This window comes from Pteronotus mesoamericanus, unplaced genomic scaffold, assembly GCF_021234165.1.
Source record: "Pteronotus mesoamericanus isolate MK-2021 breed Mesoamerican mustached bat unplaced genomic scaffold, CSHL_Meso_final scaffold_83, whole genome shotgun sequence".
In the NCBI taxonomy this organism is placed as follows: Eukaryota; Metazoa; Chordata; class Mammalia; order Chiroptera; family Mormoopidae; genus Pteronotus; species Pteronotus mesoamericanus.
The window spans coordinates 1349680-1412251 of record NW_026555328.1 but is presented as its reverse complement, the minus strand read 5'-3'; the positions used below and the strand labels follow the sequence as shown (position 1 = coordinate 1412251).

Genomic DNA, 62572 nt, shown 5'->3' with positions numbered 1-62572 from the left:
TCAACGAACAAGTACTGGTGAGAATGTGGAGAAAAGAGAATCCTTATGCACTGTTGGTGGGAAGGCAGTATGGAGTTTCTTCAGAAAATTAAAAATGGAACTGTCTTATGACCCAGCAATTCCACTTCTGGGTATTTATCTGAAGAAACCCAAAACACTAATTCAAAAAGATATGTGCACCCCTAAGTTCACTGCAGTGTTATTTATAATACCTAAGATATGCAAGCAACCCAAGTACTCATCAATAGATAAGCTGATAAAAAAGTTGTGGTAAATATATACAGTGAAATATTACTTGGCTTTACAGAAAGAATAAAATCTCACCATTTACAACAACATGGATGGACCTAGAGAATATTATGCTAAGTGAAGTCAGTCAGAGAAAGACACATACCATATGATGTCACTTGTATGTGGAATCTAAAGAACAGAATAAACAAACAAACAAAACAGAAACAGATTCACAGATGCAGAGAACAAGCAGGGATGCCAGAGGGACAGGGTTTGGGAGGCTGGGTGGAAAAGGTGAAGGGATTAAGTACAAATTGGTAGTTACAGAATAATCATGGGGATGCAAAGTGCAGCCCAGGGAATATAGTCAATAATATTGTATAAGTACGTATGGCGGGTACTAGAAATATTGGGGGAAATCACTTGGTAAATCATATAACTGTCTAACCACTATGCTGTACACTTGAAACTAATGTAATATTAACTATTAACTATAATAGAAAAAAAGAACTGGGATATTTAAAGCACTCTAGCCTCAAATTCTATAATTAAAGAACTAAAACTGTAAACCAATTGTAATATTACTTATTTTGATGGACCCACTGTTTCTGCTTAAATAAATACGTTTAAAAATAAAATGTCATCACTGCATGTTTCTGTGCCATATTATTTGTTACAATAAACAGTAACCACAAATAAATGTAATTTAAATGAAAAAATGTTACATTTTAGAGAAATATCTCTAACAATAGAGTCGACTATTTCATGATGAGAATTAATGTGATTATAATTAAGTGATGAAATTTTACCTGAATTTCACTTACTTAAAAAGATGACATTTCATAATGATAACTTTTAAAAAATTGAACCAATATTAAGAATCTCAAATCACATGTGTATTGTCCAGAAAGTTCATAAAATTTTAATTCCATTACCTGATATGATTTGACACATGTCAGAGTAAAAAACATTAATGGAGCTTTCCAAAAAGGAATAAATAAATAAAGCTAAGTTTATGTGTTTATATACATGTCCAGTAAGGAAGTATCAGAGAGGAAATTCCCTAAGTATCCTCTAGGGAGGAAAGTCAGGACACTTTCTACTGGTTGTGCAAACTGAAGACTGGAAACTAGTACTTTGGGTGGGAAAAATGAATTGTTTAAAACAAGCCTTGTTGTCCAAAGTTTATAATCATTCATCAGCTTTAGTGGGTTGAATTAGTGGTAATAAGAAACAACACTCCACTTTGATTTATTTCCTAGACATAGTTCCTTTTTATGAACAATATTAATTAATTGCTGCCTAAAATTCCAGGGGAAAATTGATGAACATATCTTGTTTTTAAAAATATCATTAAAATTTGATATAATACAGATGCTGTGTGTGTGGGGTTTAAAGATGAAATATAAAATTCTTCCAAATGTACTTTAATGACGTCTGAAAAATGATGGTAAAATAGTTCTGTATCCACTCCCTGTCTGGTTTAAGAAAAAACTTGGGAAGAAATCATCTTAAATGTGTCATTTCATAATTTTTCAATTATCTGCAGCTAAATATACACATGAGCTGATAGACTACTTGAGGTATGCGAAGAACCCAGCTCCCCAAGAAATTATCTTGCAAATTCAACATTAACTGTTAAAAGATAATTTAATTTGCCTCTTTACTCTCTGGCCTCGCTCTCTCTGTTACAGAACGACGGTGACTTTATTTAGCAATAGTGCACAGCTAAGAGACAATATTCTCCAGTCTTCCTTGTGGATATAAATGGCACTGTGACATGGCTCTGGCCCAGTGAGTCCTCACAGAAATTTTGCTGGTAGATTCTTGGGAATATGTCAATTTCTTATTTACGTATCACTTCTTCTCTTCGTATCTTTCTTCTCTTCCCTACAGGGAATGTGAATGGGAAGATGATGGTGAAATGTCCAACTTGCTACTGTACAGCTCCCGTGAGGATGAAAGCGCACCATGGATAGCTGAGCAGAAAGACAAAGGAGCCCAAAACTCTGATGACAACCCTGGCTGGTGTGGCTCAGTGAACTAAGCTCCAGCTTGCAAACCAAAGGGTCGCTAGTTTGATTCCCAGCCAGAGCACAGGCCTGCATTGCAAGCCAGGTTCCCAGTAGGGGGCGTGTGAGAGGCAACCACACACTGATGTTTCTCTTTCTCTTTACCCTCCCTTCCCCTATGTCTAAAAATAAAATAAAGAACATCTTAAAAAAAACTGTGATGATATCATAAATCTTTATCACCTATAGACAGCCTCCCCAGACTTCTTGGATAACTCTAATTTCCTAGGCTTTGGTATTTAGGAATCTGTGGTAAAGAATTAAATGCAATTTCTATTTGATAGACTAACATAAGCATCTCTACAAAGAATAAAAATAGTTTGTACAAATGAGAAAATAATGACCTTCACTAATAATTACCTGGTGTACTTCTTCCAACACTTTGGGACACACCATTATTGAATGTTATAGTTGGGATGGCCTTAGAGAGTCTCTGGTTTTGTTCATCCTTAGCATTAAGCAGGTGAGGAAGCAGGGCTGCCTGGAGTTATGACTCAGACTTAAAACTCCTAACTCCAAGGCCAGTGTTGTTTCTTACATGGTGTGTCGCCTACAAGGCTCCATGTTGTCTGTTCTCTTTCAGTTATTTTTAATGCTCTTAGAGAAGCAAGATTAGTTAATAAGAGAACATGTATCAGTAGCGCAAAAATGGGCTAGTTCTTGAAGGTAAGGGTGATAGCGTTACACCAGTTTGGATTCTCAGGGTTTCATAAATGCTTTTACCTGTAACTACATCAAAATATCTCCAGGTGACTCTGGATATAAGTAGGTCACGGTGTAGGCAATTAATTATCTACAAATGCAATTGTGAGGGAGACCACGGATTTAGCTAGCACATTGCCTGTTCTAGGACTAGGGACACCTCAGTTTGTTCATGTGAAATTTTCATGTATGGAAAATGCAATGGGCTTAGAAGATGAAGAACAAGATTCAATTTCTAGCTTGTACAGTTATTGTGTGAATGATCTTACGGAAATTGTGGCAGCAGTATTATTTGCGTTGTGTTTTTTGGGGTGAAGGTATTATTTGCATGTAAGTCTATGTCTGTTATTTTTTATGTCTTTTTGGTTCTGCTGGTCTTTGTGGCTTCCCATATTTACAGGGGTCATATCAGCCCAGGTAGATTCTGTAGTCATCAGCTAAATGGCTTCCCATTTGTTCATTCAACATAAAAAGTGTAGGATAATCAGCTGTGTGATTTTATCATATGTGCATGTTTTCAAAACTTCCAGTTCAAAATCACAGATCCTCTTTCACATGAAGGGAGAATCCACTTAGTGCCACCAGAATGATCTATTGTCTCCTGTGAAGATATGTGGGTAAGAGAAGCCCTCCAGTGCTGTGGATAGTGAGCTGAGCTGCAAAGAATTAAAGAAATAATACCTACTATCTATTAATGTTTTTCTCCTTAGATGTATAAGAATTATCCCTGGTGGCATAAACAATGCTAAAAAAGAATAAAGGCATTTTTACCTATCTGTAGAGGGAAATTAACTTTATTATAAAGTCTCTCAAATTTAATGAAACACTGTTGATTTCTAGAGACTTCTTAGAGTTTGTAAAAATTTAGAATAACAAGTATCAGGGACTTTCAGAAGAAAAAGGAAAAAATTAAGCACACAAAAAAGGAACAATGTCGTTTTAGTTAAAGGAAGTGGACAATGATCTGGTGACGATAAGATATAAAGAAATGCACATTGGTTTCAGGCCTGTTTGAAGAGATTCTTTTGTATTAAGCTACTTTTTAACAGACAGTAACAACAGAGGTTATAACAGTGTGAGTGGTACTTGGTTTAGGAAAAAATATGTGCAAAATTTACTTAACTCTCCTAATTATGACAAATTCTTGGAAAAGATTGCTTAAATTCAATTTTAAAGACAGTTATCTGTCCTCTCCCTAAGTTTATCAAGAATAGAGAACCATAGGAGCCTGTCAATATTTTTGTGTTTGGGGACTTCAATGATTATATTACTCAGGTTTGAAATCAAATTAATTGAAGCTTCCTGAAATTCCTTACATATCTTCTAAATTGGATAAATGATCACTCCTCACACTAAACATTGAATGCTATATAAATGTAAACATTGTGTCAAATGAAATTGGGTTGTAATAACTAAAGCCTTAATAAAAATGGACTCACATTCAGACAATTACCACAAATTATGTGAATAGTGGACTACTATCAGGGTGTACTAATATTAAACAGAAGAAATTAATTTAAAATCTTTATTAACATGGCCATTTTAAAATAATTTAAATTCATAGATACAAAGATCAATAATGACACAGTTCAGTTTTTGTGCTTATATTCAACAGCTTTGTCTCTCATAGCATTGAAATTAGAGGATAAAATCAAGCTAGAGAAAATCCATTGTTATATGATTTTGATAAAATGTCTTATTTTTAAGAGTAAAAAAAAGCAATGTTCTAAATTACATTGTCATCTAAAAATATTAAATACTGGTGTATTTAAATATACATAATATGTTAAAATTAATATTTTTTTCAAGAGGATTGAGAATATAGAGGATAGAACCGGTAATCTAGGTGGCAACGTTTTTGCCTCATCTGAGTTTTTAGGGAAAAAAATCTTTATTTTTATAACTGCATAATGAGGTACAAATGTGTTAATTGCTAATTTTTCAAAAAGAGGTGTCCTATGAACAAGTAAATCACACCCACTCAATTTGTGCATAGATTCTCTAGAATCTTCTTTATTCTTACCTTCAGAGTACAGACAGTAAAACACTTTTGCATAAAGGACAGCATGGTCAAGAAGTAGTTCATTGAATATGTGTGCCACCATGTTTTTATCCACTCATCTATTGATGGGCACTTGGAATGCTTCTAGATCTTGGCTATTGTAAATAATGCTGCAATGAACATAAGGATGCACTTGTTATTTTGAATTAGTGTTTTGGGTTTCTTTGGATATATACCCAGAAATGAGATTGCTGGGTCAAAAGGCAGTTCCAGTTAGGTTGCTCTCAGGTTTTCCAGAGCTTGGGACATGGGAAAATAAATTCTTCCAAATTCAAAGTTAACATCACTATTATGACTAGTTATTGAGTGCCTACTTTTCATTAGTGCTTTACATCCTTTCTCTTTAGTTTTCGCAACAGCCATATAGTGGAAATATTGTTATCCATTCCCATCTAGTAGGTAAGAAAATTCAGGCTAAAAGGAACTAGTTAAATCACCAATAGGAAGGTGGGAAGTGAATTCTAAATGGAGCCGTGCAACTCACTAGTCTTCACAAGCTCTTTTACTTGCGTGTTTACTTCTCATTTGTATCACTCTCCAGATCTTGAAATTTAGAAAGAGGAAGCAGAGTTATTTTAATAAATCAACTGTAAATAAGTACAGCGAGACTCTTGTGTAATCATAAATATTACCCTGAGACAGGAAGTCTCAGAGGCTGGAGAGCAAAGCAGCAAGATCATTCTGGCAGGAACAGCCAGTGGGAAGCTCTGGCTGAGAGCTTCCCGGAGGTGACCTGGCCCACCAGCCACAGCACACAGGCTTGGGCTGCAAAGAAAGGTAGGCACCTTGATTTGATCATGAATTTTGGGGGTGATTTTTTTTTTTTTTAACAGACAGCCAGGAATTAGATTCTGGCCTCGTCTCTGCTGATGACTAGATGCATGGATTGGTGAGTCAATTTCCCTCTTTGGGCCTCAGTTTACTCACTTTCTAAATATGAGAACTGGGTGAGACCATCCTTAGGTTTCTTTCATGCTTTGAGGTGGTAATTTTCTATAGTCCTTTGCATTTCCGGATGTGTTGCTCAGTCTTATACGAAATATGCTCTCAATAAAAACTGCAATTAGATTATCGTAAATCCTGCATTAAGACCCCATTGTTCCATTCTAATTCTGTCATAGAGAAAATTGCTGTGTGCAGAGAGGTTGTACTCCAAGCTATGATTTTTCTCCCAAGTTGGGATTTTAGAACTGTCTTGAAAAGTTGGAGACCACCTCCAGTTTGTCTCCATGTGATGAATGTGGAAGGACCAAGGATCCTTCTCAGTCTGTGGAGTTTGGAGATGATGACATCAGTAAGGAGATTTCTGGTGAAACCATCCCCATGACTGAACTCCACAGTCGGACACTCTGCGCCCATTAAACAGTAACTCCATGTTCCTCTCTCCTCCCAGCCCCCTGTAACCATCATTCTACATTTTTAAAAAAATTAAATTTATGGGGTGACATTGATTAATAAGATTATACCGATTTCAAGGGTACATTCTATGATGCATCATCTGTATATTGCATTGTGAGCTCACCACCCAAAGTCAAATCTTCCATCACCACATATTCAACACTCTTTACCCTTTACTACCCCCTGACCCCATTTCTCTCTGGTAACAACCATACGGTTGTCTGTGTCTATGCATTTTCATTCATTTTCTTGTTTGTTCATTTGTTGCTTTCAGTTTTATATGTCTCTATGAATTTAAGTACTCTGGCTGCCTCATGGGAGTATAATCATATAATATTTGTCCTCTCAGGACTGGCTTATTTCAATTAGCATATTGTATTCAAGGTTCATCCATGTTATAGCACGTGTCAGAATTCCCTGTTTGGCTTTTAAATTTAGGATTGTTATTATCTATATGTATTAGTGTCAATGATATACACAGAATAATGTTGAGTGCAAAAAGACTTGTAAATAACATGGAAAAATGATTCTGTTTATGTAGAATTATGAATGCACATAAACACATAAAGAAAGAGAAGACAAAAATGAAGAAGGAGAAAAAGAGAATATAAAGGATATGCATGAAATAGATATTGCATGATAGTTAAGATTTAAGGAAATTTTTTATCTTCTTCTTCAACTCTTATTCCCTTTTTGATTGTATTTGCAATGCTATGCACTCTTTTAAACAAAACAGACAGAAATACTTAAAAAATAAGTGTACATCGTACCCAAGAGTACAGTGAGCTAGAGGCTACCAACTCAGGTTCCAGGTCCTAACTTCAGGTTTAGAATCAAACGCATTCTCTAGTTCTTGAGTATGAGAACTGAAAAATACAAAAAGTAATTCAGAAGTACAGAGACTTTTCTTTAATCCTGAAGTTGGGGGCAGTCTTTGGTTTTCTTTCTTTCCAACTTTACTTCTTTACATAGTAAAAATACTTAATAAAATATTTACCCTCTTGGCCGTTTTTTAAATGTACAATACAGAATTGCTATCTATAGGTACAATGTTGTACAACACATCTCTAGAATTTATCTTGAATAATTGAAATTTTATTCATGTTGCACAAAAAAATCCCCATTTCCTCCTCCCCCTGATCCTGGCAACCACCATCCTAGCCTTTGCTTCTATGAGTTTGACTATTTCCTATGCCTTATATAAGTTAAATCATACAGTAGTTGTCCTTCTGTGACTGGTTTATCACACTTAACACAATGTCCTAAGGTTACCCTTAAAAGAAGAAGGAAATCTTGCAATATGTGATAAGATGGATGCACCTTGAAAGACTGGTTACTAAGGCTAGAAATAAGGAGAGGTCTACATGGGATATGTGGGTTATTAAACCACAGGAGCAAGGAAAAAGCCAAGTTACCAGAGTATGGGAACAATTCCGGAGTTAGAGACCATCAACCCACATTCCCTAAGGTCAGAAATGTTGCTGTGGGTGAACATGGAGCAGATGATCTGGCAACCAGTGGACTATAGCTATAGGAGGGGAAGGAAAGGGTACAGGGGCTGAGGGTTATGTGTGGCTCCATGGGCAGGCCTAGAACTACAGGGCATAGAAGAGCTCTGGCATCAGCCTGACGGGATTAAATTCTTGCCTTCACTACATGCTAAATATACAATCTTGTGCAAACTGTCTCTAAGCCTTATTTTTATCTGAGAAATCAAGGAAAAATAGTATGTCAGAGAGTCATTGTGTAGACTAAATGAAACCCCATGCAAAGTTCTTAATACAGTGCCAGACTCATAGTAGGTGCTTAATATTGCCAGGAATTATTCTCATTTTACCAGAAACATATTTGGTTTTGACACCTAGAATCTCTCCAAATATGATTAGTTTTCTACTTCCCTGGCTTTAAAGATGTGCTGGAAAGGGCCTGGTCCATCAGCAAGATCCTCGCCCCAGTTCTAGTGTGAGGATTTGGTGCCAACACTTTTTCTCTCCTTGTCCATGTAACTTCACCTAAACTTCTGCACAGGTTCCAAAATCCCCCCACATGATCATTATTTCCATAGACAAGGAGACTTTTATTTTAATGACTCTTTCATTAAGGTACTCAGTGCCCCGAGAGCATGAGAAACTTGACCAAGGCATAGATGTAGGAGTAGAAATGGGGCAGAGGTCACGGACCTCTCACTGAGTATTATGGAGCACCTGGTCAAGACTATAGAGGCATGACAAAGAGCACTCATGTGATCACCTCGTTCCACTCCTCCCAAGAATTCTTTGTGATGCTATTTTATAGGTAAGAAAACTGAAGATGAATGAAGGGGAAATAACCTGCTTGCGGTCAGCTAGTAAATATCAGAGCTGAAATTCTTTTTTTTTAATTTATTTTTTCAAATACATTTGTCTCTGCCCACTCCCCACCACTTTCTCTTGCCCCTCCCCTCCTTCCCTCCCTCAGCTCTTCCCCTTTGGTTTTGTCCATGAGTCCTTGCTATATGTTCCTTGACTTTCCCCTTCCCTTCCTTTTCCCTGCCCCCCCTCCCTCCTTCCCTCTTGTCTCTGTTGATTTCTTCTCCTTTCAGTGTTGCTGGTCTTATTTTCCTTGCAGCTTTGTTTTGTTGGTTGGGTTCTGCTCATAGGTGAGATCATATGGTATTTGTCTTTTGCCCCCTGGCTTATTTCGCTTAGCATAATACTCTCCAGTTCCATCCATGCTGTTGCAAAGTTTAGTAGTTCTTTTTTTCTTTCTGCTGCATAGTATTCCATTGTTTATATGTACCATAATTTTTTGATCCAATCATCTACTGATGGGCATTTAGTTGCTTCCAACACTTGGCTATTGTCAATTGTGCTGCTATGAACATTGGGGTGCATAGGTTCTTTTGTATTGGCGCTTTGGTATTCTTAGGGTATAGTCCCAGCAGAAATTCTAATGAGTTTTAAATATAACTAATATGTACTGAGAGTTCATCCACCACTCTGTGTTGAATCTTTTACGCGCATCATCTCATTTATGTAACCCTTATCACAAACCTATGAAGTGGCTAAAATAACTTGCCTGTGGTATTTTAGTAATGATTGGTGGCTACAGAACATAAGCATAGGGCTGGACCCCAAAACACATGCTCAGATGTGCAACTAGGTGCTGAAGCTGTGACTCCCAGCCCAGTGACTTTTCCTGGCTCTCCAACTAGTAACAAGATTGTGGATGCCAGTTCCAGTATTTGTATGTTGCATTCTCCAAGAGAGCCTGGAACCATTGAGGTGAAGTGTCAAGGAACAGAACTGTGGCACCATCAGAACCATAAGCCTTTATTCAAACTATGGCCTTCAAGAGGGAGAACATTGTGCTGAGAACAGATCTGGGGAACAGCCCAGTGTCTGAACTCTGCTGCTGACGCCACAAAGGCCCAGCAACGCTGCCATGCTGATGGACAGCAGACAGCTTACTGCTTGAGTCTACACTGGAACTGCCAACATTGGGAAGGAAGAAAGGGGGAGATGAGGAAAATTAATGTGTTAATGAAAAAAATAGCACAAGCTTCAGAGCCAGATCAACTTGGTTCACACACTTTCTGGTTATGCAAATACAGGTTAATTAATAATTACATTTGCTACCATGTATTTAATACTTTCTATGTACCAGGTTAAGTGCTTTGTGTGACTATTTTATCTAGTGAACTTAATTAGTCCTGAGTTTCTAATGTATGAAATAGATTTAATAACATCTCAGTTGTTATAAGAATTAGATCTACTACGGCCTAGTGCCTAGAATTCATCAGGAGTTAAATAAATGTTTATATTAACAAATTTTAAGCTAATATAGGCAGAGGGTCATTCCAGGTGGTACAGAAAAGGGATGTGGAGTAAGATCAGTCAACATCTTAATGGAAAGGAAATTCAAGAGAATGATGGAAGCCTGAGCAGGCAGTATAGGTGTAGCATAAAGGTAGAATTCTGGGAGACGTTGTGTGGGAATGCACCACAGGTGAAGCAGAGGTACAGGAGGAAGAGAAGCTGGAAGAAGAGATTGTTGGAGGGTGAGTGAAAGGATATGCTCAAGGCTGCCAAGCAAGTTCTATGTGAATTGTCCGTCTCTCAGTTGTGTGAGACCTCCAAATGTTCATTTGCAGTTTTCTACCAGGGACATTCTTCCTGTCCATGATGGTTAGACTGTGTCAAGTATGCCAGCTTTCCAACACTTCCCCTGCTCCCCAAATTCAGTTTTGTTCCTGAAGGACAGGTCATCCTCTGGACAATGGAGAACAATCTTAAATTCTTGTAAAGCCTGGTCCCCGGGGGTTTCATGGCACGAAGTCAAAACCTTGTGTCCTAACGGAGATTACTGCCTCTTTCAGCATCATCAGCATCATGTTATCACAGTCCAAGACCAAGGACACCTTTGAGTCCTTCTCTCCAAAGGACCCCGATACCCCCACAAAAGAAGATAAACTGCAGAATGATCTCCAAACAGAAGCCACAGTCCTTGGAGTAAGTCCACCTCATTATATGGAGAACTCTGGGGGAAATACTGTGACTGTATCCCTACTACAGATTTCCAATGGGCCTGGGAGAGTATCTCATGTATTCCTGTCTGACTCCAGGCTCATTGAGACATGGAACGGGGGCTTTATGGGGAGACTGTGTCCTCCCCAGGCCTTTCTGCAAACTAACAAAAACATCTGGGTTTTTCCTACCTGAAATCTCTTGTAAATTCTCCTTAATATAGTTAGAGATATTGATTTAACCATATGACTTTACTCAATATGATTACATTAGATCATCTTGCTTTAAGCTCATTTCTTAAACGTTCTGAAGCAAGGGGATCTGGACTAATTTCACGAAACACTGTCTCCCTGTTCACCTGAGTCACTATAAGACACCCCAGTGTCTAAGGTCATCATCATCCTTCAGATCCAGGACTTTAATCCCCTCATGGTTCTGAATATCTTCCTTTAGGACCCAACTCATACTCAACCCCTGTTCTGTCGTCCCCTCTGGAATTCAGGGTCAGTTAACAACATAATCCTCTTTATTCCACAGTTTTTAATTTTTCTCAAAGGCCTCTTCTTCTATAGTGCAAAGAGAAATCTAGCCTTAAAAGAACTCCTTCCACTGCAGTCCTCACTTCTAGGCACAGAAGTGATGGCAGTGTCGTCTTAGCTTCTCAAGAACACTTCTAGATCGAACTTTCCCTCTCATCTCTACTCCTGTTTTAGAATCTCATGTCATCTTACTAGGTAACTCAATCTCACTTTAAAAATTTTTAATTGTTCTTTTTATTTATCATTTGAAAAATCCTAAGTCAGTCTTCTACCCAAAGTGATATTTTTAAAAATGTTATTTATATTTTAAACACTGAAAATGAATAATTATTTCAAGTAATTATAGTCATTCATAAACTTCAAGAGGGTTTTTCTCAAGGTAATTTTAACAGTAGGAATAATTGAGGATTTATAGGAGAATTACGATTATAGAAGATTGTTCACTTTATAAACCTAAAAATAATCAGAACATTAAATGATGCATTGGCAAATTTCAAAAGTGACCATCCTTAGAAAAATCATTTGATGAATATGTTGCTTGAAACTAAAGCCAATTAATGTTTGTTATTCTACTGTTATTTACCAATGTTAACTCTTTGATTAACTTCTTTCAACTAACTGATGCCATGCTGACTTGTCTTTTTCCCTCAGAAGAAATCCCTTGTCCTTTCAGCTGATGCACCCTACAGTCTAGCCTACACATAGCCTAGAATTACAAACACATTTCATTTGCTTCAGCAATCAATAAGGGATATTGTAAATATATCTATTTATTCCTCTACCATTAATTGAGCACCTTCAGTATGCCAGGTACTATTTTACACACTTAGAATAATCAGGGAACAGTGCAGCTAGAAGGAAAAAAAATGACATCTTCATGGTCTTTAAGAGATAAAGACAAATTCAGTGCATTCCTACTTCTTTCACTCTTCCATGTAATTTACCTTTTTCCCTTCATGAAATTAACTCCTCAATCACTGCCACTCCTTCCAGTGAAGTTTCTGTTTACAAGAGAAGAAGCCAAAAGAGTATCCAGATCCTGTGTTGCCTGCTGATTTTAAGTTTGGGGGCCATTTTGGCTTCTTCTCCCTAACAATAAACATGAATAATTAAGAAAGATCCCTACCTATTAAAAACAGTTGATTGTAAGCAAGGAGTTTCCAGATGATTCCATCTCACATCAAGTGCTTTGCAGATATAGCTTCTAGACAACCTTCATTCTTCTCTTTTGTAATCGACATTCAAACTTTCAGCAAATCCTATAGGTTTAATCTTCATGGTACATCTAGAATCCAATTACTCCTCATTATTTGTGCTATCAAATTTTCTTTCAAGTCAAATCATCTCACATGAGAATTATTGCAATACTCTCCTTATTGATGATCTCCTCGCTCTGTTTTCTTACTAACTATTCTTAACAGAGCATGTAGAATGACCTTTTGAAAATAGAAATTAAATCATGTAATCTTTTTGCTCAAAATTATCCAAAGGGCTTTCCTTTTTACTCAAAATGAAAGACAGAGTTGGTAAAATAGCCCTCAAAGCCCTACCTTGCTTGCATCATGCTCACAGTACTTCTCATGTCTCATTTCTTACTACTTTGCTCTTAACTCATGCTACTTCCTAAGGAAGTCATTGTAAAGCATATAATACATGTCAAAGGGCAGTGATTTTTGTTTGCTTTGTTCCCCTGATGCCTGGCATACAATAGATACTCAATAAATTAATTGTTTGAATGGTTGAATTCTCTTGACTTTAGGTTATTTCTCCTATGTTTGCTTCATCATTCAACTGCATATTCATTAAACAGTGAGTAAGAGTGTGGGCTCTAGATCAAACTAACAAGGCCTATATCCTAGTTCTTCCACTCAGCCATTTGTATGGGTTTGTACAAGTTATTTTAACTCCTGGTGCCTCATTTTTCTTATCTTTGAATAAGATGAGATGAATAGCCAGAAGTATAACATGTTATCATCATGGGTGTCATAAAAATAGTAATTATTATTAAAATCCAATGATGAACAAGATAATATGAATTACAGCACTAAAGAATTCCTGCTCTATTTTATTTCCATTGAAATCGAGCCCTTTATTGACACTCCTTGGTAAGTTTGCTTTCTATATCTATCTGACTGGACTGTTGTCCAGAAAAAAATTTTCTCTGCCTACTTCTCCTAGAATCATAAAAAATTTGTCAATTAGCTTTTTCAAAAAAAAGTTAAAATGCACATATACTCACATCCTGATTTGCTAGTTAAATTATCTTATTAGAAAACAAAAGTTGTTAGTAACACATGAATTTCTCTTAGAGATCGTCTATTGAAGCTCTGTAACACATTTTTTTTCCTTTTTAGTATGACAAATTTTAACATTTTAGGACTTTTTATAATTCACAATGTACATGCAAAAGCCACCTTTATCTACTTAAAGTTGTATTCTAGCATTTTATCTCTTGTTTCTTGTAGAGTATCCAGATCCTGTGTTGCCTGCTGATTTTAAGTTTGGGGGCCATTTTGGCTTCTTCTCCCTACTCTTCCCACCTCAAGCCAGCAGTTTCCACCATGTCGACGGTCTGGTACCCGCTTTTAGGAGCTCTGTGTGTGAGTAGAGTGGGGTCTTCAAGAGGGGATATGCTTTATAAATGCTGACGGGGTGCTAAGTCATGGAGTAACTCAGTCCCAACAGGAGGGGAGAGAGGAGGAAAAGGCTAAGGTCTTCAGCTTGCCCTCTGTTATTGTCCCTCTTCATGTCTCTGCAATTCAGGAAGAGCAGAGAGGGGCTTAATCTGCCATCCTGGGTGAGCATCCCAGGGAGTGAATGGATGGGACAGAAGGCAAGTGGGTAATGCAATGGACATACCAGCATCTTTTACACTGGGCTTACATTATGCCTCAAGAAAAGTGGAAGATTTTTTTACATCCTTCTTTGGGCCTCAGATGAGGCCATGGGATTTGCTCCAGTTTAAGAATAATTCACCTGTCAGGTACAGAGTAAAAAGGTTATTTTTAAAATAAAATGAGCACCATTGGTAGATGACCCAGGTTTTCAGAAGACTAAACCAGCAATGGTAAAATTCATGGGAAGGAGGGATGCTCTTGTTTTGTGTTCAAGAGACAATCATCAGCACTCAGAAAGGTTTTTTGCTGTTTTCCATTTTATGGCTTATAAAGAAGAGCCCAGTGGATTCCCTTATTTGGACACTAGCCAAAAAGTTCTAATCATACCTCCCCTTCCCCCCTTTTTTTGTAGTGTGCTCTACAAAGGAGAAAAAGACACATATTCTGGGCAGATGAATTTTACCAAGGCATCACCTCTGTGTAGATACAGTCCTTGTGTGGACAAAAAAAGGACCTGCTCCTACACCCAAAGCAAAATTTGCCCTTGACTTTTCTATTTAGCCAGTAGTTGTGGCTTACATATTAGAATTAACTCCTGCTGGACCCTCTTTGTGACAACCAAATCCCTAAATCACAGCTTAAACAACACTGTAGCTTCTCAGAATATCTTTCTAACTCCAGCTGAATCCCTAACACCACTGGGATCAAATATTGACTTCCGGGGCTTTATGATGAAAGACTATTCACATCTGACCCTGTATCTCCCACCTTCCTCCCAGACTAACTTAGGCCACCTACACCAATGGCTTGAAGCCCGTGTGTTTCTGTGCCTTGCCCCACCAAGAGCTTCTGCTGGCTGCTCCTATCTTTCTCTCCCTTCAAGTCACCAGTCTTTCTCAACTTCCTGTCTTTCAACCTTGTAAAAAAAAATTGTAACATACCATCATGCTTACTATGGAATTACTTTAGATGGTAAAACATTACGAACAGTGAAAGGTAAGAATAATGATTCAATGAGAAAAGGCTTACCAGATGATGTTTAGTGAAAAGACCAGAAAACAAAACCCTATTTACAATCACATTCAGGGAAGAGCCACACGCATGAACTATATTTACAGTCAGATTCTGTGATGAAAAAACATAGCCCTAACAATAAACATGAATAATTAAGAAAGATCCCTACCTATTAAAAACAGTTGACTGTAAGCAAGGAGTTTCCAGATGATTCCATCTCACATCAAGTGCTTTGCAGATATAGCTTCTAGACAAGTGTGGCCCGTTGCAATAAACAGACATCCCTAGACCTTTGTTGTAGGGAGATTTGTAGATGAGACACTAGGCCTGGGTTAGTAGTCAATCTTGTAATTTATGGCTCTCTCCTCACTTCATGCACACGTCCTCTCCAGGTTTCCTGAGCTCATAATGATTTTCACTAACATGAATCCATTCCCTTGTGCATCTGCCAACTCCTCAAAGTCAATGTAAACATCCTGAGGGCAGAAAGCAGTCTTTCTATCAGTATGGACCCACACTATTCCTACAGTGTTATCCTCCTAAAAGTTTTACATTACTTATTGAGTGAGTGATTGACACATTTCCACAAAAGAAATGAATTGATTATTTCTCTCTTTTCTGAAAAGTTTGCCATTGCCGGATTCCTCTCTATTGTCTCTGGGAAGAAATCAACTAAGTCCTTTGTAAGTATAAGAACCGTCAAATCTCAGCTGATTTGTGTACAAGGAACTTCAGAGTTAATTCTTCCAGTTCAAAATCTCCATTTGAGTGTCTAGGGAAATAAGATTCAGAATGAGTGAGGGAGCCCAAGTTCTCCCCACTGGTTTGCTGGCAGAGCTAAGAGTAAAACCCAAATTCCTAGCCTTTTGGACCAGTACTCTTTCCCCTACAAAACGGAGCTCCTGGATCATATTCCAAGCTTAATGGAGGTTTACCTCAGTTACTTACATGGTGGAAATTTTTGCATATACCAAGGATTCTTTAAAACTTTTTTCTTTTTTTTTGAATATATTGTGGTGACATTGGTTAATAAAATTATATGGGTTTCAGGTGTACAATTCTATAACACATCATCTGAATATTGTAGTGTGTATTCACCACCTCAAGTCTCTTCACCACCATTTATCCCCTCCCTACGCTCTTCTAAATACTCATACCCCCTTTTTTTTCCTTTGGTAATCACCACATTGTTTAAAACTTATCTTGGCCCTGAATAGGGTACATCCCAGCCAGATCTTAGAGATTCTTTTTTTCTAGAAAAATCTACCTAATAATGAGTCAATTTCCTTCAATGGCATGGACAAAGGCAGAGCTGTGTGGGCTTAGATCTTGTCTGGCTATCTCCTCCACTCCTACAGGAACAAGAAATTATCATACTGAAGCCACTTTCCTGACAAAGGTCAGGAGTTTGGGGGGTAGTGGGTGGAAGCAGCTGAGGCCTTTGATCTTCTCCATAGCAACCATTCCCCCTCCCCTGATGCATACTCACAAAGATGACTTAGGGAAAAACCACATCTTGATTTAGGAAGATCCAGGGTCTGGTTAGCCATGGATGAGAGCACACATGATGTACAAGGTATATGCTCCTGATACTTGAAGCTAAAGTCTGAACCCCAGAACCAATAGACAGTGTTTTGAAAAGTTCACACCATTGGATGGCGTCAGGATTCTGGACTTGGAATCAGGAAACATATACTCTTGTCCCAACTTTGTCTCTGATCCATTAATGTACGTGAAAAGGTTCTTTCCTTCTCTGGGATTCAGTTTTCTTAAATAAAAAATGTGGAAGATGAATATGTGGATCTCAGAGGTGGTTTCCCAAGTGCTCTGAATACACTAAAAGACTGCATTTGGGATGACGTGACACAATATGGGTTCCACATGTGGGACACAGGATGATAAGTGGGTTCACATGACAATTTTGGGACAAGATGCTGCCCATTCACTCTGTTCTTCAGGGACTCAGCAACTTGAAGCCATATAGCTAGTGGGCCAAGGGATAAGAAGATTGGGAAACCATCCTCCCCAATGCATAGTACACTACAGTGATGCTCAAACAGAAAAAGAGCATGTGCTGGCACAGAAAGGGGGTCGGTAAAAAGTGTGGCCCATCTGTGTCTTTGCAGAGGAACGACATCTCATAAGAGCCCCTTTCCTCAAAATGCAGACTATGACCCAAGAATACATGCAGTAAATGAGGTTTTCATAGGCCTGACTCACCGATAGAATGTATTCCAACTTCTATAGTGTGCTTCTGCCTTTGCTCTGTAGCTACTTCTTTATGGAAGAAAAAGCCATAGACTGGTCTTCCCGGGAGGGACCAAAGGCCATATTTTAGAAACCCTTAAAGCTTCTAGAAGGAGAAGGACTCTAAGTCTGTTGAAGAAATCAAGGGAGATGCTGGCAATACCACTTCTGTCTTCCATGCCACAGAGAGTTAAGGGGCCAGAACCCTTCTCTCAAAGTAGGAATTACTCACAGATTCTCTCATTTAACAAACATTTACTCATTATCTGAGGTAATGAACTAGATTGTGAGGAGGGATACAGAGATGCATGGAACACTGGGAGTTCCCACTAGGACTGTGCTGGTTAGAGTGGAGACAGACCCAAGGAAGCTACGTTGCAGTGTTGTGGATAGAGGGAAACAGAATCACATGCTGCTTGTGAGATGAGATCCCAGTGCAAATTTCTCTTCCAGGCCCTGAGCAGCCTGATGTCCAATGCAGTGAGTTCTGTTGTCGCTGTAATAGGCCTCATCCTCCTTGCTGACAGCCTGGTAGTCCTGAGGAGTTCCTCTCTGATATGTGGCTCACAATGGGAGCTTCTATCCTCATTGCCTAATTTGGAGTACTATTATTCAACATATGAAGTTGAGGACTGTGTCCTGGATGCTGTCAGTCTAACAGTAAGTACTTTCAGATTGAATATCTTGTCATGTGAAATCTCTTTCCCCCACCGTTGCATAATCTTGCTTTTTCAGTAGTCCTTAGCCTTGTTGGTCTGAATGTCTGGAAGCAGATTGAAGGAAAAAAATTGTCATTCAATTAGGCCTTTCAGTAGACTGCCTAATATGGGGGATGTATTGTGCAAAGTCAAAAAAAGAAATCAGGAAGGGATATGGGCACTCTCTTTTTAAATCCCAGTAGGTTTAACTCTCAAACTGCTCCTTTAGTAGAACAGGTATTTTTTTCTCAATGAAATACCCCAGAAATATCCCTCTTTATTTGAATTTCATTGATTTGGGATGACTGTATCCTACGTTTAATTTGATATGGATTTTGAACCTAAAGCCCAAACATATAATTATTATATTTTGGCTGGCAGAGAGTGAGAAGGGGATAGGAGATGGCCCACCAATGGATTTGACTCCTGGCAGAAATGCCAATATCTCTGGGCAGCATTTTCTTGCCTCCTTTCCCCCAAACTTGATGGTCACCACCTGTTGATGGTGACAATCCTAGTTTAGTCAATCCTTTTTATACAGGCTCAGAGTTTTGAAATCATCAGCTTTGACCTGTTAAGGAGGAAGATTTCTTCCTTTGTGAGTCCTCCCAGTAGGAGCTGGGGAGAGACAACGCACTTCTCTCACATTCCTCGGGATCTATCTGTCTGGTGAATCTCAGAGAATGTACACCAAGTTTTTGGACTCATAGCCTTCCATGAGTCTGCCCATCTGACCCAGAGGTTGTCAAAAGTAACCCTTTTGACCCAGGAGCTTGAGGAAGCGGAAAAGCAAAGAGATCAATCTGGAGAGAAACTGTCATGTGGAAGCCCCGAGATAGTATAACCCTGGTGCAGGTCAGACATTACGCAAAGCAATGTGATTGGGAGCAGGAGGCATCCCCTCACTGAGAAAGTGGGGGCTTAATTTAATGAAAATTAATGTCAATACACCAAACCACCTCCCGTTCTCATATGACTGGAATCAAAGGGAACTTCCTGCAATATCAGAGGAGCTGTACCATGGCAGACTAAGCTAGTTCAAAGGTTCACTTTTTCTTTATTAACACAAAGATAACCTGAGCAAAAGTAACAAATTAAAAAATATTTACAGTATATATCTAAGGATAGAAGAAGGAAGGAAGGGAGGGTGAGAGGAATAAAAAAATCAAGGAAGAAAAACATTGTACATTCTAGAAACTAAGAAAAACCCTAAAGCCAGGTCATGAGTGTGTATTCTATGTACGTGAATACACTTGAGGTGGTGAATACACACTACAAACGAGAGCTGAGACCAGAAAAAATAGGAACACAGGTGTTAGAGATTGGGATCATGGATGCCATGGCAGGATTTGATTTTCCACAGAAAGCAGACAGTGTGCATGGAGTGCCCTGCAAAAATGTTAGGAGCTGAGACAGAATGTTTATGAAAATAAGACAAGGAAAACTCTGCCAAACATCCCAAGGAGCTTCAAGAAACTCTGCCAATAAGTTTTCTAACAGGAAATCATCTCATCAAGTCTTGTGTAGCTATGGTATCCAAATCCAAAATTACAGATACAAGGGAGGAACCTCAAATAAAAGCATTAACTTAAAAACTCCCTGGATCAGCAAAACTCCTAGGGTTCTAACAGATTCAAACCTAAAATTACTATCGAAGGAAATGTTCATAAATCCAGTTTATGAATCTCCCACATGTCAAAGAATTTCCTCCAGTACTACCCATATGCTGAAATTATCTGAGTAAAAATATTTTGTAAAACATAAGGAAAAAAATGAGGAAAAGCAGCAAATGGAACAAACACAAAAGTTAGTTGCTCAAGAATTAGAGATTACATAATAATTTGAAAAAGGCTATAGTGGCAATATATTTTAAATAATTAAAGATGCACAAAAAAAAGCAACTGAAACTAAAATGAAAGAATATGATACTGAGAAAAAAGAACAGGTGGATTTGAAAAAGAGGTAAATGGTATGATTAGAAATGAAAATTATAATAGTTGATGTTAAATTAAAAGCTTAGCATATTAGTTAAATAGCAGAGTCAACATATGCAAAGAAATAAACAATGAAATGAAATGAAAATCTGATTAAATTACACCGAACATAACACATTAAGATAAAAAATTTGGAAAATATGAATGAGAAATTAAAAGACATGGAGAATACAGTGAAGTGAAAAGGTTCAACACACATGTAACAGAGCTCCAGTGGGACACCATGGGAGAGAAAAGTTATGTGAAGAAAAATCACTGAACATTTGTCAGAATTTTAGAAAGATGCAAGATTTTAGGCTGAAGGAACGCACTGAGACCAATGTGAGGTAAATGAAAATAAATCCACACCTAAAAAACATCATGGCAAAAATAAGTAACAAAGGAAAAAAGAAAAGAAAAGCCAGTAGAGGTAAATGAAGGAATACTCTTTCCTCACAATGTGGGAGACCAAGATTCTGAGATGAAACTGTGGCTGTTTATTTCTCTTCTTCTGCTAAGAGATCAAAAAAGAGAATGCAAAAGATAGAATTAAACTATTTTCCCTGTCCCTTATTTTCTCCACTGCTAGCATGTCCCCCAGTCTCCTCTCAGTCAGGTGCAAGGGCTCACTTAGTGTGTCAATTGTCCCTGTCCTGATTTGCAGGGTGTGCTGGTGGTGATGCTTATTGTCACTGTGCTGGAGCTCTTGCTAGCTGTATACTCTTTTATCTTTTGGTGGAAAGAAGGCTACTCCAACAACCCTGGGGTGAGTACTCTGATGTGTCCCATGACACTTGGTGGGTCCCAAGATTTGAGCTATGATGATCCAGGTCTAAAAGAGAAGTCCATTATTGGCCATTGGGTTTGCATGGAAGGCAAATTTTATAGTGAGAAAAGAGTTCAATCAATAGTCTCCTTTGTGATGACACTCTGGTCATCTGAGAGCACTTGGTGCCTATTGGGTAGCAAACCAGCTAGAGAATTGCTTAATATGAAGCTAGATGACTTTAGAAATCACTTGCGCCAGTCCCTTATAAAAGAATCAAGGCTTGGATAAAAACACATGGAAAATGAATGGTACAGACTAATGGGCTGAGACTGGGAACTTGCACTTCTTCACTCTTGTCATGAACAGTCACCTGCCTCCCTACTCAGTTCCCTTGCTGGTGTGATGCGATTTTTAGTAGAACATCCTCTGTTCTGTTTATGCTTTCCCATGTTTTTCCTTCCTTCTTCTTTGGTCTTGACATTACAATTTTTGAAAACTCTTATTTAAAAGCCGTAGTAGAAAAAAAAGGAGAAATATTGAAAGAGAATATAAATAAATTACGATTCAATTATAGTCTTATCAGAAAACGGTAACAGAATTAACAGATTGGAGAATGGCATTTGTTTGAACTAATGGTGATGCAATTATATGAAAGTTGGGAGAGCTACTACTCTGCAGCATTTGTGGGGAATGCATTATAAATATCTACTTTAATGTATTTGAAAAAATACATTAAAATAAAATTTTTAAAAAAGCCTCTAAAGTCAGAGTTAAATATCTATTAACAAATTTCATCTTTCCTAGAGTTCATTGTCTTTTCTTCAGTCACAAGATAGTATCAAATGTGTCAAAGACTTCTTCAAGATCATGGATATGAGAACCCTCCACCTTAGAGAAAAAAAGAAGGAGAAACCCAGTGCTCATGACAATGTGTGATTAGACTTTCCTGAACATTCAGCTATTTTAGACTCTTGGAGAAACTTTAAAAAAAATAGCTACTGTTTCGTTGTTTGTCAGTGTGAGTAATTTTATTGCTCTTGAAAATAATTTTCCAAAAACCCAGGTCAGTAAAATTTTATTAGTCTGTCTTCCAAAATGGCCATAAAATCAAAAAGCTTCTTTGGGTAAACTGAACAGGAACTAATTTTCTATCATAAGAAGAGAAAATCTGCCTTCTTGTGCCAGTGTGAATTGGCTAAGTTATGTGGCTGTGCAGGCTCTGTTTCTGTGTTATTTTCACATGCATATTACTTAAATAATAGATATTGAGATTGCAGGAAAATTTTAATTAAAAATACTTAAAAATATATGGCTTAATTTCTGTTAATTGAATGAGTTAAATTTCTGTCAATTAAATATAATAGCACAATGTTCTGTCTCATTTAATGCCTTTATCCTTAAATAACTGGATTCAAAGATTATAATTTATTACAATGCTCTCTCCCATCTAAATTCTAGACCAAATAAGAAATTAGACATATAGAAATAATGTCAGTTTTATTATATATTGGAATAAATAACATAAACTACCTAATAAATATTTCTAATATTGCCCCTGGGTCTAGGTCTTGGTTCCTGTCCCAGAAGGGAATGTGCAATAGAAATGCACATGTATGCTTTCCAAATGACATGTACAAAAATGGTTATAGATGTCATACACATAATAGTCTCCAAAAAAGCTGTTTACCCAAATAAACAGCTGAAGAGACAAAAATTGTGGTATGTTTAGGTGATGAAGCGCTATACAGCACTGTAAGTGAACAAACTACAATTCCCACAGCCATGTACATAAATCCACAAGATAATGATCAAGGGATACAAGCTATGTATACGAGTACATTCTGTATAATTCCATTTACATAAAATAAATTTTAAATACAAGCAAAACTAACATACAGTGTTAGAATTGGGAACATGGTTACCTTTGTTGGTAATTATTGGAAGGGGATCCAGAGAGCCTGTGGTTTCCTAGAAATGTTCTTTTCCTTGATCTGGATGCTGTTTCTGTGCATATATCATGTGTTCTCTTGCTTTTATGTTATAGCAAAATTAAAAAAAAATTTTTAACAGTTACTTTTGACCTCTTGTGCTTGTCTAGTTATTGAGCCATCCCTCAGGTCTTCTCCATTGTCAAATTCCTTTAAAACATCATCTCCCCAAAATGTTGGGGTCATCTTTGACTCTCCTGTTTCTCTCACACATCATATATAAGTTATCATCAAAACCTGCTAGTTCAAACTTCAAAATATACTGTGCCTGATTACTTCTTACCATCCCACAAGTACTCTGGTTCATCATTTCCCTTTGACACTATTACAATGAGCAACCAGCTGGTTGTGCACACCACTCAGCCTTTTCTCCCCATAGTAGACAGCAGGAGTTTTGTTTTTTAATCTAAAATCAGATCATGTCATTTCTTTGCTCAAACCCATGCCACTTTATTCCAAATAAGAATCAGAGTCCTTAAGTGTCTTTATAAGATCTAAACTCTCATTTCCTCTCTGATCCTCTCTCTGATTTCTCTCCCCCTTGCTTCCTCTACTGTCACATTGGCCATTTGCTGTCACTGGACATATTCTTTTGTTTTATTACATAGCCTCCCTCTCTCTGGAAGGCCTTTCTTGCAATTATTTTAATTGCTTGTTTTCTCACTTCTTTCAGGTCTCTCTTAAATCTCTGAGCCTCAATAACCACCTCCTCACCCAAAACCTATATAAAATTGTAACCTTCTTTCCCTGTTACTTACTTGCTTATTTTTTTCTCTGTAGTACTTACTACCATGTGACTTATTATATATTTTATTTGTTTTTCAATTGTATATTTACTCCCAGTAGTCTGTAAGCTACATTAGTGCACTCAATTACTACTCCCTGCTGAGGTTTCAGCTCCTATTTGAGTGTTTTTAAGTGTGTGTGTGTGTGTGTGTGTGTGTGTGTGTGTGTGTGACTATTATAAATGTGGGCGCAGAAACTTTGAGATTCCTCTTTATCCCATAAGTCAAGTCATGCAATAAAATTACATTTTATCCCAGATCTGTTTCTTATTTGTTTGTTTTTTGCTGTTAACAGAAAGTTTCTTCAGACTAGCTGAAGAATTATTAAGTATTACCTGGAATAATATTCCAAACTGACAGAAGGTATGGTCAAGTTGCATCTTTTATTTTCAACTCTCTCTGCTACTCCCAATCCCCAACTTGTTTGTCTTTCACAAATGACACGGCCACCCACTCAGTTTCCAAATACAGAAATTTGGGAGTTTTTCTTGACTTCTTCCTTTGACTCTCTACCACATTTCCTTTGGGAAACCAGTTAGGCAAAAACCACTAACAGGGAGGTCTAATGAACTCGTAGCAAGAGGAGTTAATGGTTTCAATGAAATCCAAGCAGACAATGTAGATCTTTGATATATGTGTTAGAACTCTGGGTTCTAACTCTTAGTTTTTTTTAAAAATGCACTTCCCTAAAACAGTAACCCGAAATCAGTGATTGAGCCACACATACTCAAATCTTTATCACAAACTCTCCAATCCTTCCTTCTCTTTTACCTAACTTGGACAAGATCTCCTTGCTGGTCTGATGAACTAAGTAAGCAGCCAGGTGAGGCAACAAGACATTGAGGCCACCTCCTAGGATCTGATGGAAGCCTCTTACCTCCAGCTGGCAAAACCTAGAGTCTTTACTTATACGCTCCTAAGGAAACAAATTCTTTCAACTATCTGAAGGTGCTTAAGAGTGGATTTTCCTCAGTCGAGCCTCCAGATGAAAATGTGGCCTGGCTGATGCGTTGACTGCCACCATGTGAAGTCCTGAGCAGAGGCACCCAATGAAGCCATGCCTCACTCCTGAGCCATAAAAGTCATAAGGTAATAAATGTGTGTTGTTTTAAGCCACTGGGTTTGTGGCAGTTACATAGCAATAGAAAACTAATACACACTGAATTGTTGCATGAAGAATGGAAGAGAAAAAGCCAAGTTCAGATTTCAGCCTTGCCACTTACCAGAAGTAACTATAGTACTCAGGTATGTCTTCAAAATGGCTATGATAATAAAAACCTGCTTCTTAAGGTTGTTGGGAGGGTGACATGATAATACAAAGATGAATTTAATAATGGAGTAAACATCTCTTTTATGTAGAGCAGTGTTGGCATGTACAGAGCTAAATATTGCTTGTCAAGCTCAAAGAAGAGAGGTCTGCAGATTGAAGGCAAGAGGGAATACCATTTCCACTCAAAGAATGTCACCTTGCTTGTAGATGCCCAGCAAGGGTTCTGTCATTTCATCTCTTCATGGAAAAGCCTCGTTCTTGCCCTCTGGTCTGAGTCCATCGATTGAAATATTAGAGAGCCTATTTTTAAGAAGCTTGAAAGTTTGAAGCCGGAGGAAAAGGCAGAGACGGACAACCAAAATGATAAAATGAGATGCACTTTGAAATAACCAAGGCATATAGAATGATAAGCGTCTCCTGCTCAATATCAGTAACTCATTCCTAAAAATCAGGGATTCTACACGAAGACAGTTCTTTTCCATCATTTTAAAGGAAGAAAAATTATATGCTTTTGGTCAACCCAAATTCCCATCCAATTTTCTAAAATATGAGAAAAAGGCAGTAAACTCTCTACACTTAAGTAGAAAATTAACAGGTCATAAAAGGCTTAAAGTATTGCAATTACTTGCTCACCAAATAATCACAGTGGTCGGTAAAGATGCTGTGCGTGCAGTTTGCGGCTGCAGTTAGAGTCAGCACCATTGGAGGTGCACTTCCCTTTTACTGCACAGCAGGCTTTCGACACCTCCTCATGTGATTCTGATGGCCTGTCAGTTCTGCTTAGAATTTACATGCAGACTGATCCCACACTTTGTTTAGTTTAAAATGTTTCATTGCCCTTTAGACAGAAATTAAAATTTATCTGAATAAATATTGGCAGAAAAAGCATGTATGTGTTGAGGAATACATACTTTCTCTGAGGTTTGGATGTAGAAGGCAATGAGATATTCTATTAAAAAAACTAACAGAGGGCACAGTCTGCAATTATTTCTACACATCAGTGGTTCTCAGCCTGAATGATTTTACACCCTGGGGAGCAAATTTGGCCATGTCCAGAAACAATTTTTGGTTTCCATAGTTGGGATGAGCTGCTAGCATCTAATGAGTAGAGGCTATAGATTCTGCCGAACACCCTGCAATGCACAGAACTCCCTACAGCAAAGAATCATCTGGCCCCACAGGCCAGCAGTGCTGAGGCTGAAAAATCCTGCTATGCATGACTGCCACAAACTAAGAAATATTCAAGATAATATTTGTAAATATGTATTTTTCGTTTTCTGAAATCATTTTGCCTTTATGCTTTAATCATTAAAATCATAACAAATACAGGAATATAAAGGATTGACATGGGAAGAAAAACTCCAAAAAAGACTTTCTACTGTTTTAATTGTATCTGTATAATTTAAACCAGGAAGGCCTCATGTAGAATTAGTTTTACTGGTCTTTCTGAAAGCTAAAATGTGCTCTATTAAAGTGGCAATTACATTGGGCCTACACCTTCTTAATGACTGATTTTCATATGACAGAGGAATATGGTTAAACAATACTGGAGACAATTCATTAACTGCAAGTTGGAACGTCCTTCCGAAAGAGGAGGGAAGCATGGTTGAACAGAAACGGCATAAATTTTGAACATAGATAAGCAGAGTTTGACTCTTTCTCCCTTAGTATGCAACCTTGGGTAACTTAACCTTTCTGTACCTCAGTTTCAGCACTACAGAATTGTTTTAAAAAATTTTATACATGTTAAAACAAAACACCTTCTACAGTGCCTAAAGCATAGTGCATATTCTATATGTTTTAGTTCCTTTATGTCTCATGAATATAGATACTGAAATTTGCTTTTACATACACCATCCGTTTATTTTGTGTTTACTATCTGTTTCTAAACAAATCAACAGGAAGGTAAGTTCTCTGGATAACTGGATTCTTCACCAGGAAGATAAAGGGCTGGATATGCTATGGAATTCTAAGACTCTATGACTTAATGACTATGATTCTGTGGTTCTAGTACTGAGTTAAGTAATAAGCACAGGCTTATTGCTAAGGACTACATGTAGGGATGAAGGAAGACCATGATTGTGGCTGCAATGTTTAGTCACTCATTTTCTAAATAGAGTTTTGCCATTGAATCATGGAGTCATCATTTGAGGTCAAAAGATCGACCCGTACCATCACTGTACAACCAGATGAAACTGTATTGACTGCATTACCCTATGGGCCTAATAACTCTCTGCTGGATTTCCTCAAGGGAGAGCCCAGAGTCTTGGGGGTAAGTCCTCTCCCATCCATGGGTCTTCCTGGAAGGGAGAAAAGTTATTTCTCCATGGATGTCTCCAGAAATGCTTTTCAGGGAAGGAGTGGACTCCCTTCCCCTCTCTTTACCTTTTCAACTATAGTGTATCCTTCTTGATTAATCATAAATACTTTAAAGTCATTTGCTTGTTCAAATAATTGGCTCATGAGTAGAAGAGCCAATGTGTAGCCAATATCATTTCCCTAGATTTTTGATAAACAAGAGAAATAAAAATTCTATTTAGAAACACGCACAGTTTGCTTCATGTCTTAGGAATGTTTCTGAGGGCTCATTTAACTCTGAAAAATAGAATATTCAACTATAATTATTAACTCCTGTAACCCTGAGGAAATCCTATGGTTGTTTCAAGAGGAGCTAGTCCTGGTCTTTGAATCACAACAGAGGAGGTGCAGGAAACTGGTGTAATTTTTCCAAATACTTAATTGAGCAGGTGATCTCAGGGTGTGGTGGCTCTTCAAGTGTGGAGCAAAAGCCATTAGAGTTTAAACTTCCCCTTTGCACTGTTACAGGCATTGGGGGGTCTTTGAAAACCATACTCAGTGCTCCATAGTGAGCCACAAAGTCAATTAAAACCAATTAATCCACATAAAAACAATTACAGTCATGCATGTACTTTGAAGGCAGCTGTATGCAATCCGCCATTCTTAGTACAAGAGTAAAATACTACTTGTGGCACTGTGACACAGAGGTGTAGCCTGGGGACAGAGCCCAGAATGCTGGAGGAGCAGCTCTGCCTTGAGAAGAGCCACTGGCCCTGGAGGACCACCATGGAGTTCCCCTCCCTGAAGACCGAAAAGCCCACTAGGTTACTCTGAACTCCAGTCAGGCCATTGCATGAAGAGATGAAACATGACCTCACTCCAGCTTCTCCACTCTGCACCAGTGAACCTCATGAACTTTTAGAGAACTGGGCTGGGCTGCAATCCCAAAAGCAAACCGTGAATATGGAAAATGTGTGTGTTGGGGAGCAGGGATAATAGGATGCTGGTGGTATAAAAGGGAAAAAATTTAAAGGTGAATAGTTTGCAGTCTCTGTCTTTAGGAAGTTTGTAATCTATAGGTAGAATCAGACATATACTCAAATTTGTCTGATACAAGACAAATTGGTAACACCAGGGGATATAGCAAGTAGTGATGGATGAGAGTAAAGCATTTGAACCTGAAGGACCCAGGCAAGTGTGATGGGGAAAGAAATAATGGGCCTTTTGAAAACTGAAAGTCATTGGTCAATGGAAAGAGGAAGGCATTCAGATAGAGGAAAGTGTCACGGAGGCTTAGAGGGAAGCCCAAGGGACCTGTGAGAGCAAGGCCAGAGACGCTGGGGCGCTTGTGACCTCATGTACCCATTTCTCTCCTCGCAGGCTATCCAGATCCTGCTTGCCTTGATCATTGTGAGCATTGGAACTATATTTGCATTTAATTTCTTCAGATATTCCCAAAGATTTCCACTTGTTTTCTTCACAGGATATCCATTCTGGGGAGCACTTATCGTGAGTATTGTCAAGAACTTTAGAGAAATTATTATAAAGACTGGTTGAACTACCTGAATAAGACCCCCAAGGAGACCTTTCATGGGAAGAGAAGTCACTCCTTTTAGTCACTGCACTGCCATCATCAAAGTACTAGTTCCTCAGAGGTGTGCAGTGTTTGTTTCCAAAGCCCTAGAGTGTGTAACAAGGCATTGGCTCCTTTCTATCAATCTGGGAGATTAGACCAATGGATATCTTGCTTTTCCCTTTGCAAATAAGGAAACTGAGTTTGAGAGGAGTTAACTTAAACATATTGGGTGGGCCAAAAAGTCCATATGGTTTCCTGTAAAATAAAAGACATATTTTTATTTTCACCAATAGCTTTATTGACTTAGATATTTTGAGTATGTTAGCTGTCTCCTGCATTGTATAATGTTGATTGTTCTCAATTAATGTCTCATTTTGATCTCTAATAACTTCAACTAGTCTACCCAACCATGGAGAATTGTCCACAGAGATATCTCCAGCACAAAACTTTGCAAATCATTTTTTACATGTTTGCTCAGTCTCAGTACCTTCTCCATACACTGCACAAATCTTTTTTCTTTTTGCATTTCAGTTGCATTTTTACCTTTCTTGGAATAGTAAAACATAATATGCCAAAAATGTTGCATATATTCTTCTCTCTTCAATATTAAAATGGCTACAGAAAAATCACCAAATTTGATGTTTTTTAAAAATGCGTACTGATATGACAGCTGTCACAATACAGTCTAACAAAACTGTCTCAAATAAAGTTAAAGACAACTAAGGACTACCAGAGCCATTTTACAAAAAAACCCCAAATGAACTCTTTGGACAACCCAATATCTAGCTAGCACTCATAGAATCACAGACTCTCATAGCTTAAGGAGAATTTTAAGATGATCATTATGGTTCAGTCCCCTTGATATTCTGAAAGACAACTTTTTGAGTGTCATTCATCTACTTAATTATAGAGCCATAAATAACATGTTTAGTGGAGTGCTATTTCCAGCCAATCCCCACAGGCTTGGTGCCTATTCTTGCGTCACAATATTTAAAGGTAGACTAATTAGAACTCCCCCCACTAGAACACAAACTCCCAAGAGGGCAAGAATATTGTCTTAGTTATTATTATATTCTCAGGATGTAGATTCATACTTCAAGTACAGTAAGTGTGAATGAATGCATCATTCAATGAATAAATATATGAAATGAAAAATGAATGAGACTATTGTCTCCATTAATCCTGCTCTTTCGATGAACATAAATATTCCATGCAATTTTTATAAACTGCATTTCAGCATTTTCACTTCCAAATACAAGTAGTATAATATTAAATATGATTTTCAAACTACACATACCACATTCTCTCATTACTCTGCCATGTATAAGAAAGGAGCACTGTGTGAGGGATTAATGGAGAATGTACCTGACCTGGGAGGTCAGGAAAGTGTTTGGCACATAGGTGTCATGGAACATCTTGTGGCATGTTTTGGGCTGGAGGATAGTTGTAAGAATTGTCTGGCCAGTGTTACTTGTACCCATCTGTACCACAGTAGTTATAATCTTCACCAGCATCAATTCATTTCATCCTATAGAGTGGCTGTCTTCTTTCAATGATCTATATAGTTTCTGTGTAATTTTTTACTTCTTCTTGCTCTCAGTAGTAATAATAATAATGAGTATTTTCTATGTGGAGTTCTATGAAGTTGTGCCTTCCCGCCACTGCCCCAAACTGGCACTGATAAGGGAGATCATTTATCCTCAGTAGTTCATGCACTCATTTATTCACGCCGCAATGTGAATGATGGCAGCTTGGCATGCTGCAGGGATAACCAAGGGCCAATGCAGTTTTCTTGTGGTTTCCTGCACTGATACTGAGAGCTCAGATGACCCTGTTGCAAAAACCTGCTTAAATAAATATCACTTTTGTTTTCCTACTGGCTGGAGCATTTATGGGCTATAACTACGCCTCTTGTATTTTCTTAACATGAACTATCTTCCATTTCCCACCATACAGCAATACAAGTTTTTGTGTTTTAGGAGACCTTTGCTCTTAGTAGTTAAACAGTTATATGGCATCACTGCTCTTGATTAAAAATTTCTGCATTGTGTATTACTCTCTTGGCTATATTCCCAAAGCTTGGATTAGCACAGCTATGGACCTTCAGATAGATGAGCAAGTTCATAGACCTCTTGATACTGTGAGGGGCCTCTTGTATCTCTCATTACTCTGCCACATCTGGTTATGTGGAGTCTTTCTCCTGATGACTTGGTACATCTCATGGATACTCTTCAAAATATATGCCACAGAGGCTCATCTGTTCCTTGTTCAACCACCATTTGCAGAAGAGTCAGGTGAAGGCCTCCCGAAAGTTTTAAACAGCAAGCCCCACTTCATCATAAAGTATTTGGCTTTGCAGGACCTGATGTTTTCTCTGCTTTCTCAATGTTCTTCTTCATGAAGACAAGAAGAAGCCAATGAGGTGGACATTCCCACAACTGGACAGCCATTTCCAGGGAGTGTTTGAATCTTCTAAACGACATGACTAAGAAACTGGTTCTCTTGATGTCTTCATCATACCCAGTGGAACCTAAGAAATTGAATTCTCCAGAAGAAACTACTTTTTGGACGCTGAAATTTAGCCAGATGCCTTGGCCTTCTACACCCAATGTTGCAAGACCCTTTAGGTCCCTGTTTGGCTTTAGTGTAATGAATCAGATAGCTGGAATTTTTTATGTAAACACCTGCTATGGGTCACCTCAAAGTTCTCAGCTGATAGGAAGAGGGCCAAGGTTATGTACTTCTGCTTCTAATCAGAAAATGAATGAATTTTCTAATCTTCCATCTACTGTTAGTGCTGAGAGCAAGGCAATGAGACAGCCCAGTGTGATTATTCATGGATTCAGAATAAACAGGAACAGAGTAAGAATTTCTTATCAAAATGGATGCTGATAATGTATTTTTTCAGTAAGCACCAAGAGGCCTCTATTCAGGTTGTTTTCTCATTGGAAGGTCTATCTCACTTAGTAGCAGCATCATTTACAGAAGATAGATTTGGAGTTGTCCAGATGACACGACCAGCAATTCTTAGTGTTCTGTTGATGCTGCAAGAGACAATTGACAAGTACTTCAAGCTTCATCATGTTTCCAGTAAACCACCTTGGATTTCAGGAACCCTTGTGGATACCTCTTATAAAACATTAGGATTTGCATTTAGAGCATCACTAAAAACTGCCATCTGTGGAGTAACTACCACATTTGACAAACATCCTAATGCTGTACAAGCATCTGCTGGAAAGATCTCAACAGTTCTTGGAGTTCAAAGATAGTTAAGTAATATAAACTGTGTTCATTTCACTGCTTATATAACTACAGATGAGACAGTAATTGTTCAGCATTCTTGGACCTGAAGAAAATGAGCTAATTAATGTTTCCTTTGTCTTGGTGATTGCTTTGAGAACTATAATGGGAGAAGTTATGGGAAAAAATTCTCAACAAAATAACCAAAAATGGCCTTTTCTGTACCAGTTTCTCACTGTATGTGTGGTATAATAAAATCTTTATTCAATTAAAAAAAAATAAGAAGTGGCTGAGATCATTATCAGATTCCAGTCCTCATATCACCTTTTGGAGAGGTCTGCCCTGAGAAAGTTTCCTTCCTTCTGCTCAGCAGCTCATCTTCCCCTTTTTCCAGACCCAGATCCCAGGATTATCTTTATTTTTGGAGCCCAGCTGGGCCAAACATCTGAGTGGTGTCCTTTGGACCTCAAAGAGGGCCTTGCCTCTCCCAGCTGTCCTTCACTAAGAGGCCTTTGTCAGTGCGGTGCACAGCCGGCACAGCATTTCCCATATCAGTGCTGCCCTCTTCCTCTGATGCCCAGGTAGGCAGATTGGTTTGGGAGAATCACGGACATATAGATCACAATATAACCTCCAATGTGAATTATATTGTAATGCGGTCAAATCCATCACTTGTTAACTTTTGTCTCATTTCTTCTTAAAAGTTTATTATTGCAGGATATGTCACAGGATTCAACAAGAAGGAAGAATGTCTGGTAAGTCACTTTTGTGACTTCTTTATAATTTTAAATCTTCTTGCTTTACCTCATTTTTGTGTACAAAGTCTTTAGTAACCTAGGACCTTCTAGGAAAATCTTTACACGTCAAATTTTCAGTTCAAGTCACTGCTATTTCTCAGTGTCACGATTAGCCCTACATCCTTCCACTGGTTCTTGTTACCCTAGTCAACTAAACTGAAAGAGGTTCTTATTAAAAACCCTCCTACATTACTCTAACTCAGCAATTTTCAACTGATGTGCCACAAGAATTTTTAAAACATGCAAGACTTGATTATTTAGTCAGGGGCATTGACCTCTTTTCTCTTAGATTGTCAAATAAAAACAACCACAGTCAACACAACAAAGCAGTCAGTGTGAATGAATCAAAATTATACCCACTATTTTTGTCAACTTGGCAAAAAATATGTTTTTTTTTAGAATTTGAGTAGTTTATATGCACTATGTGATGAAAAAGTTTGAAAGCTATTGCTCTAACTCAATGGTTCTTAATTGGGAGTGATTTTGTGGCCCCTTCACCACCTCCACCCCTGCCATGCTCCCATCCTCCTGAGGGTACTTGACAATGTTTGATGACATTTTTGGTTGTACCTACTAAATTGAGATATGCAATTTTTCTTTGCTTTTTTTTTCCTTTAAAAGGAAGATATTCCCCTGCCTTCAAAGTGATTCAGACATATAAACAAAACAAACAAAAAAAAAAGCGAGGGGGAGAAATGAGTAAAGGCATTTGGGTGGGTCCATGTGAACTTATATGTTCCATGTTGGTACACTGAGCTCAAGAAAGGGAACCTTTAAACCCCAGTCCAAATTTGTTACCATCTGTAAACTATGTTAATGATTTGATAGGCCACTGTGTGAATCCCCCTTGGGCAGTGGATCTAAGCCACATGAAGGCAGGACCTCATCTACCCTGTTTACCTTTGTGTCCCAAGGGCCTAATACAGTGTCTGACACATAGCTGGTGCACACTAAATATTTATTAAAATAGGGGAATAAACAGATACTACCTTAAAATCAGGTGACATCACTCTCATGTTTAAAGGTAGAAATTGAGACTCCAAGAGATTAACTATCTTGTATGACATTCTATTAATAGTTCACTAGAAGTCAAAATCAGGTTTGATTACAAGGTCAAGATCATTTCTAACACACTATTTTGCTCATCAGTTGTGAAAGGTGGTGCATCAGGATAAAGGGAATATTTTTTTTTTAAATGTAATCTTTGTTGTGTTTTTTTCATTACCATTTAGTCCCCTTATGGTAAGTGAAATAAGCCAGTCAGAGAAAGACAAATACCATATGATTTCACTCATATGTGGAATCTAATGAACAAACTGAGCTAACAAGGAAAATGGGGACAGACTCATAGATGGAGAACATTTTCTTAAGCATTAACCACAGAGCACACTCCTCTACCCATTCTCTTTCTTGGCTTCCTGGCTCATTCTAAAACTGTTTGTCTTTATCATTTTTAAAAACTTTCCCAGGGGAAAGGTGTCATGGCCATGAATGTGATCAGTTCTTTGGCTGCGGTGGCTGGGATTACTCTCACCATTATCAGCTTTCAATATCAGCACCAGTACTGCAAAGTGCCTTCCATTGAAGGAATATGTGTTATAGGTCGAATCCTTTTCAATGTAAGTGGTCTTGTTCTGTACAATGAAATCTGTATAATCTTATCTGAGACATTCATGATGCATTGATCCATAAATTTTAATTTCAATAGTTGGCATTGTGTCTGCATTTGAACTGACTGTTGAAAAGTATGTTGTGGTTCAAGAGCCACAGTGTCTGGTCTTGAAATCCTGGTCACATTTAAGTTTGTAGCCCTGGCCTAACATTTTGTCTTCTCTGAGCCTCAGTTTTCCTCATGTGAAAAATGAAGATAATAAGAATGCCTACCTCAATAGGTTGTTGGGAGGATTACTTAAACTAAATTACTACCTGGTACAGTGTTCAAAGTCAACAGATTTTAAATATTACCATAAAGGTTGACATGGATTATATTAAATTTTACCTTTTCAGCATGAATGAGGAGCAGAATGATTTAAAAAGTTTACTCAATGCTAAAAACAAAATACAGTGGGAGAAGGTGTTTAAGTCACTTAATAAAGTCTTTTATTTTATTTTTTAAAAGATTTTATTTAGTTTTAGAGAAAGGAGAAGGGAGGGAGAAAGAGAGGGAGAGAAACATCAACAGGTGATTGCCTCTTGAGCACCCCACTCTGGATACCCTGCCTGCATGGAGCCCAGGCTTGTGCCCTGACTGGGAATTGAGCCAGTGACCCTTTGGTTTGCAGGTCAGCACTCAGTCCACTGAGCCGCACAAGCCAGGGTTTAATAAAGTATTTTAATAATTTTAGAAGATAAACCATTGTACACAAAATGTGACCGTTTTATTCATTAAAGCAGATGAGCTGTATCTTTACCAGTAATTATAATTGTAGGTGTAACTTTATGTATTTATCTACAAAGTACTCAGTGAGATTATTTTTACACGTGTTAATAAATCCAAAAGGCCATTCTCTTTACTTCCCCAAGCAAATCCTGAGGTTTCATTCTCTGTCTACCAGCCATGTCTTGAGAGCTTTGGTCCTAGATTGTTAATGAGATTTAACCATTTTGGATGGAAGTGAAGTGGAATCTTGAGAAATTGTCTCCCCCAAAGAAGAGGGAAAGGAAAAAGAGTTATTAGTTATTCAATATACGATCTTATTTGATTCTCACAATCACTCATTAAAGTGAGCCTAAGGATGTTCTCATATGTTCTGAGATAAATTCCAGACTTAGACTCATGAAAAGTTCCTTAAGAAAGTGAGAGATCAATCAATATAAGAGATAAAAATTCTGCCCTAATTAGGCCAAGAATATTATATGACACTATATCCTTACCCTTTTCCTAGTGGACAGAGCACCAGTACTGAAGATTAGTATAAACCAGGAAGAAATTACATACTGAAAAGGTTAAACCTCCATATAAATGAAACTGTCTACTCCCTGACCCACATGGTCAGGTGTTGCAGGATTAGTTTCTGCGTACAGAATCAAAAAGACCTTGCTTCTATAACTCCACAATTCCTTGCTCTAACACACACATCGTAAACTAAAAATGCCAGAGCAGTGGGCTTTAGACATTCCTTGGACTAACTTCTGTTCCAAAGATCATCTGTTTTCAACACTTCAGTCTATACTTCCACAGGTGACTCTGAGGATATTAGTCAATGGCTTCCTGTTAAACACAGAGTTAAGACCCCAGTCTTAAAAAGCTTATGAGACCCTATAGAACTTATCCTGTCTACCTTCCTGATGTGATTCCAGGCCTTTATCTTTCTCACTCCATTCTCCTGCCGCTTTCTGAAATTCCTTAATGTATCAATACTCACTGTCCCAGGGCCATAAGGCCAGCTTGTCCTTGCTTCAAATGTTCCCCAGATGCTCCCCTACTTTTTACCACCTACTCAGTGAATCCCTCCTCATTCCTTAATTTCAGTTTAAACATCACTTTTTTAAGGATGCCCTTCCTGATTGCAGCTCTACCCTCCCCAGTGCAGACTTGGTCAGATCTCCCATGATAGTCATGCATAGCTCCCAATACTTTTTCACAGCACCTAACACAATTTAATTGAGTAAATAATAGCCTATTTATTACTGTCTTCCTTCCTTCCTATGATAGAAGTTCCACAAAGACCAAAACCAGGTATCTCTTGTACACCAGCTGAAACCAGTAAATTTACAGTAGGTACTTCATACCTATTTGTTTACCAACAAACAAGGTATATCCAAGCTTTTGATTGTGTTGTGGAAAAATCAAGATTCAGTTAGACTCAGTCACTTGCCCAAGGTTAAGTGTAACTTTGGACCTAATTATACCAGCTGTTTCTGTCTCCAGAGTCTATGCCTTTTGGATGCCATGCTATTCCATGCTGCTTCTCAATCTAAGCATTACTTTAAAGCAGAGTGTGCAAAATGGAAGCCTGTGGACTATATTCATCCTGAAGATATGTTCTAGTTCATTTACACAAGTAAATAAATAACTGGAAAATTTCACATTAAAAATATGTGTATCAGGCTTTCTTAGGGGAAAAAATAAAGAGCAGGCCTCATGAGGCCCATGTTCCCACATGGTAACTATTGCCTGAAACTGAGTAGTGGATGAATCCTAGAAATACCTTTACTCTCTGCCATCTCCTTTTCTACCTGTTTAAGTCATTTAAGATGGTTGCCTGGCCTCTGTAGACATTGGAGTTTGTTTCCCCTACTTATCAGGAAGACATAAGATGAAAATTTTTCAATCACTGATGGCTATGGAAACTTCTACAACATCGGTTTTGCTTTACTTAGTGAGACAATGTAAGTGGTCCTGGGCTTATATCTGTAAAATGAAACAGCTTTCATCCCAAATGCCATTTATTTATCCTTATTGTTTTGCAGGGCATTTTGTCAGTCTTACTGATCCTCAGCTTGGTAGAGCTCAGCATCTCTGTGACTATAGCCTCCTTTAGAAGCAAGTGCTGGACCAAGTCAAATGAGGTGTGTTCAATTGTTGTTATGAGGATGGATTCCCATTGGGACACTCCAAGGTGATGCCTGGCCTATCAGTGGACAGAGCAATATTCTCAGATGCTGAACTAAAACTTTTAAGTGTAGGAAGGTGAAGGAGGTACAAGCTTAAAATTGAAGGCCCACTCTAGCCTTTGAGACAACTATACTACTTTTTCTCGCTCTGTCTGCTATCCTCAGTCATTCAATAGCTCTTTATCTCTCTGCCAAAATATATAAAAGACAGGACTTAATAGGAGCTCATATTACTGTTGCATGAGGAGCTTATAGTTGGGTCATAAGGGTGTGTGAGGCAATTTGCTCACCAGAGAGAAAGCAGAGAAGAAAAATATTTAGCAGTGATGTTAATGTGACTTTTAATAATCATTAGAGATTACATTTACTTAATGCCGTGTCAGTCAGTCATTGTTATAATCACTTAGCACCAACTTACTCAATCTTAACAAAACTATTAAAACACCTTTATTTTACATATAACAGAACTAAAGCATAAACAGTAACCCCTCCAGTGTCTTATAACATCAGGAATCCAACTCAAGTCATGTGGTTCCTTGTTCTCTTTATATCCTGACAACAATTCTAAGCCCTGTGTTAGCAGTTCCTCCCCATTTCTTTACATCAAATTTATAGAATTATAATTTAAAATCATTAAAATGCATTAATTTTAAGTGTATTATTCAATAAGTGGTGATGGTAGTTTAGTTAGTTTAGCTACCATCACAACCAAAATGTAGTGAACTCCTGTCGCCCCAAAAGGTTCCCAGGAGTCTCTCTTGCAGTCAAATTATCTTCATCTCCTCTTTCAGTTATTACTTTCTCAAACTTCCTATACATGGAATTTTATGTAAGTGTCTTTGTGTTTGGCTTCTTTTATTCAGCAACATGTTATGTGATTCATCCATTCTGTTGCATGTATCAATAGTTTGTTCCTTTTATGTAAGGATACACCACAATTTGTTTATCCATTTACTTTGTGATGGGTATTTGTGCTCCCACCTTTGTGTGGACGGATATTTTCATGTCTCTTGGAGTGTTCCGTCTAGGATTTCATTGCTAGGTCATATGGAAAGTGGCTGTTTAACTTTATAAGGAAATGCTAAACAGTTCTCCAAAGTTACTGTACCATTTTGCATTCTTATCAGCAACATATGAAAGGTACAAGTACTCCATATAACCCCCAACACTTGGAATTGTCAGTTGTATTAATAATTTAGCCATTCTAGTGAGTATTTAGTGTTCATCATAGCTTTAATTTGCATTTTCCTGATGACAAATGATGATGAGACCTTATCTCTGTGTTTATTGTCCATCTGTATATCTTTTTTTGAGATGTGTCTGTTCAAATTTTTAGTCAACTTGTATTGCATTATTTTATTGTGTAATAAGAATGAGTTATAACTTATTCTAAAAGTAAGCCTTTTTGTGAGATTTATGTATTGCTAGTATTTTTCCCAGCCTTCTCTTGCCTTTCATTTCCTTGATAGTTTCTTTCAAATAACAAATTGCATAATGGGCACTTTATGATTTCTTTTATGATTAGTTTTTTCTATGTTCTAACAAAAGTTTGCTTATACCAGGATTATAAATATTTTCTTCTCTATTTTCTTGTAGAAGTTTTACAGTTTTAGCTTTTATATTTAAGACTATAATATATTTTGAGTTAAATTTTATGTGTAGTTGTGAGGTAAGGTTAGATAGTCATGAGCACACCACCCTGTCCCCCTCCACCATGGAGAGTTTCAACACTATTTGTTGAAAATGCAATATTTTCCTCCATTACCCTGGCAACTTTGTGAAAATCAACTGACCTCTTATCTATAGGCCTCTTTTGGACACTTGATTTTGTCCCATTGATCTATGTATCTCTCTTTCCACATATCTCACAGTGTCTTAACCTCTGTAGCTTTAGAGTAATTCCTTCTTGTTGTGGTAGAATATACATATTATTTATCATTTTAACCATTTTATGAATACAATTCAGTGGCATTAAATAGACTGTTAATGAATATAATCACCATCACTATTTATGCCCAAAACTTTTTCATCATCTCAATACAAACTCTGTACCACAAAACACAAAATTATATGCTGGGGTTATGATTGGAGTTTAATTGAACCTATAAATAATTTAGGAAAATTTTACTTATTGATAATACTTACATTTTGCTGTGTATAATGCACACTTTTTGCCCAAATATTTAAGGGAAAAATAAGGATGTACATTATACATGGGTAGTGCTAGTTCAGTATCTCCATAAATTTTTAAATTTATTTTATTTATGCTTATACATTAAAAATGTAACTCTAGAAAGCAATAATCATATCCATATATAAAATAATACCCTGGAATATGATAATCAGTTTTGTTTCTACATATAAATAATTGAAAAAAAATTAAAACAAAAGATTTTTTTCCGGAAAGTGTGGGCCCAAACCATGGGTGCGCCACACACACAGGGGCACATTATACTCGGCAAAATATGGTCATCTTTTTATTCATGTCCATTGAATACATCTACATTTTCTTACATCTCATTTCATTTCTCTTAGCAGTATCTTGTAGGTTTTAGTAGATAAGTCCAGTGCATGGTTTGTTAAATTTATCGTAAGTATTTCATGATTTTTCTGACAATTTACATTGTATTTTAAAGTTTTATTTTCCAACTAGCCATTGTTACACATAGAAGCATTTAGTTTATAGCACCTAGCATACCACCTAACAATATCTACCTGCTTACCATCTGCCATCACCTTATGCTGCACTACAACCTTATGTTTTTGCATCCACTGTTTTCTCTTTCTGGTTTTTCACTCCTGTCTTACTTCATGTTACCTTTTTGCCTGAGGAATTACTACTCATCAAGATATAGATCAAATATCACCTCCCCTATGAAGCATTTCCTGGCTTTCTCAGAATTCTTTTATCCTCTATATTCCCATAAAGCACCTATTAGTTATTTACATAACAGCATTTGTTAAACTATATTGTTATCTAGTTTTGGAATGAGCACCTTGTGGGCAAAACCCACATCTTTGGGGTTACCTTTGATTATCTTTGGTTATTTTTGGTTATCTTAGTTATCTTTGATTTCCAGCATTTAGTTCATCTAATAAGTGATCAATAAATAAATAAACCTGAATATACAAATATTGGCTGGATAATTTAAAATGCCTTAGAAGTTTTATAATGTTAAGTATATAATGACGTTCAGACTATCTTAATCAAATTCCCCTAGTCAATATTTGAGATAACAGAGGGTAATGACTTGTCTAAAATAAAACGAGTTGATGGTAAGGGCAGTACTGATACTTGTTTTCTTACTCCTCACCAGGAAAACTTATTCCTGGTGAGGAGTAAGAAAACAAGTTTTTTATTACTTATAACAGGATTGTAAAGATTTTCTTCTCTATTTTCTTGTAGATAATTCACACTATCTACTGTCTTAAGGCAGAGATGAAAACATTTTGGGAATACAAGAAGAAAAGAACACCAAAAATGACTTATACTAATTTTCCCTCACCCTTTGTTTTTATAGATTGTGTTTTTCTTGCCTTTGGATGTTGCTCACAAGAGTGAATTATCTATCCATGAAGAAAATGCTGTAATACAAATGGACCTTCAAGAAGAGTCTAACAGAAATGACTTGTCAACAATCATACAACCTGTTTTCTTTGGAGGCTATACTTTCTTCAAGTTAAGAGTCTCAAGAAATCCTTTAACCTTCCATCATTCATGGAAAAGAGGCAGTAATAATTACTACACATCTTCTTCATCTGGGTCAGATGAACAACAGAAAAATATCCCTCTCCCTTCTAAATATAATGAGGAAGAAATTGAGCTGGAACCTCCATATCCCATATTAGAGAATATGATTTCAGGAGATAGTGCATACACTGAGCAAATAAATGATGAAGATCTACAATTTGCTATTGATCATCCCCCAGAAAGGCAAACACAATTGCTGCAAGCTGAAACCTTGTCACTCCAAGTTTTTCCATCCCATTCTGTAAAAAATCTTAAAGTGTTACCACCCTATGACTTGCCATATGACACTCTGTCACTACAAGCCCTGATATCTGAAGCCCCGACACACCATATCACACAGTCTCATGACCTGATATCCAAAGACATGCCATCCCAAAACACAAAATCCCAAGACACAACATCGCAAGACACATCATCTCAAGACACACCTTCCCAAGATATGCTTTCCCAAGTACAGGTTCTGCCAACAAAAGCCCTGCTATGTAAAGCCCTAACATCTCATGTCACACAGTCTTATGACCTGATTTCTGAAGACACACCATCCCAAGACACATTACCTCAAAACATGCCTTCCCAAAACATGCTTTCCCAAGTACAAGTTTTGCCAATACAAACCATGCAATTTAAAAACCAAACATTTCATGCTGCACAGGCCCTTAGTGAACAACACCAGGAACAGCAATTCTTGGATCTTCATCTACAAAACATCCAACATGAAGACCAGCAATTTACACATTTGTCATATCAAGACATTCAAACAGAAGTAAATTTGCTGACCCAAGAATGGAAATATGAGACACACAAAAGCAGGAAATCCACCAAGCAGCATTCCTTCAACCAGCAACACAAAGCCTGGCAATCTTCAACAAAGAAATTCCTAGAATTGCCAACCCAAGACCAGCAATTCCCAAGGAAGAAATCCTTAGACCAGCATATCAAAGGCTGGCTATACCCAAAGAGGCACTCCATAGATAAGCAAGTCTCAGATCAGCAAGCTGAAGACCAGCTCATTCAAGGAAAACAATCCCTAAAACAACAATCCCAAAGCAGGCTAAGTGAAGACCAGCAGAGCGAAGAGGAGAAATCTCCCAAGAGACAAAGCCAACAGAAACAAGCTAAAGACCTGCAGGCCCAAGATGAGAAATCCCCAGAGCAGCTAAGTCAACATCTGCAATCCCAAATCCAGAAGTACCAAGACTGGCAACCTTTAGGTCAACAATCCCAAGACTGGGAGAGTCAAGGATGGAGAAACAAAGATTGTAAAGCACAAGAATGCCAATTTGAAATGAAGCGTTCCCTAAATTGGGAATCCCAAGCCTGGCAAACTCAAGATCTATTAGAGAAAGAATTCCTAAAGCATAAAGTTCTATACAAAACCCAAACTCTGCATGCTATACCTCAAAATCACCTTGATCAGCAATCACAAGACGTTGTATCTCCAGACAGTCAGTATCAAGATAAGAACCAACCAGACCTTCGATCCACAGGTATCCCAAAAGAAAATATGCAAATAGTCCCTATACAAAGAAAAGACCTCAAACTAGTGGACATGAAAAGTCTATGCAAAACCCCAAGCGACCCACAATCAGAAGACATGAAGTCAGATTTTCCTCATTCCTCCTGCCAAAGCTCAGTACAAGATGCATCTTCCACCTATTCATCGAATGTAGGTTCAGAACAAGATGTGCAAGACGTGCAACAAAACACTTCAATTAGCTCAACTTTAACCTCATTTTATACAAAGGATCAACAGCAATCTGAAGACTCTGACTAACTTGCAGAATCAACCCAAATACCACACTGCTCCCAATTATGGAACCAGATTAGGGAAAAACACTTTAGTTGCCTCCAACCTATATTCTCAAATGCTGTTGCACCTTATTCACTCACCAGAAAATGAAGGGCAAGGAGAAAACTCAAAGGATTTGTCCTTAAGTAAAATAAAATGACAACAAATATTAATACTGTTTCAGAGCTTTCTGAGGATAAAGGAATAATTCACATATAAGCTCTTTATCATCATGTTAGTGTCTCGATTTATGATCAGCAATTGTTTTACGACCTAATACTTAACAGACCTCCTTTTCTATGGTGCTGACATTTCTTTCCTTATCCTCTGTGTGTAATAGGAACTTAGTCCATCATCAAGGAAGACGCCTATGTAGGCTCTTTAAAGGCTCAAGAACCAAAAGAGTCAGCAATGGATAAAAATAAATTCCTCCATTCCTCTGTTTTGCTGTTTCTAATCACCCAGTTTAATCCCTCACCCCCAAATCTGTGTTGAGAATATATACTCTATGTTTGTTCACTTATTAATAGGGTCATGTGGAAATGAGGACAGAATGTGGCCTAGGGAGAGTCAAGGAAGTAGGACACAGAGGAGGGTAGAGAATGCAGGTGCCATCAAAGAAAGTACAAAAGACTGTTATCCATTGAGTGATTCTCTGGCCCCCTTCCATATGCCTGCATTCACTGCTTCTAACTTCTCAGCCTTTATGACATATAATTTCACTCTCAGTGGTCAGAGAAAATTGTGTAAATGAAATCTATCAGTTATCCTCCATCTTCCAAGCCTAGTTACATTTTTCTGATCCTCTTTGTCATTGATCCCTTTGTTACAGTTGAAGTTGTTCCCCATCTCTTCTTTCTGCAGTATTCGTCACCCTTGTTGTCTTTTGTGTTTTCCTTCCCCTGTTTCAAAAAAGTCTAAAATAAGTATTTCTAGAGGACCTGTCACCAACTTCCTTCTTTTTTGAAATCATGTACACTCTTGTAGTTCTCTTATATTCTTGAGAATAAGCCCACACTGTGTCATATCTCTCAACAGAATTTCGCACAAAGGCTTGCTTCAATTAATCATTTTTTAAAAGCATGAATGGGAGCCTGAACACCTAGAGATGAGTGAAGTCATGTGTAGTAGAATAATGAGGCACAGAGCTGGAGAGATGGATTATCTGTTCTCTGTCTTTGCCTCTGTAGTAAGGGTTAGCCTTCTGAGCTACCCAGTGTTGTTTGACCTTGGTACAAGCTGTACGTGAATTTGCCTCCAGTTCCTAAATGATGGCCACTTTGTATTCCACTTACTCTGAATAATACTAATCATTTCCCCTTTTGCTTTTGCTAGATTTGCATGGGTTGGTAAGGTGCTTGTATAAGGGCTTTAACTTTCAGTCCACAAACTCAGGTGTTCAGGAAATGCATATTTGCATTTCTTAATCAAATTCTTTGAGAATCCAGCCCACATAGTCTTTCCTGCCCATTCAGTCCCATACCCATCCAACACACACATACACACTGATGCACACGTGCACAAGGGTTCTGGGGTCTCAAACAGTGCTAAGTCCTTGGAGAGATGATTCCTGTCTTCACTGACAAGTCCACACCACTTACCACTGAGAAACTCATTGTCCCAGTTCACATTGACCTTATGTGTCCTGTGAACTTGATGCTTCTGTATGTACCACACTTGGAACACAGGGCTTTTTCCCTGAAATTGTAAGAATACAGTTACCTTGTAGGGTATAAACTCACAATGTGAAAATGTAAAAATATTTTTTAAAGCCATCATTTCTGAGGTTTTCCCATCTCAGTGGGAATGACACTAGGGAGCAACTCAGGAGCCCCTCGTACTCCCCAGACTCTTAGTCACCTTTCCAATCTACAGGAATCCCACATTTCTCTCTCAGATTTTCAGGCACTCTCTCCCTTACCTCCTCTTTCTGAGATACCTAATACTGTCCCATCAATGAGTTTGGGTCTACAGTTGACAAAATCAGATGTGTTTAGGAGCCAATAAGGGAATATTAATGTGTGAAGTAGCTGTTTATAAGACCAGGGGCCAAATGCTCTGGGAGGGTCAGGGCATTTATTATTTACTTAAAAGTGATGCAATTTTTAAAAACTATCTTATTCCAAACATAATATGTCTTTTCTAGAATTAGACTCTTTTTTTTTTTTTTTGGTAAAAATTGGGAAGGGTTATTTTCCAATGCTACTACCTTATACCTACAATTCCCAAAGCCCTGTGGGAGAAATGAGCTGGTTATGCACTGTTATTTGCTGGATTACATATTCCATAGCTAGATTACACTTTTCAGCCCCCTTGCATCTAAGTAGGTGAGAAGGTGATTATCACCAGTGAAGTGTTGGTGAAGTGATTCTTACCACTTCCAGGTTTGAGCCTGCAAACCCTTGCCTTGTTTTTATAGTCTCTCTCCCCTCATGAACTCATAAGATGCAGAAAACCCAGGACCCAGAGATGCTCAGATCTGTAGAGAATTAAGCCTGGTTCATAAATAACCACATAGATTAAATCCAGTGCTAAACATTTCGTTGGATTGTGACCTAAGGGAGAAATCTTATACAGTACTAGGCCAAGGAAAGCATGGAATTGTTTGTCACAGAAGTTACCCTACTCTGAATAATAGTCACTAAGGCTGAAAATGGCAGAGTCTTATCTTTATTTCTTTTATCAATGTGTATGTGTAACAAATTACCACAAACTTAGCTGCTTAACAAAAGACAAATTTATTATCTCAGTTTCTGTAGGTCAGAAGTACTGGATAACTTGGTTAGTTATTTGCTGTCTCACTTGGCTAAAATCATAGTACTGGCCAGGTCTGTGGTTCTGAGGCTTGGGATCCTCTTTCAGGCTCACTCATTTTTGGAAGAATCCAGTTCTTTGCTGCTGTCGGTTTCATTGTCAGCTGTCAGCTGTGTGGGGGATGGGGGGATGACGTTCTCTGCTCCTAGAAGTCACCTGTGTTCCTTCTCATGTGGTCCCCTCCATCTTCAGTCCAGCAATGGTTTGTCAAGTCCTTCTCAAACTTCTACTTTTAAGGGGTTCTGTGATTACATTAGACTCATTCATATAATCCAGGATAATCTCCCTATTTTAAAGTAAATTTAGTAACTTTATTTGCAAAGTTCCTTTTGCCTTTTAAGGTAACATATTCATGGGTGTGATATCATTTCCACAGTCCTGGAAATAAAGGAATGGAATATTTGGGGAGACCACAATTCTTCCTATGACACCCCTGATGAATGATAAAGGTAGAAGAAAAAGTGACTCAATGTGTTTTGATGTATTATTTTCTCATTTAATATATTAACTTACCTTGTCACTCATGAAACCAAAGTACAATTTATTTTTGAACAACACAGGTTTAGACTGCATAGGTTCACTTATCCATAGATTTCTTCAATACCCAGTCAGCCTTCTGTATCGCCGAGTTTCACATCTGTGGATTCAACTAATCGCAGATCAAAACAGTATTTTCCATTCATGATTGGGAGTCCATGGATGTGGAGGGCAAATGTACGCATTGTTTTATGCCATTTTATATAAGGGACTTAAGCATCAGAGGATTTTGATATCTGTAGGGGGAGGCCATACTAAATCATCTAGCTCTGGTCACGTTACCACTTGACCACAGATGCATGAGAAAACCTGGCAAAGAAGAGCTGAGCTGGACAAGAACAGTAGAACCACCCATATGATTCACAGAATTGTGAGCAAAATCAAACAGTGGTTGTTTGAAGACACTAAGTTTTGGGGTCATTTGTTCATGGCTAAAGCTAATAAAGTCAAATGGGAAAAAAAAGAAAAAGAAAAACAAACAAACAAAAAAACACCCCAAAATAGCCCCTGCCAAACTGGCAGGCTAAATAGAGATTATACCTGAAGGGTTTTGCCCTTTACCAGCCTTAAGATAGAGAACTAAAAAAATGTTCACAATACTCTTCTGTTTGGGAATTGAAAAGTCGTTATAGATCAACTAGTCCAACCTGATCAATGTACATAGAAGAAAGGTGAAATCAAGAAGGGGGGTGTGACTTGCCCATGGTCACAGTGATAGCCTGACTGCACAAGGACTACCAGGCAGGTCTTCTTCTTCCCACTCCTGGACTTTTGACTCACTCACCTTGAGATCCTGGCCAGTCCTGAGATTCCGTAACTGTGACTCTGTGGTTCTATAATTCCAAGACAAAGCACAACAATGCCAGTGCTCCAGACAACCTCGGGACAGGAGAAGAGCATGGTCTAGACTGAAGTACCAACTAAATCATTTAACACTTCAAAATATCAACAACACCATCATGGATTCAAACACCGCGCACAGTCCTGTGTTTATGGTATTTCCTCCCGAGGTCACTGTTCCTGAATTTCACCGTACAGCCACAGTCCATGAGCCTACCATGCCCTTTCCAAAATTACTTACTACAAAAATTAAAATCTCTGGGGTAAGTGAGATTGGCCCTAATGTAAATCCTACTGAAGACATGTTATAAACTTAATATTTGTATTCCCCAAAATTTATATTTGAAACCATAATCCCAATGTGATGGCAACTGGAGATGGGGACTTTGGAGGATAATCAGTCCATTAAAATGAAGCTTTCATGAATGGCATTAATGCCCTTATAAGAAGGGGTCAGAGAGCTAGCTAGGTTTCTTTGTGAGGATACAACAGAGAAGTCTAAAGTCTCCAGTCTACAAACCAGAAGAGGATCTTCACTAGAATCTGATCATTTTGGCACCCTGGTCTCAGACTTTCAGCTTCCAGAACTGTGGGAAACAAATTTCTGCTCTGTATAAGTCACTAAGTCTATGGTACTTTGTTATAGAAGCCTGAACTAAGACAGGAGGTGAGGGGAGAAGAAGAGGGGAAAATATCTGATAGAACAATGTTTTAATGTAGGAAGCAATTCCAACTTTTATTTCCATTTGATTCAGGATGTATCACCTTCCTATATCAATTATGGGCAAGGTTCTGTGGAGAGGAAAACATAAAATAAATAAGCTAAGGTTCCTGGGCTCTTAAAGACCACACAGTATACATTTCCAAACTGAGCACTTAGGAGATTTTTTCCAATCAAGCTCAGAGAAAAGAAAGGAAAGAGAAAATCAAATAGAAATCAACGGGCCAAATTCTATATCCTGGGTTATTGAGTTCTATAGTTTTATATTTCCCCAACAACAACAAAAAAGTCAGAATTCAGTTTTACAACATGGCATGGTATTTTTATATGTGGGGCTTTTGTAGAAAATCCCCTAATATTGCAAGTGCTCATCTCTCCACTCACCCATGAATTTATTTCATGAATATTATCTTTTATTAACCAATCCTCCTTTCAGACAGTGTGGGAATTCAGGTATGTTTGAGGCTATAATATTGCCCATATCTTGGAAAATATTTGTTCTTTTAGTTTCCAGCCTCCAAGAATGATATTATCATTTTTTCAGGAAAAAACCACAGAGAATTAGAGAAAGATGGCCCACTGGCATGCAGAAGAGGTCCATCAGTCTAAACTTCCTCAGTGTGTTTCATATTTAATGGTATTCAATCTTCTGCTAAAGAGTTCAAATTATTTTAACAAATACTTATTTAACTATGTGTAAGAAACTATGTTATATATCATGGAGGTTGCAAAAATAAATATAACAGTTTTTCTCCTTGAGAAGAATAAACATATAATTTAGAAGTAATAAAGTAAAAATATTAAAAACTACACTTCAATGTAGCATCTACGAAGTACCATAAATAGTGTTGGTGGTTGAGCAGGGGAACCCAGAGGGAACAGTTACTTCTATCAAAAAAAGATGAAACAACAGCATAGCAAATTTAATCTGAACTCTGAAGAACTGACAGGATTTTAATAAATGGAAGTGAGAGACGAGAGGTAGAATGTTCTGGACGGAGAAAGTATCCGGGAACAAATGCTCATGGTAGCCTATTTTGGGAATGGCAAAGGAGAGCTGGGAGAAAACAAACTAGACTTAAAAGATGTAAGAGGGTTAAAAATACAAAATAAGAAATAAGAAAAATCAGAATGGATAAATACTGGTACACCTATACCATGGAATATTACTTAGTGCTCAAAGAAAATGAGTCCTCAAGACAAAAAGAGACATGCAGGAACCTAAAATGCACACTGTTTAGTGAAGGAAGCCAGTGTGGAGAGGCTACAAACTATATGATTCCCACCATATGACATTCTGGAAAAGTCAAAAGACGGAGACGATGAAAAGATCAGGGGCTGCCAGGGGGATGGAGAGGAGAGGGAGGGACGAATGGGTGAAGGACAGAGGATTTTGAGAGCAGGGAAACTATTCTGTACTGTTCTGTAATGGTGGATACATGTTGTTACATAGTTTCTAAAATCTGAGGAATGTACAACACAGAAAGAAGGGAAGATTTAGAGGGAGAAAAGTGAACTTGTATTTGGACATACTGAATATGAAGTGGTGGTAACCATGGGGCATTCAAGTGGGGATGTCTCGCAAGAGCTAAAAATGTGGGCCTGCAGTTGAAGAAAATGACATCGTCCACAGCTCAACTTCTTAAAGGTAAACGAAATTAGACTGAGAAGGTGGACAGGAGTGAAAGAGGGCAGAGGACGCAGACTCATACCTTGTATACCTTCCATTCTTCATGTCATTCTCATCCATCTTCCCTAGCATTCGTCAAACCACTGCTTGGTGTTGCAGTGCATCACAAGTGTGGTACGGGGGGGGGGGGGACAGAAAAGGCAGGGGTTCTGTGAACCCTGGGATGTGACAGTACCTCCACAGGCTCAGAGCACTGGTTGTCAACAGAAGAGTTTTCTGACAGTCCACTTCTGCCTGAGGCACGGTGATTCAGAATTCAGTGTTTCTTAAACTTCAGCATTTATATGCCACAGATTTGGAGGTTTCCCCCCAGCTTTATTGAGATATAATTGGCATAAAACATTGTGTAAGTTTAAGGTGCACAATGTGATGATTTGACACACATATATATTGCAAATGTTTAGTGCAATAAGGTTAGTTATCACATCTTTCACTTCATATAATTGCCATTTTGTTGTTATGGCGAGAACATTAAAACTCAACTCTCATAGGAACTTTCAAATATGCAATATAATGTTAACTATAGCATCATGCTGTACCTTAGATACTGAAAATTGAAGTTTGTACCCATTGACCAACATCTCCCCATCACCCCCCACTCCTTAGACTCTAACAACCACCATTCTACTCTCTTTCTATGATTCAATATTTTTAGATTCCACATACGAAGGAGATCCTACCGTATTTGTCTTTCTCTTACTTCATTTAGTATTATGCTCTCAAGGTCCATCTATGTTGTTGTAAATAGCAGGATTTCCTTCTTTTTTATGTGAATAATATTTCATTTTCTTTATCCATTTATCCATCAGTAGACAGGTTGTTTCCATGTCTTACCTATTGTGAATAGTACTGCAACGAACATGATAGCGCAGATTCCTCTTTGAGATAGTGATTGCTTTTCTTTTGGATATATACCCAGAAGTGGGACCCAGAAGCTGGATCATATATATGGTAGTTTTGTTTTGAATTTTAACCTGGACACTCTATTCAGTATGTATGGAATTAGGCCTGAGAGTTTGCATCTCTAATTCCCAGGTGATCCTAAGGCTGACAATCTGTGAACTATATTTTCAGGAACATTGATTTAAATCATTTTGCTTATTACCAAATACCAGATAGTGAGATCTGAAAATACGTGGATGCATCATAAATGAGGTTTCTATGATCTGTCCCTGATTTATAAAAAAGTATAGTTGCCAGATCTTCTTACCAAAAGGAGATCTTCTAAATTTTCAAAAGGGGAACCCACCATTTTGCTTTGTCCTCACCTTGTCTTTTTTTCTCTGTTTACAGACTATCCAGATCCTGCTTGGACTGATGAACTTTTCTTTTGGAGTTATATTTGTTTTCACCTTTGTAAATCCATTCCCAAGGTTTCCCTTTATATTCGTTACAGGATATCCATTCTGGAGCTCCATTCTGGTGAGTATAGTCAAAGATCAATTTGAAGCCATGCCAACAGGGATAGTAGAGAATTCTTAGTTAAAAAGTGAGTTACATTTAGTTGCATGATAGGTTTTGAAATGTCAATATAAAAATCAACCTTGTTGAAATTATTTTCCCATCAGAGTTACTGATATTCCATCACTGGGTCTTGAAGTTCTTTTGGGAATATTTCATTGGGTCTTGAGATTATTTGTCCTTTGATTCATTCAAAATGATTTACTAGCTCAGCCAGATACATAGAGGAAGACAATGAGGATTCAAAGGTCAGTAATACATGGGCCCTGACTATGGAAAACAGTATGGAGATTCTGCCAAAAACTAACACTAGAACTATCGTATGATCCAGCAATTTCACTTTTGGGAATATATCGGAAGGAAATGAATACACTATGTCAAAAAGATGCCTATACCCCCATGTTCATAGCAGCATTATTTACAACAGGCAAGACATGGAAAATACCTAAGTGTTCCTCCATGGACAAATGAATAAAGAAGTTTATACACACACACACTGGAATGTTCTGCCATAAAAAAATATGAGGATATCCTGCCACTGCAACAACATAGATGACACTCAAGAGCATTATGTGAAGTAAAATAAGTCAGATAGAGAAAGACAAATACAGTATGCTCTCACTTACAGGTGAAATCAAAGGGGGTAAGGGGTAGTAAAGGGTAAAGAGGGTCAAATATATGATGATGGAAGAAGATTTGACTTTGGGTGGTGGGGACACAATGCAATATACAGATGATGTGTCATAGAATTGAAATCTATATAATTAACCATTGTTACCCCATCAAATTTATTTTTAAAAAACAAACAAACAAAAAAGAAAAATCAGATTTGAGGTTACCAGAAGCAGAGAAGGCAGTGATATCAAAAGGCATAAACTTCCAGTTATAAGATAAAAAAGTACTAAGGGTGAAAGTACAACCCTGTACATGATGACTATAGTTAACATTGCTGCATTATATATATATATATATATATATATATAGATATATATATATATATGAATGATAAGATTATAAGATTTCTTATCCTTATGACCCTTGAACATGGACAACAGAGTGGGAATTGACTGTGGGAGCGGGGGGTGGGGGTGGGATGGGTGGAGGGGGGTAAAGGGGTAAAAATTGAGACAACTGTAATAGAATAAACATGATTTATAAATTTAAAAATTAAAAATTAAAAATAATTTAAAAAACAAAAAAAGAGTTCTTATCACAAGGAAAAATATACTTTATTTTGTTTTCTTTTTTGTTCTGTATCTATATGAGATGATAGACGCTAACTAGAGTTATTGTGGTGATCATTTCACAAAATATGTAAGTTAAATCAATATGCTGCATACCCTAAACTTATACAGTGATGTATATCAATTATTCTCAATAAAATTGGAGGGAAAACAAAAATCAAACAAAAATAATAATACATGAAAAATGACCATATTGTGCGATGAATGGTGACAGGGGACACTCAAGCTGCCTCTTTAGAAAGTCATCTTCAAAATAGAGGATTGGTTGCCCAGAGGCATTTCCAGCTTGACTGAGTTTTATAAAGAATGTTAATCAGATGAAGGCACATACAGAGGAAGGGAGTGGGGGACAGTTGAGAGAAAAGGATAGGATACCTTGCTGTATGCCAAGGGAAAAACATGAAAAACATGAGAGAAAAGCTGCAGGGGTGTCCAACTCTTGGTCTGTGGGCTGCACGGGGCCCAGGATGGCTATGAATGTGGCTCAACACAAAATCATAAATTTATTTGAAACCTTTCTTTTTTTTTTGCTCATCAGTTTTCATTAGTGTTTGTGTACATAATATGTGGCCCAAGACGACTCTTGTTCTTCCGGTGTGGCCCAGAGACAGCAAAAGGTTGGACACTCCTGGGAGAGAACACTTTCTAAGAGTTCAGTGCAGAGAGTAAGAGTGGAGGGATGTGGCTGAAGAAACACCAGGCAATGAACTCGAAATTTAAAAATGGGTGTGCTATGATCAGATTTGAAATTTCTACTAGACAACAATGCTACCGCTATGACTCATCTCCATGTAAATTCTTGGGATTTTTACAGAATTCCCAAAATATTAGCTGCAACTCTGCTTATGTTCCCATCTAGGAGAACACACTGAATGGGTATGAAGGATGTTTCGTGTAAGAATGATGAAATCTGATCTTGGTCATAAATTGATTTGTCACCAGTATGTCCTGCTGTCAAAGCTAAGTCTGCAATAGCTGTAAAGTGAAGATGGATGAGAAAACTAAAGCCCAGTGAAGTTTTAAAAAATTTTCATGTTCAAATAAATAGTTAAGGCTAAAGCAAATTTCTAGCCCAGAGTTTTGTCCACTATTCACTAATGGACAACCCATACAAGGCATCGCACCCTCCACACTTCCCTGAGGATTGTGTGAAGTATGAAAGAGGGTCTGTGAAAGAAACATGCAGAAGTCTATTCTGTGCGAGCTCTTTACATCCATCACTAAGATATGTCTTTTTTTTAATAGTTCATTAATTCTGGAGCCTGCCTAATAGCATTGGAAAGAAAAGGCACAGAAACTCTGGTGAGTTATATTTCCCCTTTAATAAAAATTTATTTATAACTTTGAAATGATTCATTCAAGCCTTGAAAATGAATTCAGAAAATCATTAATCCTCTCTAATTCTATCAACTGTCAATTATTGATACCAATCAATGTTATTTGCTTCTTTTGTTTCATAGAATCATAAAACATTAGTGCCAAAAGCAAGTTTTCTAAGTTACCCAGTTAAATTCTGATTTTATATATATAAAGACCCTGAGGTATAGAATAAAAGACTTGTCCAAGTTCCCCAGACAAATGGCAGAATGGGTCTCATTATGCCAGTAACTCACTCATTCCTTCTGTAAGTATACTTGGTGCCCACTGCATGCCAGACACTTAAGACAGGCAGTAGTTGGACATTAACATGATAGGTACACTATGTAGGCAACATAATTGAACTGATAAGCAGAATCAGAAAATAAATGTTAATGAATGCAAAATTTTAACTTACAGAATCAAAGCTATGAGATATTAATGAGCCAATAAATTATTTTCAGCAGAGAAGGCTACCGGTAGAGAGGGAGGTGTAAAAATTGCAAATAAATAGATATGTTTCATTAAACAGAGCCATAAAACAAAAATGTAAATAGGTCATGTCTTTGATCAGAGCATCCAAATGCAATGTCGTTACCCCTAAGAACATTTTTTCTTCTGTGTGTATCCCTCCACTCAAATAAATGGGATTTAATTTAGATACAGATTATGGGAGATGGAAGGATTATTAAAAATTCCCTGGATCCTCTCATTCTGCGGATGAGGGCCTGAAGCCCAAAGATGTGAAGTGACACATATAAGATGGCATGGCTGCTTTGTGGTACTGTGGCTCTGTGACTAAAATCCTGCCCTTCAGTCTTCCTACCCATTGTTTTGTCTACAGACTCAGACTGGACCTGGTCATTGTGTTATGTTCTTATTCTCTTTCAGGTGAAGATGAGCCGAACAATGAATTGTTTTAGTGTCCTGGCAGCAGCATTTGGAATCATTTTCCTTGCCTTTGGTTTCATCCTAGATCAAAACTACCTTTGTGGCTATTCTGGAGAAGTTAGTCAGTGTCAGGCTGTTAACATCCTATTCCTTGTAAGTATACTGCATAATGGGTTTAATCCTACAGGTTTTTTTTAGCACCTAATCAGCCACACCAAAATAATGTTGCAGACAAATGTATTTTTTATTACAAACATGCACAGAAATCATAGTATCTAATAGACATTATACCAGGCATTGCAGAACAGAAAAGTAAATATATTATAACCCCCAACTTCAGGAATTCACAGATGAGTAGAGGAGATAAAGCATGTACATTAATGAGAATAATATACAAATAAAAGTGATATACTAAAAGAAAAAACATGTATGGCAGCATGGTAATAATTATAGCCCTGGATGTACATTAGATTCATGAGTGGAATGTTTTTACAGTCTCAGTTTTAATATTTAGTTTGGACTTCTGATAAAGCATGGAGGATTGAAAACAGGCATTTTATTTCTGCTCTTCCAAAGTCCCACTAAATTAGTGTAAATGTATGTAAAAGATATGAATCTACACAAAGAGAAAAAAATAGCCTATGATCAAGGAACATATGGCAAGGACTCATGGACAAAACCAAAGGGGAAGGGTTGAAGGAGGGAGAGTGGGGAGGGGGCAAGGGAAAGTGGTGGGAGGAAGGCAGAGATAAATGTATTTGAAAAATAAATTTTTTAAAATGTGGAAAAAAATAGCCAGTGAGACCCCTCAAAAATTGCTGAGAAAGCTGAAAACTAATCACCTAAGTAAAAGGAGGTCCTAATAGAAGTAAAATATTTCATATGGCAGATTCTAAGAAACACTAAGCATGTGGATGTAGTAGGACCACAGAAAGTAGGGGAGAAGAGAAGAAAATAGATTAGTGTTGGCGATAGTAAAATGGGATATGTGAATTGACCCTCCTCTGAAAATAAAAAAAAAAATTTACATAAAAAAAATGTTAATAGCTTTTTAAAAAAGCGCTGAAGAGCTGCTAAGTCATCTAGAACTCCTAGATAAAATTTTAGATGAAAGCCTAACTTGAAATTTGTCAATGGAATTCCAAAGAGCAACAAAACTACTTATACCTTAAGACCATTTGCCAATGTTGCTCATTTGGAGTCTGATTCCAGCCTAAGTGCAGCAGAGGAGAAACGAAGGGCTTGCATGGTGCCGTGCTGCACTGTGCTGTGCCGTGCTGTGCTGTGCCATGCTAAGATAGCTGTATACTGTAATGAGCCTCCACTTCATAAACACACATTAAATATGCTTGAGACATGGGGGAGTTTTCTTACCTGGGCAATGCTACCTTATTATCAGAGAAACCATTGTTGTGCTACTACCATGACTCTTCTTTTTTCTTTTCTTCTGTTACAGGGAATTTTGAGTATGTTGATGGCCTTCAGCATTCTTGAATTACTCATTGCTATGTCTTTCTCAATTTTCAGTAGACACTTTGACTGTTGTGATTGTGAGGAATGGTGTTGAAAAGCACTGTGCAAATAAAGAAGTGTTATAATACCATGGAGAGGTGAACTATGTTTGTGAGGAAAAGCCAACAGGAACATAGGATATTAAGGCTGGCAACTCTTTAAACAAAGTGGGGTGACTCAGGGAAGCAGGGTTGGGGAATATTTTGGCTGACAAAGCATATCCTGTGTCTTTGCAATGCCATCTCCTCCTCTCCCCAACCACATGGTCACCTTGGGGTCACTTCCTCTGACAGTCATGCATTCACTGACCTGGAGAAGAGTAGTGTGGTGTTGCCACTGTAACAGAGAAAGGAACCAAAGCCCAGGGAGCGCGGTGACCAGGTCTATGATGGCCTGTTGATCTCTCCAAGGGACTCTGCCTAGTAGCTCTTACTCTACTGTTGTGTGGACAGACGAGTTGATTGGAAGAATAGCTTGGTCCACAAGTTTTATGTTGATTGTGCAAGATCAATATGATCCACTTGTAACAACTACGATGGTAACAATAATGGGACAGAATATTGGTGAAAGCCACTATAATGTTCCAGGCACCATCCAAAGTGTTTTATGGGTATGATTTAGTTAACCTAACAAATATTCTAAGAGAATAATTTTACTATGATACTCATTTCATGGACAAGAAAACTGATGCACAGAGAAGGTAAGTGACGTGCCCAGGGTTGCAGGGGCAGAGCCTTAATGTCAACAGGCAGTGCAGCTCCAGGGCCCAGGGTGTTAACTCCTATACCACCAACCACCGTCTCTGAAACTTTTAATCTCAGAACTATTTTATACTCTTAAAAACTATTGAAGACTAATTACACATTACTACAAATAGAATTTTTATTAAAATAACTGTTTTCTAAAATAGAAAAAAATTAGTGTGGAACATATAGCAAGGACTCATGGACAAAACCAAAGGGGAAGGGTTGAGGGAGGGGGGGAGGGAAGGGGCAAGGGAAAGTGGTGGGGGGAAGGCAGAGACAAATGTATTTGAAAGGTAAATAAATTTAAAAAAAAACAAAAAAAAACCCAAAGTGATTAAGACACGTATATTATCATTAAAAATGACATTTTAAACTAAAAAAAAAAAAAATTAGTGTGGAGAGTAACACTGATAAATGGTTTTGCAAATCTCTTTTTTAAGGTTACTTAACATCTTTTTATTTCTTACCTTTACTGGGTTATAGTTTGTATACAAAAAATTGCACACACTTAATATATGCATACTTCCAATATCATCACCATAACCAAGATAATAAGCACATTCGTCACTTCCAAAAATGTCCTTGTGTCCTTTTGTTGAGTTTTGTTTTTGTTTCTGTTTCTTGGTGAGAACACAACATGAGATCTATCCTCTTAACATATTTTACAGCACACAATACCATTTTATTAATGATAAGTACTTTGTTGCACAGAAGCTCTCTAGAACTTACTTCACAAGAAAACTTTATACCTATTGTAAAACAAATCCCCATTTACCTAACTTCCCATTCACATCACCTGAAAAAGTTTCATGAACTACAATGCACCACCTACCACCACACAACAATTAAGTCAGAATGTGGTGAGAGCCAGACACCCATGTTTTCCAATGATCTCTAGGTGACTCCAAGGCAGAGCAAAGTTTGGGAACTACCACTTCTCTCTAACTTAATGGGAGACATGTGGCATCTCTTCATTTATTTTGTATTCAACCTATTGTGACCTTTCACCTTCTGTAGCCCACGGAGAATAGCATGGTAAACTCATGGGAAGGGGTAAACAGATCTTTGTATTATTATGGAAGTGGTTTTCAAGTCACAGACCCCCTAAAAGGGGTCAGGGACTCCAGGTGGTTCCCAAGCCACACTCTGAGGATGGCTGCCTTACGTTGCAGGGCACCCAGTGATGGAATACCTGCTCAACATTAGAATTCGCATTACCTCTGTCATCTCAATTGTCATGACAGCCCCCTGAGAGGTAGGCCTGGCCTACGTCACAGGCATGAAATCTAAAACTCAGTGTGGTTAATTTTCTGAGACCACAAAGGGGGAGTGATTTAGAACCAGGATTTGAAACAAGGCTCCCGTCTCCAGATTCCATTACCCTATTCTTCTTTTGGCATAGAAAAAAAACCTGGTGTAGTCAAAGAAACACACTATCAGGCTTCCATTTCTGCTAGAAGCTGAGAGCAGAGCAGCCTTTAGGTGCACATATGAGGGCAGAGGGTGGGAGAGTGAGGTTCTGATAAAAATATTTATTTTTAAATATTTATTTCCAGGGCAGTGAAGTTCTGATGAAAACTATTTGGTGGTGGCTGTGTGAGGTTCAGACGTATGAGGTTTGAGATGTATTTAGGGGTGAGAAGCTGTCACCTCAGGGTTACGGCTTTTAAGTGAAACTGTTTTAAATATCGGTTCTGCAATATAAAGCTGGTTGACTTAAACACATTATTTAATCTTTGTGAATTCCTAGGCTAAAATGCAGTAATAATACCTCCATAATGAGTTACATGAGCTTTAAATAAACCCCATGGACTGGTGGTATCAGTGCCTGGAACTTAAAAATTACTTAGGAAATGGTAAGTTTTCTTTTAAATTTACAAATTTATAATTTCTAAACACCACATTTTTTCACTTATTCTGAGTTTGGGTCAATTTCTCTCATTTCCTGGACTTTAGTTTTCACAATGATAAAACAGAATCAAAACTGTAGTGTTATATTGGCAGTACTTGCCATATACATTGTATTCAACTGATGTTACTTTCCTAACTGTTAAAATTGTAAAGCAACCCTCTAGGACAGAATGAAAACCTCATAAACTACAAAGCTTTTAAGTACTCAAATTCACGTTTTCCTTAGTTTTAATTATTTATAAGTATAGCATTGGGACTTTCCAACTCGTAACCAAGTTCTATTTGCAACCAGAGCAGCGGCGGGTGGTGCAGAGTAAAGGGTAAAGGGGTCAAATACGTCGTGGTGGAAGAAGATTTGACTTTGGGTGGTGGGCACACAATGCACTATACAGAGGATGTATCAGAGAATTGTACACTTGAAACCTATATAATTTTATTAACCACTGTTACTGCAATAAATTTTATTTTAAACAAGTGTTTGCAATGATGTCTTTAGTTTCACCTCTGAGGGACCCTGAATCTCCCTAACCAATTCTCTGAACCAAACCCTCCAACACCAGGTAGTTCAGGGGCCCAGTGTCTCCTGATAAAGGGAGGGTTGTGATAGTCACCTGGATGGGAGACAGGCTAGCACCGCCGACTCTCATAGCACTGCAGAGAACACGCAGTCAGAAAATCGGGCCCTGCTCTCAAGGGACATACAGGTCAAAGGACACAAATAATTGTGATAGCTCATCGTAATGACATTATGAAATGTAGAAACTATAGTGCAAAACACAGTTTTCCTAAGAGAGGCAAAATGTTTCCAGGTTAGAAATAAATAAGAGTGTTAGGAGGAGATGAAGGGAATCAAAGGAAGAAAAATTCCCATCAGGCAAATAGTAACTAAATAAAAGTTGAATTAATAAACTTTTATATAGACTTCAAGAAGGAGATCATTATAGAGAAACAAGAAGGACATCGGATGTGACAAGAGGTTTAATCCAAGAAAAAAAATAGATCTAATAAAATATTTTCAAACATAACAGAGAAAAAAAATAGTGGAACAGATAAAGTGCTGCTGACAAACCCAAATGGTGGTTGGAACTACAACATACCCAAGCACTTAAAGGTCAATCCAGCCAAACCAGCAAAGGTTACATAAAAATTCATTTATATATATATAGATTCAAATTCAAGCTTATTTGAAGCAATCATCCATAGAGTCACATAAGCTATCTCACTTGGCCACAGAATGATAGATAACAAACTTCCCAAGATAGACTTGGGAAAAACAGGACCCACAGTGACAAGGATAAGAAAAATCAGATGTGCAACCCCAATTCAAGCCTCATTGATATCAGGCGTTTGCTCAGTCTATCCCTGCTCCCATGCTCACTAAAATGAAGGCACACCCCTCTAGCCACCCATCATCCTGGACCCAAACCTTGGGCCTCATGGTCATCCACAACTCAGACCTTTTGAAATCACCAATCCAGTCACCAACCATTCAAGCACTTGAGTAGATACTCACGGACTCACAACCAGAATACTAAATGACGGCGGAGCTTATGAATAACATGAAATGTAACACTTCATGACCTCTCTTTGGCATGTGCAAGTTACCAGCATCACTACTCTTTAATGGAATTATTTTTTAAAATTTTATTTTAAAATCATGTTTATTCTATTACAGTTGTCTCAATTTTTCCCCCTTTTGGCCTCCTCCACCCATCCCACCCACCCCCTGCTCCCACAGTCAATTCCCACTCTGTTATCCATGTCCATGGGTCATTCATGGATGTTCTTTTTCTAGTCCCTTCTCCTTCTTTCCACCATTGTCCTCCTTCCCCATTCCCTCTTGTCACTTTCAATCTGTTCCATGTTTCCTTGCTTGTGGTTTATTTTGTACATTAGCTTATTTTGTTGAATAGATTCCACTTATAGGTGAGATCATATGGCTTTAGTTTTTCACCAACTGGCTTATTTCACTTAGCATAATATTCTCCATTTCCATCCATGTTGTTGCAAAAGGTAAGAGTTCCTTCTTTCTTTCTTTTTTTGCTTAAATGCAGATTGATTTTATTTATTTTTTTAAATATCAAGATCCATTATAAAATATTAAAAAATGTAAACCCATTATAAAATCTTAGCAATCATGACACCAGCACAGAAATAATCAAGTAGATTAATGAAATAAAATGAGCATTCCAGAAACAAATGTATATATCTGTCTAACAATGTAATATATGATTAAATTGATATATCAAATCAGTGGGATTAAATTCAATATATAAGGTGCATGGACCACCATTACCTGAAATAAAACAAATATAGAATCCTATTTTACACATTATACAACAAATATTCAGGTGAGTTAAAAACCAATATGTAAAATCTAAGGAGTTTTAGGAGAAAATACAAAATATTATTTTTCTTACCTTGAAGTAACATATTCAAACCCAGAAGCTATAAACTAAAATATTGACAATATGACTATATTAAACATTTAAGATTGTACAGTAATATTCATGTAAAAAAAGTTAAAGGACAAATAATAGAATAGGAATTTATTTGCAACACATCTATAAAAAGGGTTAATAATTTCTTGGGTTTTTTTTTTTTTTGTTTTTTTTTTTTTGTTTTTAGGGAAAAATTTTACAAACAATCAAAAAATGGATAAAGAATACCAAAAAGTCATTTAGGCTTTTTAAAAAAATAATAGAAATAGGCAAGAAATATACACAAACAGGTCTAGTTTCAACAAATAATAAAGTAACAATTAAAATAACACATCATTGTCACAATCAGATTAATAAGTATTAAAAATATTGGTAATATCAAGTAGTGGTGACTGTGAAAGGAAGTGGGTATTCTTAGACTCTTTTTCTTCATCTTCTTAAAGCAGTCCCTTTAGCATATTTTGCAGCGCTCATTTGATGGAGCTTATTCTTTTAGCCTTCTTTTGTCTGGGAAACTCCTTATTTTGCCTTCCATGTTAATTGAGAGCCTTGCTGGGTAAAGCAGTCTTGGTTGCAGGCCTTGGCTTGACTTGGAATATTTCTCACCATTCCCCTCTGGATCGTAGTGTTTCTGTTGAGAAGTCAGCTGCTAGCCATACCGGAGCTCCCTATGTTACTACCTCTTTCTCCCTTGCTGCCTTGAGGATTCTCTGTTTGTCTTTACTATTTGCCATTTTAATGATGATGTGTCTTGGAGTGGACCTCACGGGGTTCCTCTTGAATGGGACCCTCTGTGCTTCCTGGACTTGTGTGGCTTTTTCTCTCCTCCAATTAGGGCACTCTTCCATCATTTCTTTTTTAAACAGGTTCTCTATCCCTTCCTCCTCTTCTTCTCCTTCTGGTATCCCTATTATACAGATATTATTAGTTTTCAGGTTGTCCTTCATTTCCCTAAAAACCTCTTCATTCCTTTTGAGTCTTTTTTCATTTTCTTGCTCTTTCTGGGAGCTTTTTTCTACCTTATCCTCCAGCTTGCTTATTCGATCCCCTGCCTCATCTAGCCTGCTTTTGATTCCTTCTACTGTGTTCTTCAATTCAGGAATTGTATTCTTCATTTCCTCTTGTCTCTTAGTGATAGTTTCTATGTCCTTTTTCATGGTGATATAGTTTGCAGTAAGTTCCTCGTAGTTTCCCTGTAGTTTTTTGTAATTGTCTCTGAGCTCACTGAGCTCATTGAGCTTCCTTAGGACAGTTGTTTTGAACTCCTGATAGTTTACTTGACTCTAATTCATTTAGTTCTCTTTCTGTGG

At 37.7% G+C, this 62572-nt stretch overlaps 3 protein-coding genes and 1 pseudogene across 3 annotated transcripts; all 4 read left to right on the top strand.

Annotated features, from left to right (window-relative positions):
* The first annotated feature begins 5704 nt into the window (after positions 1 to 5704).
* Positions 5705 to 22410, top strand: LOC129062727 (membrane-spanning 4-domains subfamily A member 7-like). The gene is given in 8 exon segments (XM_054563753.1): positions 5705 to 5844; positions 10823 to 10955; positions 13975 to 14109; positions 15987 to 16043; positions 18061 to 18267; positions 20943 to 21044; positions 21852 to 21889; positions 21891 to 22410. Coding segments are annotated over 7 exon segments (693 nt in total). The 5' UTR covers positions 5705 to 5844; positions 10823 to 10835; the 3' UTR covers positions 21925 to 22410.
* Positions 22411 to 27224: 4814 nt separating this feature from the next.
* On the top strand, positions 27225 to 43083 carry MS4A14 (membrane spanning 4-domains A14). Its single transcript, XM_054563701.1, has 7 exons — positions 27225 to 27362; positions 28769 to 28897; positions 32909 to 32959; positions 34471 to 34620; positions 37415 to 37513; positions 41080 to 41760; positions 41821 to 43083. The coding sequence occupies exons 1-7, from the start codon at positions 27225 to 27227 to the stop codon at positions 43081 to 43083; spliced, it is 2511 nt and encodes an 836-aa protein (XP_054419676.1).
* LOC129062627 (nucleoporin NDC1-like) lies at positions 28979 to 32237 on the top strand (annotated as a pseudogene).
* A 4325-nt stretch (positions 43084 to 47408) lies between the features above and the next one.
* On the top strand, positions 47409 to 56219 carry MS4A5 (membrane spanning 4-domains A5). Its single transcript, XM_054563678.1, has 5 exons — positions 47409 to 47552; positions 50994 to 51122; positions 53651 to 53707; positions 54653 to 54805; positions 56109 to 56219. The coding sequence occupies exons 1-5, from the start codon at positions 47409 to 47411 to the stop codon at positions 56217 to 56219; spliced, it is 594 nt and encodes a 197-aa protein (XP_054419653.1).
* Positions 56220 to 62572: the final 6353 nt, after the last annotated feature.

Bases quoted from the DNA above. Each gene is read 5' to 3' on its own strand.
- MS4A14 (XM_054563701.1), top strand. From the start codon at position 27,225: ATGGAGTCATCATTTGAGGTCAAAAGATCGACCCGTACCATCACTGTA. The intron at 28,898-32,908 runs GTGAGTATTGTC...TCTTCTTAAAAG, and splicing joins CATTCTGGGGAGCACTTATC to TTTATTATTGCAGGATATGT. The intron at 37,514-41,079 runs GTGTGTTCAATT...TTGTTTTTATAG, and splicing joins GCTGGACCAAGTCAAATGAG to ATTGTGTTTTTCTTGCCTTT.
- MS4A5 (XM_054563678.1), top strand. From the start codon at position 47,409: ATGGATTCAAACACCGCGCACAGTCCTGTGTTTATGGTATTTCCTCCC. The intron at 47,553-50,993 runs GTAAGTGAGATT...CTCTGTTTACAG, and splicing joins CAAAAATTAAAATCTCTGGG to ACTATCCAGATCCTGCTTGG. The intron at 51,123-53,650 runs GTGAGTATAGTC...TTTTTTTAATAG, and splicing joins CATTCTGGAGCTCCATTCTG to TTCATTAATTCTGGAGCCTG.